Source organism: Pan troglodytes, chromosome 2 (assembly GCF_028858775.2).
Source record: "Pan troglodytes isolate AG18354 chromosome 2, NHGRI_mPanTro3-v2.0_pri, whole genome shotgun sequence".
Taxonomy (NCBI): Eukaryota; Metazoa; Chordata; class Mammalia; order Primates; family Hominidae; genus Pan; species Pan troglodytes.
Window position 1 is genome coordinate 52,495 of NC_086015.1, and position 72,089 is coordinate 124,583.

The 72,089-nt window shown below is 38.8% G+C and overlaps 1 protein-coding gene across 1 annotated transcript; it reads right to left on the minus strand.

Moving 5' to 3' along the window:
* Positions 1-10,823: 10,823 nt before the first annotated feature.
* Positions 10,824-44,927, minus strand: LOC134809653 (phosphoglucomutase-like protein 5). The gene is made up of 4 exons (XM_063807472.1): positions 44,908-44,927; positions 43,528-44,008; positions 22,594-22,756; positions 10,824-10,921 (listed from the first exon to the last, which is right to left on the minus strand). Exons 1-4 carry the CDS (start codon positions 44,925-44,927, stop codon positions 10,824-10,826), a joined length of 762 nt encoding a protein of 253 aa, XP_063663542.1.
* Between the last annotated feature and the right edge of the window lie 27,162 nt (positions 44,928-72,089).

A 72,089-nucleotide genomic window follows, 5' to 3' on the forward strand; every position in this document is an offset into this window, starting at 1 on the left:
ACCAGATCTCATAAGAACTCCCTCATTATCATGAAAACAGCAAGGGGGAATCCACCCCTATGATCCAATCACTTTCACCAGTCCTGCCCCGAACACTGGGGATTACAAATCAACAAGAGATTTAAGTGGGGGACATACAGTCAAACCATATCACCTACTTCTTTCAATTCATGTCCCATGTCTGGTTCCCATAGTTATTTGGATTTGCCATTCCTTGCACAGTTCAAATCAGAAAGCATGAAGGGCCTGAGATTTTACCCTACTTGGAAGCTAATGAGTAAATTTGCCACTATTTCATATATATACACTGATATAAGACACTAGATCCCTGATACAGAAAGACAGGAAAAAGCAACAGCCAGAGAAGTACCTTCCATTCCCACAGGGCAATATGAGGAGGCAGGGATGTTTACCTGCATGTGAGGCAGTCACACCATAGGAGAGAAATACAAAATGAGGAGACTCTAGCTGGAATAGGCTGCTGGCATGTCTGCCCAGTCTCCACTCCAGAGAAAGAGAGGTGGCAAGAAGAGCTTATTTTTACTCTGGAATGTAAGCAAATGTCTCAAGGTAAAGACCATTTAAATACGCCCTTTGCTCAAAGGCTGAACTGTGCCAAACAGAAGAAATCTGTGGAGAATTATCTCCAAACAGGGCACTTGGATGGTGCTACATGGTTGAAATATTTCATTTGTGGAAGCATTACGATCCCTTAATTCTTTTCTAATGTATCTGCACACTGGAATGGTTAAATCAACTCAGCTTCCCCTCCCCTTATAAAATGTCTCATTTCATACTCTTCTGAAGGAAGGAGTCTCATTTGTTAGAGTCTTGCAGATTCAACTACCCACCTGATGCTTGCCCACAAAGCCTTTTCCCATCAAGGCCTCTGCTGCGTTGAGGGCAGAGAGTAAATAATAATAATAATATTAAAAGAGAAATAAAAAAAGATTTAAGAAATTGGGCCATTCACAACCTCAGACATGATTTTTTACTTACAGAGAATTCTTCCTGCTAATCTTGTTGAGTGAAAGAGAATACACACATTGAGAGAGAGAGAGAGGTAGAGAGAGGGAGGATGTGGGGAGCTGATCATTACTTTGGAATCTAAACAAATGTCTTACACATATCATCACACACATCATCTCTAAGTACTCAAGTCATATGAGATTAATTTGCTTTTTGCGGTTTTTAAAGGATTCACAAACCACAAAGTTCATTTCAGTTCCATTTTCCTCTGTGTGTTTTTAGATGCGCAAAAAAAGGGCCCAAATTGGGGCACATTTGTGTTTTTGCATCTAATATATAACAATGCCTTCCTGAAACCTGTCTAAGTAAATTTTAAAAAGAATCAGTGTTGATCATCTTGAAATTAGTTTGCTACTTGAAACTCTGCACACTCACATGCTATTTTAAAATACCCTCTGAGAACCCATATACCCTGTAACCCACTTCGCATCTCATATATTATGTGAATGAGGACAAATTATTCTCAGTTTTTCCAAATCGTAAAAATTATATGGAACCTATTTTACTAAAGGTTACAATGAATGATTTAATTGAAAAAAGTCTGGTTGATATTTTAGAAAAAAGTGAAGAAGGTTCAGAGCTATTGATTAAAATTTTCATTAAATTGTGTTTTTATTATCTAAAAATGACATAATAAGGTATAAAATTTTAACAGAATACAATGCATTACTGTCCGATCAATAGGCTCACACATGCCAAAATTAAATTCTTATTTAGGAAGCATAGTTTTAAAATTCTTAAATGTCATTTTTTTCCCATCAGACTAATTTTATCTTCCATACCATTAAAGGTAATATTTAAGGAAAAGAGTTGAACTCTAATTTATTATTTTAATATACAAGTCTTTCTACAAAAAAATCATCACATGCCTTTCATTCTCTTTGTAAAAGGAGACATCAAATCCCAAATTTCCCCCATTTTTATGTTTCTATGTAGCAACTTAACACTGATGTAGACCTAAAGTAGAAATAAAAAAAGATAGATTTAAACTCTACTTAAACCTTAACTAACCCATATTTGTCTTTTGTTCTAGCTCAATGTCCCACATACCCACTCATTAGTTATTGTGAATTAGAAATTGTATCTGAAGTTCCAGGTTAGATGTTACTTTCTCAGAGAAGCCTTCCTTGACCACTCAAGCTAAGGCTATTTTCTTTTTATTTTTACAAACTTCTTATTGTTTATAATCACATAAGTATTTGTGCATTTAATGTTCGTCTTCTCTATGAGACTTTAAGGACAACCTCCAGGAGGGACACTGAAGGACACAAGCGCTGCAAACACAGCATCCAGCACAGTAACTAGCACATTATAAGCTCTTAATGTATTTTAAGAAAAAAAGAAACTTCCCCTTTCAACTAAAACTGTTGGTGTTACACTTGGTGCCATGCCATATCCCATCTGTTTTACATGACATACAATTATCAAAAAAAAAACATGTGCCAAAGATACTGATTACGCTAATATTTCACACTACTATCTAAACTGCTGACAAATCCTGCATCCTTTTACTTTGAAACCGTGTCTTTCTCTTCCTTACATGGCCTAGTTCCTGGATTCCAATTCGATTTCTACCTACATTTATATAGTTTTGCCATGACTGTCCTCCTTTTTCCATTCCCCAACTTATGCCTGCATTTCCAAGTCCTTTCCTTCAATCTTCGGTTATTTATCAAGCATCACTTTCTATCTGGAGTAATATCAATTTCATTTGTTAGATGAATTAAAAGAAATATATATACACACATACACACACGTATGTGTGTATGCATATATATGTGTATGTGCACAGAGACATATACACACGTATGTGTGTATATGTTTGAATTTATATTATATATCATATAAATATATTTAATATAAATATATAACATAATTTATATTATAAAATATATAACATATAATTTATATTATAAAATATATAATATAAATTAAAACATATACACATATATGATATACACGTATATCATATATGTTATACATTTGTATAATAGCTATTAGTTGTGGCCAGTCTTACAACATAGTTTTTAAAATCTATCATTTTAATACTAAATGGGTCCATAGAGAACATTTAGAATCTAAAATTCTTAGTTTAGATCTGAATAAATGAGACCCACAAAATTTAAATAACTCATCCATAGGCCCATAGAAAGACCATTGGTTAAATGATGTCCAAACAGTCAAAGAGTCTAATTCTTGACTGGTTTAAAAAGTCCAAACGCTTCAAATTTTTACTTTCACTTTCTCTTTTACAAGGCTTCTTGCTTTTTTTACTGATCACATAGTCACTAATAGGTGTCAAATGACAGAGGAAGCTATACAAATAATACAAAACCAATTTAAACAGTTATTTATATTTAAACAACTATTAATTCTTACTATAAAATTGTAACATCTGCCAAGTGGTTAGCACTATACTAATAATATAACATTTTCTACATGTGTCACATTTTATTTTTTTTTCATGGCACCTTAATATTCATTATGTAACTGACTTTGGACCCTTACAAGAGGAACAAGTTCTGTAATAATAAATGTTTTTCCAAAATAAACACTTTTTTCAATTTAGATTTTAAAATCTCATTTTAGTGAAAATAATACCTGCTTTTGAAACTGTTAGATTAAATTTAATTTGGCCTAAAGCTTCCTCCATAGTTATTACATAGTACTTTGAATCCCTACATAGCAAACAGCAACCTTAGTATGTAAACAACCAGCAATCTAAGCGTATACTCTTGTAACCGAGTGTCTGCCAATCACAGCAGCCAAAGTTCAGCACAAATGATTAAACCATGTTCATATAAAGCAAAGGCCTTAGCACACCATGCTCAAATAAGGCAAATGCTGAGCTCTAACCAATCAAGCTGTTTCTGTATGTCACTTACTTTTTCTGTCTACAAATACTGCCTGCCCATGTTACTGGGTGGAGCTCTCTGAACTTCTCCTGGTTCTGAGTGCTGCCTAATTCATGAATCTTTCCTTGCTCAATTAAATTATGTTAAATTTAACGTGGGTAAAGTTTTTATTTTAACAAAATTAATGCTGTTAATAACATTTTCTTCTTTAAAAGTTATAGTATTTCATTTGAAATGTAACTTTTAAGTTTTTATTGTCAAGTTCCTGTCCACTTTGTAATTGCTCTTCAAATCTGACTTCCTTGAAAATAAAAATATAATGTTAATGTTATCTTTTTTATTATTTACATGTGGAAATGCTTTGGTGTCACTTAAGCCTCTGATTCCCAAAATGGTATTTGAGGGTATGTTGAACATTAACTGTGACATGATGTGCACATTATAATGTAGTTTGGGGGTGGGGGAATCTAGTTCATCAAAATCTATAATTTAACATAAATTTCTCTTTACAATAAGGCTAATATATATAAAACAGACCTTACAAGACCAAAGAATCATAAGAACACAGGAATAGTCATAAGTGTTGCAAACTCTTTAACATAGAAACTAAACATCACTCCTTAACTGCTTGAAAAAAATAGATAATTTTAATTCTAGAAATCTAGAGTAAAATCTCTTTGGTGGTTTATACCTTCGGAAGCCCTTGCAACCCAAGTTATCCTTGAATATTTAACAGCTATTTCATTACTTATGTGATTTCTTAATGTGATGAATGTTAAGAGAATATTTTTAATGGAGTAATTTAATTTTTGAACATGTTGAGGGTCATTAATTTCTTAAGGCTTTTTGTTTTTGTATTTCTTTTTCAGTTTGTGAAGATGTGGCAGTAGTACAACCAACAAGCCCTTTGGCTTTTCTATTTAAAAAAATTCCATTTGCAAGAACTTTCTAGATCTTCAGTTCATGAGATTCTAGGCACTATGTAGACTAGCTGTGCAAATCAACTATTTTTGATTATATATTTGGTCAAAGTTTTGCTAAACATCTTTCATCATAATTTCACTAAACCAGGTGGCAGCCTTTCTCATTATACACATTTGTATAATGGGATTTTTGATGGCAGTAAGTCACACAACTAAAGAAAAAAGAAACACACTGTTGTATAGAGCCACATATTCATATTAAGCTCAGTGATAGAGAGCATCCCTTTATATCAAACTGATGAAATTGTCCATTAATGCTTTTCCCAAACTGATCAAGCATCATATTTTTGTACATATAGAAATAAAAATTAAGTATTCAATTCTGACAAATTAGTATACTACTTTCCCTGAAAACTGGGAATTACTTATCAAAACCATTCTCATTGCATTATCTGGCAGCTCAGCAGGATGGTCTTTTATCTCAGTTATGCCTGGGGTAAATATTCAAGCAATCACCTCAGCTTCATCTGTCACAAGATGAGCCTGAGTTCTATTTTTTGTTCTTGTACTCTGATGTCCAGCCACTGCCCCAGGCTCCTATTTAAGAGGATGAGTTTGTCTCAAGCAGTGCCTCAAATCAGAAATCCCTTTAAAGCATTAGGTCAGAAATTCCAGATCAAATTACATCCAGGCTTTTTCCCCTTCATGCCCAGGCATCTTACAGCAGAAGAAAATAAGCACTAGTGCCTCATGCCAGCCTCTTATGGTGTCTCCCCCTCTGGGTATATTCAGCTTGTGTCTGGTCTTCAGTGACCTGGACAGTATCCCCATAAAGTAACCATAAAACAAAATGCCAGTTACTTAATACAAAATGAAAATATAACTCTACATGTGTCTGAATATTTATGCTAGCTGTTTATCAAAATATGATTATCAGGAAAGGAAATCTACTTGAACAAAATGAAGGATAGAAGTGTTTGCTAAGCAGATAAAGTAGAGGGAGAGAGGTCTGGAATATTCTATTGAGATAGTATCAGCAAACTAATATGGTCAGTTGTCTACCAACTAGAAAGGGATACTGTATTGACACCACAGAACTAAAAGCACAGATATAATCTTCACCATTAACAAAAGCTCTTATTAACTGTTTGACACATCATCATTTTTTATAATTCAGCTACCTTCCACTGACTGCATTTAAGTTAGCATCTTTGTAATGAAATTTAAAGAGAGAATATAGGGTCCTTGATGCTATTTAGGAGATAAGCTAGAATGAATTGTCACATTTACAACTCATCTCAAGAAATTTTTAAAATATATTGTGACATTCAATAGCATGGCACTTACTTTACACATCACTTAATCTAATGTTTCCCCAATTTGTCTTTCTTACCATCAGAATCACTAACAGCTTTTGCTAAAAATACAGATTCCTAGGATTCTCCTCTGGAGCTTTTGATATTGGTGTTTGTAGGGAATCTACATTTTTGTATAAGACTTTAGGTTTTTCTGATAATTAGGAAAATTTAAGAGCTACTAATCTAATCTAAGTTCTGTGTTAAAAAGGACAAGTGGATTCCCAGGGATATCAAGTCCTCTGCCTGATAACTGAGATGTATTATACTTTTTCACACACATGCAAATAAAAGTCCTAGGAATATAAATTACTTGACCTGATAACTGAGATAAGAATGAATTATCAATTCCTCTTAAATCAAATTTCTATTCAACCATGCAATGTGGGGAGAATACAATATGCATACATTTATTTATTTTATTGCTCAAAAGAAAATTTTTGCTATGTTTTCCCTAGTCTACTGAGGATTCAGTTTGTACCTTGTAGTCTCCTATAAAACCAGCTAAAGCCTACACAAAAAAATCATTTGTAATTTAGATGAGCTCTCTCTTTATTTCTACTTCCTAAGAATCTATTCTGCTTTCTCCAGTTCCTCACATTACCTAGATTATAGTTAAAAATAATGCTGCATCTCATTGTGAACTCTCAGTGTATAAGCTCATGTGGAATCTAGGACTTCTTCCATGACAACATTTCAACATTGAAACAAAATTAATTCTAGTGCAGTCTGAAAGCCACTCAATACACAATTTATTTGTACCTGCTTTTCATCCCTTGGATTCTAAGAGGTATGCTCCAGCAATGATGCAAGCTCACTGACAGAGTTCATGAGTTACTGTAATGTAATTTAACACCATCTAAGATACTATTGTGACTTCTCCTCTCTTGATGGTCTTAGATCACTGGCCACCTACGGGAGGTGCAGAGAAGCAACCACCTGACAAGGACATCCGTATTTGCTCTTAATTTATACCCAAGGCTGGGATGTTTCATATGATAAAAAGACCAAATACAGAATTAGTCTATATTTGGTCTGGCAATTGATCTCTGCAATAATCAAACCTCAAAGACAATCAAACCTGAAATCTAAGCTACATATTAAATAGCTTGGTTTTTAGGTTGCACATTGCACGTTGCTGTGTATGCTGGCTTCATAGAAAATGCAAGTAGCAATGGCCATTTTTTAATAGTCATTAGCCTTGAAGCTCTCCTAGTTTTGAATCACATAGAAATAGAAATCAAATCTCACTAGATTTTTTTTTTTTTGAAACAGGGTCTGGCTTCGTTGCCCAGGCTGAAGAGCAGGGCATGATCTTGGCTCACACCTCTGCCTCTCGGACTCAAGCCATCCTCCCACCTCAGCCTTGGAGTAGCTGGGACCACAGGCATGTGCCACCATATCCAGCTAATATTTTTATTTTTGTACAAATGGGGTTTGTCATCTTTCCCAGGCAGGCCTCAAACTCCAAGACTCAAGCAATCCACCTGCCTTGAATTCCCAAAGTACTGGGTTTACAGGTGACAGCCACTACACCCAGCAACTAAACTTCTAAAAATCAATTTTACATAAAACTATCTAAGCGTGCAAGGAAAGATAAGAAGCCTAAGGAACCAGTGAGTTGAAGAATAAATGGTTTAAATCATACATGTAAACAACATGATGTGATGTGGTAGGAATCCTCTAACATGCTTTAAAGCATGAGTAAAAGGTCTTTTCTTAGAAAACTGGATCTTAGTTTAGGATATCTTTAGATAAGAGTATGAAAAGTCATATCATATTGATAAGTAAAGTGCTTCCTTTGGCTAATTTTAAGGATAGGACATTTACTTTCATATAATTCATAGGAATCTTAGACTTAAAAATAAAATTTCCCTTCTCAAATCCTTACTTTCATACTTTTTTTGCATTTCTTTCACTTTTGTGTTAATGGCCTATGTCTCAACATATTCTATTAAGCCTTCTGGAAACACATACTTTGTTTCCAGCCTCTTCAGAGAACCATCACTCCACTTCCTAGGCTTCTGAAGAAGCAGACCCAAGCTTATGGTTATTACATATTTCTAAATCTAGGTGACCAAGAAAAATTGATACTTTTCCCATCATACCTTTAAGTTAATAATCAGGTGTATGCTGAGAGGTAAAGACCCAAGAGTGTTGGTTGTCTAATTGTGCAGCTGTATAAACAAATCTTAATTCTTGAAAATATTCAAAGGTTATTCTCACATTGATTGTTGGTAACTATGTGTAACAACATGAAAAGAAAAAAAATCAAAGAATTACCTCTGAGGATAATACACAATCTCTAAGGGTAAGAAGAGCAACAAAAATTCTGCTTCAATTACTACTGAAATAATATATTTATCCTGTAAAATCTATGGTGGCTGGTTGTAAAAATTAGGCATTAGCAAACTGATAAAGACTTTTTAATGAAAACATTATGAAACATAGTTTTTAAAAAGTTAAATACACCCACACCAGTTTTTCACATTCTTTGGGCTGCTTTAATGCTGCCATTAAATAATTTATTTAGTTGTGACATAGATCCTATGTTCCATGGAGTCTACCATTCATAAAGATGCAATGTAAGGTAACAAAAATATAAATTGTGTGTGTGGGGGGGAGAAGTCAAGAGTATTTTTATGTGACAGAAGTTAAGTTGTTATCAGTGTAAAATAGTCTGTTACAAATACAGGACTCTGTAGGTTAGTTTCACTAACCAGAAAGAAATAAATTACAGCAGATACACACACACACACACAAAAAGGGAAAAGAAACAAAGCTTAGCACCACAGAAAACCACCAAACTAGAGAGATAAAGAATAAGAAAGGAAGAAGTGAACAAGTAATCTAAAAAACAACTAATGAAATGGTAGAAGGAAGTCCTAATTTATCAATAATAAACTTGAATAGAAGTGGATTAAACTCTAATTAAAAGATATAAAGTGGATAAATGGATTCAGATAGCAAAACCCACCTATATGCTGCCTACATGATACTTACCTCACTATTAAAGACAAATAGACTGAAAGTGAAGAGATGGAAAAATATATTTTATGCAAACAAATGAAAAGCAAGCAGGAGTAGCCACAGTCATGTCATATTTTAAAAAGCTTTAAATAAAAAAACTATATAAAAAAGAATGTCACTGTATAATGAAATGATAAAAGGCCCAATTCAATAAGAGGACATAACATATATATTACTTAGGTGTAACTATATATGTACCCAACACCAGAACAACCAGATATATAAAGCAAATATTAGATTTAAAGGTAGAGATAGACTGCAATACAATATTAGTAGGAAATTTCAACACTCCACTTTAAAAATGGACAGATTATATGAAGAGAAAATCAACCAAAAAATGACAGACTCAAACTATACCATAGACCAAATGGACCTAGCAGGTAAAAAAGATCTCACCTGATATGGTTTGGCTGTATATCCCCACCCAAATCTCATCTTAATTATAGCTCCCATAATTCATACATGTTGTGGGAGGGAATCAGTAGGAGATAATTGAATCATGGGGGCGGTTTCCCCCATAGTGTTCTTGTGGTAGTGAATACGTCTAACACGATCTGATGGTTTTATAAGGGGGAACCCTTTCACTTGGTTCTCAATTCTATTTTGTTTGCTACCATGTAAGATGTGCCTTTCGCCTTCCATCATGATTGGGAGACCTCCCCAGCCACGTGGAACTATGAGTCCACTAAACCTCTTTTTCTCTGTAAATTACCCAGTCTCGGGTATGTCTTTATCAGCAGTATGAAAACAGACAAATACATCATCCAACAGCTGCAGAATACAAATTATTCTCAACTGTACACCAAACATTCTCTAGGACCAATCATACATTATGACACATAATAAGTCTTAACAAACTTAAGAAGACAGATATCATATGAAGTATCTTTTCTGATTACAGTGATATAAAGCCAGAAATCAACAACAGGAAAGCCCTTGGAAATTTTATAAAAACATGGAAATTAAATAGCATGCACCCAAGAAATCAATAGGTCTCATTAAGACATTAATAGGAAAATTTCAAAAGTCACTGAGACAAGTAAGAATGAAAATCCAACATACCCAAACCTATGGAACGTAGCAAAAGCAGTTCTAAGAGGGAAATTTATAGCAATAAAAGCCTACACCAAAAAAGAAGAAAGATTTTCAAATCACAAAGCAAAATTATACACTTCAAGTAACTAGAACATCAAAAACAAACTAAACCCAAAATTGGTAGAAGGAAGGAAATAATAAAGCTCACAGCAGATATAAATGAAACAGACACTAAAAAATATTTCAAAAGATAAATAAGACAAAGTGTAAAGGTAAAACTGACAAACCTTTAGCTAAACTAAGACAAAAAGAGAAAATTCAAATAAATAAAAGATGAAAAAGGAGACATTACAACTGATACACCACAGAAATATAAGGGATTGTAAGACATTACTCATAACTATATGCCAACAAATTTGATAATGTAGAATAAAATGAATAAATTTCTGCACACATACAACTACCAAGATTAAATTGTGAGGAAATATAACATCTGAACACATCAATAATGATATAAAACATCTTCCATCAAAACAACAACAACAACAACCAACACCCAGGACCTGATGTCTTCACTGCTGAATTCTACCAAACAGTTAAAGAATAACTACCAATTCTCCACAAACTTTTCCACAAAAGTAACGAGGAAGGAATACTTCCATACTCATCTTATGAGGCTCGCAATATCCTGATTCTAAAACCAGACAAAGACACGCACAAAATGAAAATAACAGGCCAATATTCCTGAAGAACATAGATACAAAAATTCTCAACAAGATACAAGTGAACTGACTTCGACAGCACACTAAAAAGAGTATTCACTATAATCAAGTGGGATTCATCCCAGGGATGAAAGGATGGCTTAACATGCACAAATCAGTAAATATGATACACCACCACAATAGAAAGAAAAACAAAAACCATGTGATCATTTCAACAGATGCAAAAAGAACACTTGACAAAAGTCAACATTCCTTTATGATAAAAACTGTCAAGAAAGTAGGTATAGGAGTGTACCTCAATGCAGTAAAGGCCATATGTGACAAACCCACAGCTAACATCTTATTTATGGTGAATAGTTAAATGCTTTTCCTCTATGATATGGAGGAAGACAAGGATGTCAACTTCTACCACTTCTATTTAGCATAGTACTGGAGGTCAGAGCCAGAGCAATTCGACAAAAGAAATAAATAAGAGGGATCCAAACTGGAAAGAAGGAAGTCAGATTGTTTCTGTTTGTAGAAAATGTGATCTCACATACATATGTATACATCTATATATATGATCATATAGATATATATGATCTCTCTCTCTTTAGGGTTCTTTCTATATATACTTATATAGAGTGAGAACCCTAAAGACTTGACCAAAAACTACTAGAAATAATAAATAAATTCAGTAAAGTTGTAGTATACAAAATCAACACAGAAAATTCAGTGGTGTTTCTATACACTAATAGTGAACTATCTGAAAAAGTCATCAAGAAAGGAATTCCATTTACAATAGCTACCAAGAAATCTGCAGATAAATGTAATCAAGGTCGTGAAAGATCTCTACAATGAAAACTATAACACAGTGATGGAAAAATTTATGATACACAAAAAATGGACATTATATACTCATGGAATGGAAGAACTGATACTATTGAAATGACCATACTAACAAAATGTCCTACAGATTCAATGCAATCCCTATCAAAATACCAATGAAATTCTTCAGAGAAATAGAAAAAAATACCCTAAAATTTGTATGAAACCAGAAAAGACCCCAAATAACCAAAGCAATCCTGTGCAAAAGTAACAAAGCTGGAGGCACCACACTACCTGACTTCAAAATATACTACAAAGCCATAGTAAGCAAAACAGCATGGCACTGCCATAAAGCAAACACATAGACCAATGGAAGAGAATATACAGCTCAGAAATAAATTCTCATACCTAAAGTCAACCGATTTTCAAAAAAGGAGTCAAGAGCACACACAGGGGTAAAGACAGTCTCTTCATTAAATGGTACTGAGAAGATCGGATATCTAATGTGGGATAATGAAATTAGACCCCTATGTTTTACCTTATACAAAAATCAACTCAAATGCGATTAAAGACCTAAAGGTAAGATTGAAAACTATGAAAAACTACTGGAAGATAACATGTGGGAAATTCTCTATAACTTTGGGTTGTACAAGGATTTTTTAAATGAGACGTCAAAAGCACAGGCAACAAAAGCAAAAATAGATAAATGGGGTTTCATCAAACTAAAATGCTTTTGCACAGCAAAGGAAACTTAACAGAGTGAAAAAACAACTTACAGAATGGGATACAATATTTGCAAACTATACATCTGCTAAGGAGTTAATGCCCAGATTATATAAGAAACTTAAACAACTCAACAGCAAAAACATAAATAACTTATTTAAAAATGGGCAAAACTGGGAGGCTGAGGCAGGTGGATTGCCTGAGGTCAGGAGTTTGAGACCAGCCTGACCAATATGGTGAAATCATTTCTCTACTAAAAATATAAAAATTTAGCCAAACATGATGGCATGTGCCTGTAACCCCAGCTACTCAGCAGGCTGAGGCAGGGGAATTGCTTGAACCAGGGAAATGGAGGTTGCCGTGAGCCCCGATTGCACCACTGCACTCCAGCTTGGGCAACAGAGCAAGACTCCTTCTCAAAAAAAAAAAAAAAGGACAAAATAAACTAAAAGACATGCCACAAGAGAAAATATAGAAATGGTCAAGACGAATATATAATAAAATCATGTTCAACATCACTAACCATCAGGGAAATGCAAATCAAAACCACAATGAGATACCAGTTCACCCATTAGAGTGGCTATTACCAAAAAGGTAAAAGATAACAAGAGTTGGCAAGGAAGTGGAGAAAAGGGAACACTTACACACTGTTGATGGGATTGTAAACTAGTACAACCATTAAGCAAAACTTTATAGAAGTTCGCTAAAAAATAAAAAAAAAAAAAACAAAAAAAAAAATCATTCGATCACATAACCCAGCAATCCCACTACTGGGTATATATCCATAGGAAATGAAATCATTGTGTTTGAAAAATATCTGCACTCTTATGTTTACTGTAGCACTATTTCTAATAATCAGATATGGAATCAACCTATGTGTCTAAAAACAGACAAGTGAATTATATATATATATAACATATATATATATATTATAGGATTAGGGTTAGGGTTAGGGTTAGGGTTAGTGGTGATGGGTGAGGAACAGAACATCATTTACATATATAAAGAACAGCATGCTGTTTTCTTCCTTGAAGAGGAGCTGACCCTCCTCCCTGCTTGGCCATCATGCTCAGCCATGGGCCTGAGCTTGGTTGATGGTAGGGAACAAAAAGAATATGGGCCATCTGATCACATGGCTCTGGTTTTGAGCCCCAGCTGTGCTACTTAGTAGCTGTGTGATCTTGGGAAGCCACTTCACTTCTCTGAGCTTCATTTTTCTCCCATGCAAGATGGAGATAACAATTCTCTTGTAACTCAACTCTATCTTTATCACTTAGTGAATCTTACCTAAATCCACATCTTCAATTTTTTTAATTTTTAATTAAGGTAAGATTTACATGCAGTAAAATGTATACGTTTTAGAGTGTAGTTCTGTGAGTTTTGACAAATGCATACAGTTGTGTAACCACATCACAATTGAGATACAGAGCAGCTCCATCACTCCCCAAAATTCACAACCCTCCCCACACCTCCTTGCAGTCAGCTACCCCCATCTCTGCCCCAGGCAACCTCAGATCTGATTTCATCACTAAGGATTAGTTTTGCCTAGAGTGTCGTATAAATTGCATCATACATATGTACTTTTTTACATCTGACTTCTTTCACTCATCATGTTGTTACATGGACCTGTAGTTTGTTTCTGTTGAAGAACAATATTCCATTGTATAGATGGACCACCATTTGTCATCTATTCACAATCCATGCACATTGGGTTGTTTCCGTTTGAGGGTTATAATGGCTACAGCCGCAATGAACATTATTTTGCAAATTTTTCAGTAGACAAACGATTTTATTTCTGTTGGGTAAATAGGAATGCAATGGCTGAGTTGTATCGTATGTATATATTGAAATTCTGTAGAAACTACCTGTTTTCCAAAGGAGTTGTACAATTTTCCATGTCCCCCATAATATATGAGGGTTTTGGTTGTTCTGCATCCTGGGAACATTTAGCATTGTCAGTCTTTTAAAATTTTAGTCATTCTAGTGTGAAATGGTATCTCATTGTGGTTTTAACTTGCATTTTTCTAATGGCTAATGATGTTGAGTACTTATGTGTTTATTGGTCATTTGGAAAATCTATTTTGTGAAGTGCCTGTTCAAGCCTTTTGTGTGTCTGCAATTTTTACTAGCGAGTTTATTTCTTCTTATTTAAACCTCACTCTGGGCTCCGGACAAATATATCAATGGAATTCTTCATACTGCTGCTTGTATGTTTCGAAAGGACCTCAGCTGAACATAAAGGTAAACTTACAATTTTCTCTCTCACTCTTCCCCCCTCCACTTTCAGACCTTGGCCTCCACCACTGACACATTCTCTCATCATCCACACAGTGGCACAGACCAGAAACCTAGGCAGCTTTCCTGATACCTCTTCTCATCTGTTTCCCTACTCCCACCCAATCCATCGTGTTTCCTCCTGCCTATTTCTTGAACCCAATCAATTCCCCCAAATTCCTCCATCTCCACCATTGCCTGAGCCACCATGGTCTCTCACTTGCATTACTGCAATAGCCTCCTTTCTGTCTTTCTTCTTTCTTTCTTATTTTTTTTTATTTTGGAAAGGAAGTCTCTGTCACCTAGGCTGGAGTGCAGTGGCGCAGTCTAGGCTCACTGCAACCTCAGCCTCCCAGGTTCAAGCAATTCTCCTGCCTCAGCCTCCCAAGCAGCTGGGATTATAGGTGCTCACCACCACAACCCACTAATTTTTGTATTTTTAGTAGAGACGGGGTTTCACCGTGTTGGCCAGGCTGATCTCGAACTCCTGGCCTCAAGTAATCTGCCCACCTCAGCCTCCCAAAGTGCTGGGATTACAGGTGCGAGCCACCACACCCAGCCAATAGCTTCCTTTCTAACAAGTCTTGTTCCCTTCAGGCTGTACTCCATGTACCAATCAGTGTCAGGCCTTTCGAAAACACAGATGTGATTGTAAGACTCTCTTATCCAAATCCTTAATGGCAGCCCATAACTCTTAACATAATTATTTGTTCCTTAATGTGATCTGTAAGATGAGCCATGCCCCAGCCAGACAGTTGTCTTCGAGCTGTGGTTCTAGGCTCCTTGTGTCTCAGGGCCTTTGCACAGACTGACCTGTGTTTGCAACACTCCTTCTCTCATCTTCACCTAACTCCTGCTCATTCTTCACATCGCAGTTCAAATTTCACTTCCTCCAAGAAGTCTGCCCTGTTCAGAGACAAGAATAGGAATGCTCTACACTTCTTTCATAGACTTATCTTATAATGATGTATTTCTGGGACTATTCAAAGTATGTTTCTCTCACTAGACTAATAAGCTCTGTGGGGAATGAATCTGTTTCGTTTGTGGTGCGTCCGGGTACCTAACACCAGGAGCAGCTACGTAACATGAGGCCCAGGGCAAAATGAAAATGCAGTGCTTCTGTTCAAAGAGCAGGAAAAAGTGTCATTGAAGGTGCTCAAACATACAGTGTTTTCCTTTCTTCTGTGTTCTCTCTCACTTGACTTGTCATGGTATTTTTATTTGCTATTTAATGTCATGCTAAGTTAAAAAACAAATTTAAGGCTGGGTGCAATGGCTCACGCATGTAGTCCCAGCACTTTGAGAGGCTGAGGTGGGTGGATCATGAGGTCAGGAGTTCGAGACAAGCCTGGACAACATAGTGAAACCCCATCTCTACTAAAAATACAAAAAATTAGCTGGGCATGGTGGCGGATGCCTGTAATCCCAGCTACTCGGGAGACTGAGGCAGGAGAATGGCTTGAATGTGGGAGGCAGAGGTTGCAGTCAGACAAGATTATGCCATTGCACTCCAGCCTGGGTGACAGAGCGAGACTCCATCTAAAAAAAATAAGATAAAATAAAATAAAAAATAAATTTAAATTATCGTGACTTTTTAACATTTGTTTTTATATTGTAGGATGCAAGGTATAAATGAAAATATTAGCATTGACTTCATATGTAGAATCAACACAATTACACAGTTCACATTCCATAGCTCATCCATGTGTATGTATTTCATTCTTGCTAAAACAGTAGATACGCTGCACAAAACTAGCTCAGCTCTTTCTATCTCACTTCCTGACACCCATACACTCCAGCAACACTCTCTACCTTGGGATCATGGACACTAAGGAAGGACTGAAAGGACAGGAGCTATAGGCTGCTCTCTCTTCCCCTTTCCTTGTTCCATACAAGTACTAACGAGGCCAGGCCCTGCTTAGCTTCTGAGACGAGATTGGGCACCCTCAGGGCACTGTGGCCATAGTGTCCTGCCATTTCCTTTCATGTCATCTCAACACGGGGGTCGGTTAGCACAGGGAAGTAACTCCAATAAGAGGATACAACAGAGCTCCTCAGTCATTTGTGTCTCTACAAATGTCATTGCCTTCTTTCTGTGTACAAGCACATTCTGGTTTCAGTGGAAAGTGAGGCCTCTCCAGTTGGTTAGTGCCCCGCTCACTCAGTCACTGACTAACAACCCTGCCTCTACTCACAGCATGCTGAGTTTCCTGCACATCCCACAGCATGGCTCCCCAGGGGCATGGAGAAGATTATGTGAATGGGGCGGCAGGGAACGGCGGCCACACACATCACATGTGGCTCCTCTGCTCCTGTGCATGCCCCCTTGTCCTACAGGACTTCGCTGACAAAACAGAAGTGTAAAGATATCGTTATTAATGTGACAGCAGAGTGTTAAACCGAATGCGGGGCACTTTCAAGTGCAGGACACTATGCAACTGACTTCGCAGGACTCAGAAAGTGGCCCTGCCTAGCACATGGCCACATAGCAGATGCTAATCAATGTGTTAAGTAAAGGAATGAAGGGTTGTCACCTGATAGAAGATAAACAGTTCTTCTGGTTTTGATACAAACTAAAGGCCTCTCTCCTCCATCACCTTGGAGATCCCACATAAATATCAGAGGGGCACCACTGCCTGTGATTGCCTATCTTTCTGGAGAGGAGAGAGACAGTTGCTCTAATATGTCAGAGCAAGAGTGAGAGGGAGGGTATGAGGGGAAGCTGACAAGGCTTATCTGTGAATTAATCACCGCACTTTGCATGTACTGCAGGTCACACCTTGTATCCTATGCTCTTAAGACATGGTCCAAGTGTGAACTAAGCTCATAGCTCACTGCCTTCATCCACCTCCATCGCCGCTCCAGAAGAGAGTTCGAGTTGCTACTTCATTAGCAGAAGGCCTCTGGACCCATCCTGGAGGGGTCCGGGAGCAGAGAGAGCAGCTCAGTCAAGGTCAGAGCCACAGGTTGCTGGACCTTCTCAAATTCCTCATGTACTGCCTTGATTTTCATCACATGCAGAAAGATCTCTGAGAATCACAAAGCCCAAGAGCCAGGAGACCTGGGTTCAAAATCTGGCTTTGTGTGAGCCTGGGCAAGTGATATCTTCTCTCTGGGCCTCATTATCTGCTCCATTAAATAAGAAAAGGAACTAGTTAAGTGGCCTAAAAGCAATGTTTCCCAGGAGCTCTGATGTCTCAGGAATTGCACTGGTCGGGACAGGGGAGATTCTCCCCAGCTTCAGTCAGCAGTAATAATAATAACAGGAGGCTGGGTGCAGTGGCTCACGCCTGTAATCTCAGCACTTTGGGAAGCCAAGGGGGTTGGATCACAAGGTCAGGAGATCGAGACAATCCTGGCCAACATGGTGAAACCCTCTCTCTACTAAAAATACAAAAAGTAGCTGGGCATGGTGGTGTGTGACTGTAGTCCCAGCTACTTGGGAGGCTGAGGCAGGAGAATCACCTGAACCTGGGAGGTGGAGGTTGCATGAGCCAAGATCGCACCACTGCACTCCAGCCTGGCAACAGAGTGAGGCTCCGTCTCAAATAATAATAATAATAGGAAACATTTACAGAGTACCCACTGCCCCAGGTGCCATCATAAATGCTTCACATACATTCACTCATGCAGTACTCACAATATTCCTATGACATGGGTTTCAACTTCTATGCCCATCATCAGATGAGAAACTGAAGTGCTGAATGTCTAAGTGACTACTCAAGGTCACACAGCTAGTAAATGACAAGGCAAGGATTCGAGCCTTTATAGTCTGGCTCTAGGGTGTGTCTGCTTAACTACACTGTTCCCATTGTTTTGCCTCCCTCCCTCCCACCAACCCATCCATTCACCCACCCATTCATCCAAACATCCACCCATACATCCATCCATCTGCCCACCCACCTATGCATCCATCTCGAGTTTCATGTAAGAGTTTATTTAATAAAGGAATTCTGAAGAATTATAAAAAATAAAAACTTGAAAACTACTCAAGATTGCTATTTAAACTGCAAAAGTCCTCAGGGGTGGGGTTCTATGACTCACATTGCACTTAGAATAAAGAGAAATTCTTTTTATACAATATAAGTTCCTGCAGAATGCAGACACTTTCTACTTCTCCAGCCTCTTTTCAACTCCTCTCCTACTAGCTTCTGTATTTAAGCCACATTAGACCTTTCTTCAGTTTTTTATATAGACTTTGTTGCATCACACCTCAGAGATTCTGCGCATGTTCTTCCTCCTGCCTAGAAAGGATCGTCCCTCCACTTTCGCCAACTAATCCCTGTTCAACTTTTCATCTTAGCAGGAGGCCCATTCTCTTTGGCAATCCTCTGGCCTCCAGCCCATTTATTATATACTCACATGTCAACATGTACTTTGTACAGCATGTAACACAATTGCACTTTTATATTTTAACAAATTATATTTCCCATATTGAACTGTAAGTCTCCTGAAAGGAGGAATTTTGTTCTTGCTCATCATCAACTTTTTCAACATCCAGTGCACCATTTAGAACTTAGATGTAGTCAATACAGGTTTGTGGAATGAAAGAGGAAAAGAAAGAATTAATATTCCTTTAAATTAGGATGGCAAAGATCGTATATAGAAAATTGGCTAAGTTGTGGTCCATTCATATTTGCTCCCAATTAAGGAGCACAGCTATGAAAAGGAAGGCTTCAAATTAATAACCAATAGATTTTTTAAAAAAGAAAACTGGCCAGGTACTGTGGCTTATGTCTGTAATATCAGCATGTTGGGAGGCCAAGGCAGGATTACTTGAGCCCAGAAATTCCAGACCAGCCTGAGAATTTGGCAAAACTCTGTCTCTACAAAAAATACAAAAATTAGCCAAGTTTGGTGGCATGTGCCTGTAGTACCAGCTCCTTGGGAGGCTGAGGTGGAAGAATAGCTTGAGTCTGGGAGGTCAAGGCTGCAATGAGCTGTGATCGCACCACTGCACTCAAGCCTGGGTGGTACAGTAAGACCCTGTCTCAAAAAAAAAAAAAAGAAAAATCACTAAGCAAAATAAGACATGTGAAGGATCATGTCAAAGGTAAGAAAAATTAGGGAAACATTAAAAGCTTTCTTCCCAAGCCACTAAATCAACTTGACTAACAAAATTACCACTTGATTTAGCATTAGAAAATTACATTACATATCAAACATAAACCCATTAATCAAATACTAAAGAAATTTCTGAGTTAAATGGTATAATGTTAGCTTATGCCAGAGCTGACCTTGAAAGATTGTTCAAATATGGCTCAGTGTGATTGAAAGTTCTGTGTGAATACGTTTTTGGAAAGATCCAACAGCAACACCTTAGTGTATGTTTTTGAAATAAAATGTATCTGAGTAGCAGCAAAGTTATCCATTTCTTCTAGGTCCTCCAATTTGTTGGCATAAAATTGTTCATAATAATCCCTTATGACCATTTTTATTTCTGAGGTATCTATTGCAATGTCTCCACTTTCATTTCTGATTTTATTTATTTGAGTCTGCTTTTTTTAGTGAATCTAGCTAGGAGTTTGTAGATTTTATTTTTTCAAAGAACCAACTTTTGATTTTATTTATATTTTCTATAGTTTTACTATACTACATTTTATTTGCTTCTGTTCTGATCTTCATTATTTCCTTCCTTTTGCTCACTTTGGGTTTAGTTTGTTCTTTCTTTAGCTCCTTGGGGCATAGTGTTAGTCTACTTATTTAGATCTTTTTCCTTTCTTAATCTAGGCATTTATTGCTATAAACTTCTCTCTTAGAACTGACTTTGCTGCATACTGTAGGTTTTGATACATTGTGTTTCCATTGTCATTAATCTCAAAATATTTTTTAATTTCCCTCTTGATTTCTTCTTTGACCCATTAGTTCATCATAAGCATGTTGTTTAATTTCCACATATTTGTAAATATGTTATTGATTTTTAGCTTCACACCATTGTAGTTGGAAACAATACTAGACATGATTTCAATCTTTTTGAATTTGTTAAGGTTTATTTTGTGGCCTAATATATGGTCTATCCTGGAGAATGTTCTATGTATGCTAGAGAAGAATGTATATTCTGCTGTTGTTGGATGTATGTAGGTCTGGTAGGCCCATTTGGTCTAAAGTATAGTTCAAATTTATTGTTGTCTTGTTAATTTTTTGTCTGGTTGATCTCTCCATTGTTGCAAGTGGAGTACTGAAGTCCCCTATTAGTGTTATATTGCTGTATATTTCCTCCTTCATGTCCACTAATATTTGCTTTACATATTTAAGTGCTTCAATTTTGGATGCATATATGTTTACAATTGTTATGTCCTCTTGATAAGATGACCTCTTTATCATTAAATCATGACCTTCTTTGTCTCTTGGAACAGCTTTTTACTGGAAGTCTGTTTTATCTGATATAAGTATAGGCATCCCTGCTCTCTTTTGGTAACTGTCTGTTTTCATGGAATATCTCCTTCTATCCCTTTACTTTCAATATATGCCTATTCTTAAAGTTTAAAAATGGGTCTCTTGTAGGCAGCATCTAGTTGGATCTTGCTGTTGATCCACTCAGCCATTCTATATCTTTTGATTGGACAGTTTAACCCATGTACCAGCAAGGTTATTATTGATAGTAAAAGACTTACTCCTGCCATTTTGCTAATTGTTTTCTGGTTACTTTGTAGATAATTTGTTCTCTTCTTCCTCTATTGTTGTCTACCTTTGTGGTTTGGTGGTTTAGTTTTCTGCTTTGTGGTTACAATATTGTTTTTTAAATATTCAACATGAATACACTTTCTTGTTTGGATAACGTGTAAAACGTCTACAAGGAGGGATAGATAATAAGTTTTCCCTTCAGAATGCACTGCTTTGCCTGGGATGAGGAATAATTTATAATGGTAACTGTTGCTGGTTAAAATTTGGCTCCTACCCACATTCATGCAAACTCAGCGTTCTAGATTAAAAGAGATTTAAGAGACTTGCCAAGCAAATGCATGGCATCCTTAGATGTATCCTGATTTGAATAAAACAGCTATAAATAATAATATTTTGGGGATTATTGAAAAATTTGACTATAGATTAGTTTTCAGGTGATATTGGAGAATTAATGTTATTATTGTTAGGTATGTTAGCACGGTCATGCAGCAATGTGTCTTTCTTTTTAAGAGATGCATACAAAAATATTTGGGTGTGAAATGTTCTTGTGCTATAATTTGCTTTAAAATTCTTCAGAAAAAAAAGATAAGCAAAATAGAAAAACAAGATAATGGGTACATGTTATCTATTTCTTATTCTCCCTATTTTTTTGTGTGTTCAATTTTTAAAAGAAATTTACTCCATACATATATCCCACCCCCTCCACTAAGGACCCCCAAACTATAAATTGCTGTGAATATAAGAAAAAGTGAAACAATTCTATGATTTTGAGAGAAAGTCAACACTGTAGGAAAAAGACAGCCCAGGATTTGGGCTAAAAATCATTAATCTGACCCTGATCAACCCTGTGGCCTTCAGCAGTAACTCAGCCTCTCAGGCCTTTGATTTGTTCATGTGTAAAATGAGGGTCATTGTCATTTAGACAAAGACCTTCAGGGTATGTTTTAATGTTAAAATTCAGAGTCCTTCCATATCAGATAAGCATCAACTATTCAATAGTTTATGCTGAAGAGTACAGGGGACCAAGAGACCACCCAAATGGGTTCATGAGCCCTTCATGCCACTTCTTTGTTGGGTCACTTTGGGCACCTCACTAAATTTTTCTGAGCTAGGTCCTCTGCACCTTGCTTGTCTATCATCAAAGGGTCACTGTGAGACTATAATAATATAAGACGAAAGAAATCGTGATTATTAAGGCATATGCTGAACCACATACTTCCATTGGCAACATTAAACTTCACTCCAAACTCTCCCCCTGGTCCTCCAGGGCAGTGGCTGGCTGTTAGAATGATTCCACCAGCTGCCTTGATCTTCCTGATAATGCAGGAGACCGCAGGTGTAGACAAGATGCCATTCTGTCCAATAATCAGTCGTCCAATCTAAACCATCCAAAAAAAAAATCAATCCAGTTGCTTGGGATTAAAGGCATTTCAACAGGAAAGTGCCCCAGGCTCTGTTAACATACAGCCAATCACTTGATAAAAGAAACAGAGTAGGCTTTAGATTAGGGGAGGCAGGGTAGGGGGAGCACTGACATTGTCTCTCCTATCTAATGTCTCTAAGACCATTTGGTGCACCTGCATCTAGTAGTCAATTATTAACCTGTAAATAGGATATGCCTCACTGATCTTCAGTCGTTTGAAACATCTGCTTCTGATAATCGAGGGGTTAGCTTGAATCACACAAGAAGTTCTTAGTTTGCTACTGACTCAGAAACTATGCATATGAACATGCTAGAGATTACAAGAAAAAAGAAATGGAGTGCTTCTCTGCTTCTTCTGCTTCCTGTAACTTAGAACAAGCTCAGAGAGCAAGGGGACTGATTTACTACAACCTCATCATCTGTAGGCATATTTTAACTGTAATCTTCAGGAATGACTTTTCTCCTGAAAGTAGGAATTCTCTTTCTGCTGTTAAGTGACAGCATGTGCTGGAGACATTGGAGAAATTACCCAGTCATGCTAAGCAGAGATCTGGAGGTCATCCATGGATGCAGCCAGATTCTTTCTAGAGCTACAAAACTGACTTTCTAAAAAGTCAGCAACACAGCGCTGAAGAACATTTATTGCCACACCTTGTTTTAAAATTGGATTCAATATCATCCAATCTAGTAGTTCTCAATATTTCTACAAAATAGAATCACTTATGAAGCTTTTTAAAATCCTAGTACTCAAACTGCATTCTAGACTGATGATATTGCAATCTCTGGGGTTGAGAGCCCAGCATTAGTAGTTTTAAAGCTCCACAGATGATCCCAATGTTCAGCCAAGCTCGGTAATAAAGCCCCCTTGTTACTCAAAGGGCTGGCAGCATGGGCATCACCTGCAAGCTTGATAGAAATGCAGAACCTCAGCTGGGCATGGTGGCTCCACCTAAAATCCCAGCACTTTGGGAGGCTGAGGTGGGCAGATCACTTGAGCTCCAGAGTTCGAGACCAGCCTGGCCAATGTGGTGAAACCCTATTTCTACTAAAAATACAAAAATTAGCTGAGCATGGTGGTGCACGCCTGTAGTCCCAGCTACTCCGGAGGCTGAGGTGGGAGAATTGCTTGAACCTGGGAGGCAGAGGGTGCAGTGAGCTAAGATGGCAACACGGCACTCCAGCCTTGGCTACAGAGTGAGACTCTGAAGGAAGGAAGGAAGGAAGGAAGGAAAGGAAGGAAGGAAGGAAAGAAAGAAAGGAAGGAAGGAAAGAAAGAAAGGGAAAGAAAGAAAGAGAAAGAAAAAGAAAGAGAAAGAAAGGAAGAGAAAGAAAAAAGAGAGAAAGAAAGAAATAGAAAGAAAAAGAAAGAAAGAGAAAGAAAGAAATGCAGAACCTCAAGGCCCACCCAAGGCCTACCGAATAAGAACCTGTATTTTAATAAGATCCTCTCCTCTCTTCCCAGATAATTCATTTGATAAGTACTGATATAACCAACAAGCCAAAACAAACCTTAACATACAGTTCAACAACAAAGTTGCCCTGGCACCATCATTGCTAGAGGTCAGTCACTGACCAAATATAACAATCAGCGAGATCAGGGGAAAAAAAATTACAGAAGAGATCAAAACACACACACACACACACACACACACACACACGCACACACAGAGAGAAAGAGAGAGAGAGCTCAAAAGCAGAGTGGCCTTGGGATGATTTAGTATGGAAATCCACAAGATCCCCAGGCTACATATTTTCAAGTAGAGGAGACAGATTATAAACAAATAAACAATAATAATAATAGTTACTAGTGAGGTACATATTAGGAAGGAATTAGACTGCTGTTATAAAGGACGTCAATTTTAATAATAATATAATAATAATAGCTAAGGGAGCTTAGATTTTATTCTAAGTACAACCAGAATCCATTGAAAGGTTTTAAACAGTGGAAGTGACCTGATTGCATTTTTAAACATCATGGGCTGAGCAGCCCAAATGGTCCTATTAAAAAGTAAGTCACATCAAGTCACTAAAACATTCCAATAGCTTTCCTTGTCCCCCACCAACTCAAAACAAAGCCAAAGTCTTCATTGTAGTCTACAAGGCCCTACATAATCTGACCTCCATCATGTACCATTCTCCATCGCCCTCCCGCCCTCCTTCTTCTGTTCCAGCCACAACGGAACAGAACAGCTATTCCTCAAACATACCAAACATGATCCTGCCTCAGGGCCCTTGCATTTTCTTTTTCCTCTGCTTACAATAGTTGCCCAGATATTAACATACCTGCCTTCTACTGTCTTCTGGGTTTCTGTTTCAGTGTAAGCTAATCAGAGATAGCATCCTTGACAGCCCTATATAATACTATAGCCAGAAGTCCCTAACTTTTCTATTGTTTCCTATTTCCTTCACCCTGCTATAATTTTCTGGATCACATATGTTGCCTTTAACATTTTCCATATTATTTATTTTCCCACTGTATGTAAAGCCCAAGGACCTTTCACTGCTATATCCCAAGAACCTAAAATAAATCTGGCATGTGGTAAGCGTACAATAAATATTTGTTGAATTAATGAATGGAGAATAATGAATGCATGATGAATGGCTTCTCTGGGAGAAATACCTTGAATGGGGGCAAGAGCAGAGAGAGGAATATCAGATGGGAGACTCTTCAAGTCGAGTGTTGATAGAGTCTTGGACTAGGCTAGAGCCAACAGAAATGAAAATTAGTCATTTGGTTTGAGATACATTTTTGGAAGGAGGATGAACAGAATATGCAGGTGGACTGGAATATGGAATAGAGGGGATGTGGTAAATAGCCTCCAAAATGGCCCCAATGGTCCTTGCCTTTTGGCATTTTTGCCTTTTTGTGGTCCCCTCCAACACTGAACGATGCAGATCTGGGTAATCAGTATATATTGCAGAAGTGATTGTGTGTGACTTCCATGGTGAGGCCGTAAATGGCATGGACACTTCTGCCCTGCTCTCTTGGACAGCTTATTTTGGGAGAGGCCAGCCGCCATGTCATGAAGACACTCAAGAAGCCCTGTGAAGAGGAAGCAAGGCCTGCCAACAACAGCCAGCACCAGCTTTCCAGCCAAGGGATTGAGCCATCTCACAGTGGATCCTCCAGCCCCCACCAAGCCTTCATATGACCAAACCAATACCAACATGTAACTGTGACCTCATGTGAGTCCCCAAGCCAGAATATCCATCTCCTGTCTCAGAAATGATGAGAAATAATAAATATATGTGCTCACACATATTACCATCTAATTTTCTACATTATATGTTTATTTCCCCACTGTATATAAGATTCAAGGACTGTTTTTTTTTCACTGCTATATTCCAAGAACCTAGAACAAATCTGGCATATGGTAAGTATACAATAAATATCTGTTGAATTAATTAATGGGAAAAAATAAATGAATGATGAATGGCTGCTCTGGAAAAAAATACCTTGAAGAGTGGCAGGAGTGGAAAGAGGAGGATCAGATGGGAGGCTAACAGCCAGCACCACCTTGCCAGCCAAGTGACTGAGCCATCTTGCAGTGGATCCTCCAACCCCCATCAAGCCCCAACTAAGCCACTAAGTTTCATGGTAATTTCTTACACTGCAATAAATAACTAATACTGGACCAGTGAGAAAAGGAGTCAAGAATAATCTCAGCTTTCTACCTTTAATAACTTAATGGATAGTGGTGCTATTAATCAAGTCAGGAAAGAGAAAGGACAATAATTACACCTATAGTATTACCCAAAGTCATGATAAATTATTTTCCATATGCTCTTGCTAAAATTTATGTAGTCATTCAACTCATTTTATTGAGTATCTACCATGAAACCGGCAATATGGAAGAACCTTCTGATATAGAACTGAATATAATTTAGTCACTGCCCTCAAGTAATAAGTCTGGAGAATCAAGAATCTGAAAAATGTTTGTAGCTTTTGTTCAAAATTTTCTCTCAGCCATTTAAAGGGAAAATTATGAAGATTGTATAGTGGTGAGAGACTGGGATAGCAGTCCACAAAAACTTAGGAAGCCCTTCCATAGCACAGAGTCAATGCTGAGGAACAGCTGCCCAGCCAGGGGCTACATTTTCCAACCCACCCTTGCATCTAGGTGTGGCCACATGGTGCATTTGGACAATGGGTGATAAACTAGTATGAGAATAAGAACAGAAGTAATGTGTGTTTCTTCTAGGCTGAGGATATCAGAAAACAGACATATCATCTCTACACTGCTTATTTCTGTTTCTACAGATTCAGTACAGGTAATCATGTGGCTCTAGGCAATGCCAGAGTCACAAGAGGGAAGGAAACTGAGTCCCCATCCCATTTGGTAGACAAGAGTCTTTGCTCACCAGGGACATCCTCATTGGACTATTGTGTGAGTGAGAAATAACATTCTATTGTTTTAAGGCAATAAAAATTGCCTACATTTCAGGTTTATTTATTACAACCACCCACATTTTCTTAAGCAGTAGCGAAAGAAACATAAACAATAGTTTAATGCCAAATCAAAAATGTCAAATGCAAAATTATTTTATGCTATTACAGTATAAAATTATGTCCACTTTGGGGCAAGGACTTAGAAAAATGCAGAAATAAACATGTAAAGTTATTAAGTAGGAATGATTATAGATACATTTTTATCTTATTACATTTCAGTTATTTTTGAAAAGGTAATATACATTCTGTTTAAGAAGGTTAAAGTGAGTAATTACACTTGAATAAAGTTTCAACCTGAAATACTTTAGTTATAATTGGAGAATTAACAGAAGATTAAATTCTAGATATCTGGAAATTTTACCTATGTGAGATCTGCTCATTAACCCATCAATACCAGAGAGAAGAGATATTGCTGGACATGGTCCTATCAGCTGGGGGATAAGTACTGGAGGAGATGTGAAAGAGAGGGTGATGGGGCTTCTGAGGTAAGACATGGAAAATCGTGAAGATATTTGTGTCCCTTATGGACACTCACCAAATGGTGACCTAGGCAGAGGAGGATTTTAACAACAGGATGACCAGTTCTGTGGATGTCAATGAGTGGCTTTCCCCCAGCCATTCCTGTCATTGTCCAATGGGCTCATGAGCAAGTGGCTGTTATGGTTTAGATGTTTGTCTCCTCCAAATCTCATATTGAAATGTAATCCTCAGTGTTAGCGGTGGGGCCCAGTGAGAGATGTTTGGATCATGGGGATGAGTCCCTCATGAATGGTTTAGCACCATGCCCTTGATGATAAATGTGTTCTCGCTCTGCGTTTACATGACATCTGCTTGTTTAAAAGTATGTGGCACCTTCTCTTTTGTTCTCTTGCTCCCACACTTGCTGTGTGATATGCCTGCTCCCACTTTGTCATCCGCCATGTGTAAAAGCTCCTGAGGCCTCACCAGAAGCCAAGGAGATGCGGGCACCAGGCTTGTACAGCCTTCAGAACCATGAGCTAAGGAAACTTCTTTTCTTTGTAAATTACCCAGCCTCAGGTATTTCTTTATAGCAATGCAAGAATGCTGTAATACCATGGCCGTGATGGCAGGGATGAAGGCTATGCATGGGCTCAACAACATGGACATTCACTCACCAAGGCTGACCTGGCTATGGCCACTGCAGAGTGCCTACTCTACCAGCAGCAGGGACCAACACTGAGTCTCCTTATGGTACCATTCCCCAAATGATCAGCCAGCTACCTGGTGGTAGATTGGTTAATTTGGGCCACTTCCATCACGGAAGATGCAGCACTTTGTACTTACTAGAATAGACACAAAGAAGAGGAGATATGAAGACAGATGCAAAGATTGGAGTGATGCAGCCACACCCAGGAAGCCAAGGAATGTATTCTGCTGCCAGAAGCTGGAAGAGGCAGGGAGCAGATTCTCCCTAGAACATCTACAGAGTGTGGCCATGCTGATACCTTGATTTTGACTTCTGGCCTCCAGAACTGTGAGAGAATAAATTTCTGTGATTTTAAACCACCAAATATGTGGTAATTTGTTATGGGAGTCCTAGGAAATGAATACAAAGTTTCTAATCTAATACGAAGTTTGTATTAGCTTCACAAGGCTGCTATAACAAATTGCCATAAACTTGGTGGCTAAAAGCAATTAAAATTTATTCCCTAACAGTTCTGGAGGCCAGAAGTTCAAAATCAAGGTGTCACTGGGGGTCTGCCTCATCGAAAGGCTCTAGGGGAGGATCCTCCCTTGCTTCTTCCAGTTTCTGTTGCCTCCACATATTTCCGAGCTTGTGTTCACATCACTCCAATCTCTGCCTCTGTTTTCACGTCACTTTCTTCTCTGCGTGTCTATGTCTTCTCTTCTGTTCACCCTCTCTCTACCAATTAGCCCAGGATAAATGCCATCGGAAAAGGTATGGCTTTCAAGATCTAGTCATTGATAAAAAAAATATAAATTTTGGAAGCCCTTTTGTATAAAGAAAAAGCACTCAACTTCAAGTTAAAAGGCATAGGTATGAGTCTTGACTCTACCCCCTGACATAGGATCAATCATTTAACTTCTCTGAGGCTCTGCGTCTTTATTTGAAAAGCCAAGGAAGAAGAGTGTTGTTAAAATCCACCGAAGATCAGATTCTATAAACAAAAACCCTTTGTTAAATTAACCATGACACAAATTATTCTATTGTCTTCCCCGAATCCCACAACCCCCTCCAACATTTAAAATTCATCTTTAGATAGCAGATTATCCCTTAAAGTACCATTTTACTCTCTGAAAAAGTCCTAGAAATACTACCCTCTGTCAATGCAGCAGACCGCTACCTTGCAAGGAAAAGATGGTCTACTTACATAATTATCCTTAGTTATGTTTACAGCATTGAAGCAGGCAATATCTGACTTTCATTCCTGAGTGAAATCCAGACCACAGCCCAGGGAGGGCCAAGCCATGGCATTCTGTTGCTCCCCGCTGAACGTCCCACACCATAGGGTCTGGCTTTGGCTGGAAGAAGGGCAACCTCACCCAGTCCTCCAGAAGGTGCACACACCCAAGCGGATGCTACTGCCATTAAGGGGCATTTCCTTCAACTCCCACGTGGAAAAGGGGGCAAAGTGGACCCTAGTCCACTGTCACTCACACACACGTAGAGATCCCAGGGTCCACACAGATACAGATCCCAGGATCCACATCTATCACATATATGAACATTATCACACAGACCCCTGCAGACACATCTGTGAGGCATATGCATTCCCAAACACACAGACAGACTCATGATAAATTTGTTCCTACCCAGCTGTGACTTCTAAATGCTTGGGGAAACCAAGACATAGTAGAAAGGGGTGTGCAATTATCATTTCCCATGATGCCGTTACTTAAGAACTCTTTGTGTCCGTCCTTCTAATGGCACCAATGCCTCCCATCAAGCCTTAAACCTCACCTAAATTATGTCATTGGGCTTTTTCATCCATAAATGAGCATACCAGGTGCCAAGGGAATCAATATGCCCTTTCACATGCCTTAGACCAGTGTCCAAAGAAAGATAAAATGTTATTCTATAAAAGCTTTCTCCCAGCATTTCTATTCCTTTACATTTTGTGCCATATACAACTATGGTTTTTTAATGATCTTATTTCTGACAGCTGTTTTTCTTCAGAACATCAACAGCTTCTTTCCTAAATTAGTTTTAGTATGAGTTCCATTTCTAATTAGCTCAAATTAAAGTCCTAGAGAGCAGCGAGGTAATATTTAAACCCTCAGGCTAAAATTTCGGAGTAGGTGCAGAATATTGACTCTAAATGAGTTTTTCCTGTGACATAACACGCATGAAAGCAGGATTTCTTTCATGTGTGAAATGTCTTAAATCAGACTTACCCTTTGTGATTCTCTTTTAGCTTTAAATGTCATTTAAGAAAAAAAAAAGAAAAGAAAATTAAGCATGACATTCCCCAATATCCTCTGCTCACTGTGTTATAATCCCTATCACTCCCCAAGTGAATTGGAGAGAGTGAAGACACAATGAACAGAAACTTCCCTGATGCTTCACAGAGGAAGTATTCTCCAGGACCACACAGCCTCCACCATGTCCATCTACGAAGGGCTGTGGCAAGCTATATACACAAAGATGCCTGTTTCCTGTCTTCTCGGTTAAAAACAAAAACAAAACACTGGAAGGAACCCCAAAGCCAAGCTGCCATGGGTTGCAGAGTGCCAGCCGTGAAGTAGTGTTGTCCATGGGTAAACAGGAGATGGATAAGGGCAATTCCAAGAAATAACAAACTCGAGGCATGAATGTGGTTATCCAAACATCAAGGGACTCCTTCATTTGCATTTGGATAATTGTGCAGTTATATGATTTGTTACATGGAGACCAGATGGAAGTAAGAGAGCTCATCCTCAACTTCCTGTACCTCTGGAAGTCTTTACACACATGCTGGAGAGATAGATGAGAGTTCATTAGCATCAAACCACCATGGATTTCATAATCAATTCCTAATATCTGAATAAGTGCAGAAAAGTCACAGGCATCTAGAAGTGTGGCCCAAGTCCTGTTCTTCAATTGGCCCACCCATTTCTCAAGATTTCATTGAGAAGATCAAGAAATCTAATCTTCCTTGGATGCAAAATGGAGGTGGTGAAAATTGGAAGTACGTCCTTCCTGGTAATGAGGCAATTTCAGTACATAGGAAGTGCTCTGAAATCTTTGAGGTATACAGTCTGACTCACTAGAACAAGAAAGGGCCCCACTTGTTGCCATTTTATGAGGTGACCACCCCAGCTGGATAAGAACTACAAGTGTCCATTGGGTCTACCTGGGTGTGGGTCAAGAAAGCAGAGTTGAGTGCCCTGAGGTAAGCTGAGATTTTGGTTTTCAATGGGAAAGAATGTAAGAATTGACTTTGCCACCTACTGCCTGGGTGACTTTGCACAAGATCCCAAATCCCTATGTATCTCGATTTTGTTATCTAAAAGATCACATGATGGAGGATGTAAGCAAGTAACACAGCCAAGACCCAGTTTACAGTGTCTAGTACCTAACAGACCCTTGACACGTTTCACTTGCCCTTGAGTCAATCTTTCCATGTCACTGAATATTCTTCCACAACACGATTTTAATGGATATAGTCGTCCATTGTTTAAATGTACCATTATTGACCAATGTAAAAATGTTCTTTTACCTCAAATTTTTATATGTAAAACAAAAACATGTTTGAGGACTAAACCCACACTGTAGTATAAATTAAACTGGATGTAGGCCAGGCATGGTGAGTCACACCTATAGTCCCAGCACTTTGGGAAACCAAGACAGGAGGATGGCTTGAAGCCAGGAGCTCAAGAGCAGCCTGGGCAATACAGCAAGACCTCATCTCTACAAAAAAAATAAGAAAAATTAGCTGGCCATGGTGGCGTGCACCTGTAGTCCCAGCTTCTTGGGAGGCTGAGGTGGGAGGATCCACGGAGCCCAGGAGTTTAAGGCTGCAGTGAGCTTGGATAACGACTGCACTCCAGCCTGGATGACAGAACAAGAACCTGTTTCAAAAAAGAAAAAAGAAAAAAACCCTAAAAACTAAAAACTGGATGTAGTTTGCTAATAACTAAACAGCAAATTAATTGTAACATGCTTACATATCAACGATGTCTTTCTTCTTTGATCATAAACCTGCTCACTAAGAAGCTGCTGAAGTCCATGGTAGTGACAGGTACATGTCTGCATCCTTGACCTGACCTGCATCTTCTTTGATTGTCCCCATCTGTGTCTCCGACTGGCACTGCCGAACCGGCTTGCTACCTGATCAATGTTGTACTGAACCGGACTGCTAACTGATCAATGTTGTTGAGCTCACTGCACAAAGCTGTTTACAAGGTAGATTTCTGCCTGGAATAGTCATACTTACACTGTTTATATTCCTTACTCCTGACCCATCCAACGCAGCACAAGTTCTATTTATTGCCATAGAAACATAGGTCATTTGGAAACACCTCCTTCATTTCTATGGAATGTTCAAACATTTCTGACATTTTGGACTCTGTTCTAGCCTCTTGTTAAATATATCCAGAAAAGAGACAAAGCTTTATGGGGGGGGCTATATGCACACATATGCTATAGAATAAGCTATCTAAATGCTTAGAAATACTTTCCATCTGGCACCGCACCTTAATAGGTAGACAGAAATTAAGTATGTGTATATCTATCTGTATAGATACGTATAAATATATATCCCCAAAACAAAAACTCATTCTCTTACTTATACATAGGTAGAATATAGGTGAATATACATATACATTTATAGGTAGAACAAAAAAACCCCTCAGCCTCTTTAGGGCCATGTGTTTTCTCTGAGTAATTGTCACAATTAATTAAAATACATGTGTATGCCTTTTTAGATAAATTCCATCAGACCAGTTTCTGTCTGGTTGGAAAATAATAACTGCCTATTTGCTAAGTGCCCCTGCCCCCATACTATGTTCCAGTGAACTAAAGACCTCTGGCAATCATAGATTTACAACTCAGCAAGATTAAACAATTTATTGTTATTTATGACATCCAAGCTGGATCTTCTGTATTATATTCCACATTAGCATCTATCACTTTACATTTGGGAGATCCTGTCCAAAAAATGATTATGCCTCCTAACCAAACATTCAGCAGGGCTGCAGGAACAGGCCCCCTGAACAAACATCCTGCCAAAGTACTTTAAAGCACCGTGAGCTCCCACAGCTGTGCATTTTCAGACGACTCAGCAGATTAGCGTGGAGTCTCTTAGCCTCTGCTTGGTCTGTTCCTTTCAGTGATCTCTCACATGGCCCAGTCCATTCGGTTTGAAAATCCTCATGAAATGAGCAGATTATGATCTGGCTTCAGTAGAGGGCCATGGGGTGGGCATGGAGGGGAGAGGGTTTGCTCTTAACACAGCCTGAGCCTCAGAAAGGTTTCAGATGGAAAAGCATGGCACTGACTCAGCTCATGCTTAACAGGAAATAATGCACAGACCACACCAAAAAAGCCCTTTATGTTGTGTGAAAGTCTATGCCGGAGCAGCTGCTGCCACCTCATGTACTGTGATAGAGTGTGCATGTGTGTGTTTGTGTGTGCATGAGTGTGAGTATGCACACAAATGTGTGCTGGGAGGGGGAGGAGATCACACCTTCCACAGTCGCCACCTCAGCCTTAGCTAGCAGCGTGGAGAATTGCCAAAAGTCAACAGGAAGCTGCACCAAAGCAACTGTGATCACCACATCAGCAGGCGCTTTCTGGTTAGTAAAGCTACTGGGACTGAAAAACACACACGATCTCGTCCTTCTTTTATTTTAATCAGAGCAAAATATTTTATAATAATTGTGTTATATGAATAAATAATTCATAATGCTGTAACCCATTATCACATTCAATCCTCCCAACAACCCTAGAAGATATGTAGACAAGTATTATTACTTTCCCTATTTTTATAAATGAGGAAATAAACCCCAGGAGGCTAGGCGACTTCCCCACGGTCATAGAAGTTGCAAACAGTAGTATCATGATTCAAATCCAAAGCTTCTCCTTTTGTCTTTATCATTTTAATTTTGAAGGTAATGCATATGCATGTATGATCTTTTAAATCCAGAGATGTATATGGAATAGATAGGAAAAGGGACTCTCCTTCCCCATTATACACCCCCTCCACCCAAGCTATATACACTGTTGACTAGAGTATGTCCTTTCAATCCTATTTTCTATGCCTACATTATATACAGAAAAGCAGGATTACGTTACACACAATATTCCAGTCATTGCTGTTTTTCACCAACAAGCTATCATTCACATCTTTTTCATACTACATATAAATTTATATCCTTTATTTTAGTGGTGTATATTGTGCAGTTGTGTCATAAATTATGTACCCGTTCTCTGTTGAACATATAGATTTTTTCTGAGTTTTTCCTTAGCAAAATGCTGCAGTGAGTACCCTTGTACACAGATGTTTGTACATTTGTTCTAGAAAAATCTACAGTAAAGATTCTTAGATTAAGAGATTCCCAGGTTATTAGAAAACTACTCTATTAATTTAGATATATACTTCCAAATTGCCTGACCAAAAAGTTATGTCAATTTAACTTCTATGAACAGTATACAAACATGACAATTTTACATCACCTACACCAACTCTGGGTAATTTCATCTTTTTTACAAGTTGATGGGTTGTTTTAATTTATATTTCTCTGGTTATTAATAAGGTTGGCCACCTGTTCATGTGTTATTATTGATGATATTTGTATTGAATTGTTTGAATTTTCTTGATTTCAAATAACTTTTTACATGTCATAGATATTAAATATTTGTTGTAAAACTCTCCTTCCAGTATTTTGTATGTGTTTGGTCAAGTAGAATAAACTCTCGTCCTCTGATTTCAGATTCCTTTCTCTTTCCATTAGAAATCCCTAAATGTAAAACTACATATTGATAGCTAAAAACCAGGATGTTTACTAGAGAAAAAGAATACAAAGGCAATAATTAAATATTATATTTATACAAAATACCTACTAGTACAAACTTAAAGAGAGAAAGTAAAAGTCAAATGTTTCTACGACTTCAGACTAAGAAAAAGAACTTTTGAGGTTGAATGTTCGTGAAATTTTTCTTTTCATACAACTACGGACATGACTTCAAAAGTTGATGTGACTAAAAATGTAAGATATGAAAGATATTTGAAGACTCAGAGAAGGTGGATTTTCATTTTAACAAGTCACATATATATTCTAGATATCCTCTTATTCGTAACTAAGAGAGTCAAATCAGATGAAAGAATCTAAAAATTTCCCTTTGACTGTGTTAAGTAGAAGTAGTAGAGGCATATTGGCCAAATCCTGAGTGTTTGCAAATTGACTCTTAAGGCTATAGGCTGGCACAGGTCATTGAAGCCCTAGCTTTTGATCTTTAATTTTAAAATCCCCAAACAATTTATACTAATTTTTCTTGTCCATTATTTCCAAATAATCTTGTTGAAAGGTTATTACAGTGCTTGCTCATGTTACTGTTGTCTAACAGAAGGGTATCCGGGGCCTTAAAACTGAGAGGGTTAGGATTAATGATTCCAATACCTATGCTTGGACATCTCCAAAAGTGGGTTCCAACTTCTTGTCCTCAAGTCTGTATAGAAACTAGCAAACTTCCAGAGTTCACAAAAGGCTCAAAGAGAACAGATGTTTTATAGAAAATTCTTAGAGCAAGTTTCACGCATAATGTTGCTGATGTGTGTCTGCCTTTTCAATAAACATCACTATGCTTTATCACAAGATTTAATAAAGCAGCTTAGTTAAAAATGCCATCTGGGTCTCTGGACACATTAAACAAAGCTTAAAATAACCACCCCAGCAACTGGGAGGACCCAGCTGTTCTCATAATCTGTCCCACTCCTTTTACTTCCCCATAAAAAGAGTGAATGAAGACCACAGACTAAAAGCATCCAGAAGGAACTGACACAAACAGGGAGATAGATGGAGCCAAGGGCTCCTGTAAGTTTGCTATTGCTCACATAATAGATTTGCTAATTCCACAACCTGTGGATGGTAATTAAGAACGGGAAGCAGAAAGAGGGAAGAGAGAATCATAGAAGGGCTCATTCAAGTTTTCTAATGTATCACAAACCTGTCCTCCCTAATGTCTGGATATAGCAGCCCATTCCATTCACCTATTCTGTAGTGAACTCCAATAGAAAATACAAAGCCATCACCACCCAGTTCTTTCTCCCTTCTAGAGATGAGCTATTAGCCACCCAATCCCAGATTCTCAGATCCATTCCAGGAAAGAAGCCCTAGGTATTGAAGCACAGCTTTCCCTCCCTCCCTTCTTTCTTCCACCCCAAGATTTGTTCCCCAGATAGTTCTAGTAAATGCAAAACCAAGTATATTCTCATTCTTTAGAGCAACCAGCTTTTCATGGCCAACTGGAATCAAATACAACCTGCACAAACATCTATCTGGAGGACACTCCCAAGGCTCCTACTGAGCCAGCCTTCTGCATACCACTGCATTTCAGCTTCCTAGTTCACAAGACACTGAGACATTCTTGAATTCTGCAAGGTGCACTGTGTGTTAATATCTTGGCTGCTCATCATGTGGCCAATAAAGGGCATGACTAGTCAACAAATAAATTTTCTCTTGGCTAAAACTTGCAACAAAACTGTAAGCTGTTTACCAAGGGGCCCACTACAGGTTATATTCAATATATACAGTCAAATCATAACTATCTGAGATATATTCCGTTGACCATACACCTTTATATTTCAGTAAAAGGTCTTTACATTTCCCAGTGCTATCGATGTTACAAAGTGCTTTCATATGCAGTGCTTCATCTGATTTCCAGGATAATTAAATGATCCTGTCATACCTGATTTTTAGATGAGGAAACAAGTGGTTTCTGGGTATTTCAAGAGGCTAACGCATCTGCCCTCCAACTTGTATGTGAAAACCAAAAACAAAATTCCAAGGCCCCTCAACCATCTGAATGGACTTTGACTCTTTTGGTCAATATATGGCAGAGCTAGGAAAAGAAGGTGAGTCTTCCAGCTGCTGATACAGGGTTTTTTCTGCCATACTCCATTACCTCCAAGGCTAAAGTCAAAAGAGGGTGTGGTTATCACATGAAAAAATCTGGTTTGGATTTCCCAAATGTGTATGTAGTATTTGGTGATTTACCTTAATTTAACCTACAGTTCTTTTGGGTTGTAACAGTCTGACTCCATTTTTGAAAACAAAACAAAATCGATTTTAAATGCTGAATTATAGATCTTTGCTGTCCAGTATGGTAGCTACTAACCACTTACGGTTATTTGCATTTCTATTTTAAATAATTAAAATTAAGTAAAATGCAAAATTCAGTTCTTCAGTTGCTCTAGCCACATTTCAAGTGTTACAGTAGTCACATATGGCTAGTGGCTGGGACAATGCAGATTATAGAACAGTTCCATCATCAAAGAAACTTCTATTGAACAGTGCTATTATATAATGTCATCTCCAGAGAAAGAAGACTTTAGAAAAAGTCAGAAACGGCCGGGTGCAGTGGCTCACACGTGTAATCCCAGCACTTTGGGAGGCCAAGGCAGGCAGATCCCTTGAGGTCAGGAGTTCAAGACCAGCCTGGCCGACATGGTGAAACCCCATCTCTAGTAAAACTACAAAAAATTAGCTAGGCATGGTGGTGCATGCCTGTAACCCCAGCTACTCAGGAGGCTGAGTTGGGAGAATCACTGGAACCCAGGAGGCAGAAGTTGTAGTGAGCCAAGATTGTGCCACTGCACTCTAGCCTGGGTGACAGAGCAAGACTCCATCTCAAAAAAAAAAAAAAGAAAAAGAAAAAGTCAGAAACATCTTGAGGCAGGCATAGTGCTGTCATCTGTCCAATATTGAAGATGATTTAAGAATAAGAAAGAAGAAGAGAACAAAGAAGAGAAAAAGAAGTTGCCTTAGGTGTACCTACCCAGAAAAGGACAAAGGCATTCTTGTAGTCATTGTGTTGTATTTTAGCTCTTAAACTTTTTAAGAGATTAGAATAATTTGACACATAGAAGATCTAAACCACTGAAGAGGCTCTGAAGCAGATAAAAGTAGAAAGAAAATAAAAAACTAATTAGTTACAAACTAAGCTTAACCACAATTCGTTTAAACGATACTATTTACTCTTCACATGATTGGTTTTTCTTTTGCTTTATAGTATGACATAGTTTATATCTTTAAAGGGGAATTAAAATATTTCTGGGAATTTTTAAAAGTAAGTTCACACAGCCACATAAAAACTACAGAAACAGATAAAACCTATCTTCTCATTTATTCCCTAATCCATTCAAATTAAATATAAAAATCCAAGCAGCCACAGTGATATTCAAAAAAGCAAAAGTGAGACAAAACAAAATTCATTTGTCACCTGTGGAGGTAGTTAACTCACCTAATCTTCACTCCAAACACCAGCAATTTTTAAAAGACAGAAATAAACATGTTCTGCCTTTCCGGAAGGAACTATGTTTCAGGATAGCCAAATAACCCAGTTGTGAAGAAAATGGTCTGCTTATAGAAAAATGCCATCTAAAACATGTAGATAGAATTAGAGAATTAGAAATTCACCATTTTGAAACCCCTAATGAAATAATCAACTCAAGCAAGGATCATTAATAAATGCTAAAACAATCAAGTAACTATTGATACAGAATATAACTGAATATACACATGGTACAAAGTTCACGTCACAGACTACTGGCTTGACCCAAGGGGGAATATAGCAGAGGAGATAGGCAGTGATCACCCTAACCTTGCGATCATCTCACCATCACTAATGATGGGATGTGAATACACATTATTGCCTATGAAATAGTCTTTAAAAAAAGAAGTTGAACCTGAATCTAACTAAACCTTGCAATGGGCTGAACGTGTATGTCTTCTCAAAATTAATATGTTGACATCCTAACCCCAAAGGTGCTGGTATTAAAAGGTGGGGCCTTTAGGGGGTCATTAGATCATAAGGACAGAGGCTTCATGATTGGAATTAGTGCCCTTATAAAAGAGGCCCCAGAGAGCTAGCTAGTCTCTCCCACTATGTGAGGGCCCAGCAGGAAGGCCAATCTATGAACCAGAAAGTTGGTCCTAACCAGATATCAAAACCACATGCTCCTTGATCTTAAACTTGCTAGCCTCTAGAACTGTGAGAAATAAATTTCTGTTCTTTATAAGTCATCCAGTTTTTGGTATTTTGTTATAGCAGGCCTAAAAGCCTTTAGAACTAACTTCCAGTTAACCAGGAAAAAACAGAGTGAAAAGTTAAATGACACCATAAAAAGCAACCAGAAAATTCCAGAAGGGGAAATATTCTACAGGACAACTGACTAGTTTTTCAACAAGTCAATTTCACTAAATAAATACATAAACAAAGAGTATGGGTATTTTCCAGGTTAAAAAAGTCTTGAGCTAAATAATCAAATGCAATGTGTGTCCCTTGATTAGAAGAAACTAATTTGAACAAACCAGCCACAAAAGATATTTCAGGGAGACCAAGCTGGAAGGATCACTTGAGGCCAGGAGTTTGAGACCAGCCTGGGCAATGTAGTAAGACCTCCATCTCTACAAAAACAATAAATTAGCTGGGCATGGTGGTGTGCACCTCTAGTCCTAGCTACTCAGGAAGCTGAGGCAGGAAGATCACTTGAGCCCAGGAGTTTGAGGCTGCAATGAGCTATGATTGTTTCACTGCACTTCAGGCTGTGTGAAAGAGCAAGACTTTGTCTCAAAAAATAAAAGGACATTTCATAATAATTGAGGAAATCTGAATGTGGACTGGGTAATAAATGATATAAAAAAGCCATTTTTTATTTTGTTTGAAAAGATGATTTTGTAACTATACAGGAAAATGTTCTTATTTTTTTAGAAATCTGTACTAAAGAATTTAGGGGTAAAATATCATTTTCTTTAATATACTTTCAAACACAAGCAAAAAATAGTCATGACACAAATATAGCAAAATGTTTACAATCTATGTTCTATGCTTGCCTGTGAGTGCCATTAATCTCATCTCTCTGCTTTTCTGAATGTTTGAAAACTTCAAAGTTTTATAATAAATTTTTTTACATCCCATAATTTTATAATAATTTTTTTAAAGTTTGAAGCAAATCAACAACTATAGCTTCAAAAATATCCTGACCCACAATAAACATTGAACAGGGTATATTTCTCCCATTTCCTAAAAAAGTTGGCCCAGGAAGGAGTATGAGAGCTGCCATAGCTCTCCCAAGGCTCATTATTCTCCATCACTCCATGGGAAATCCCAAAATAAATTTTTTAAAAAGTTGTTTAAATTTATAATGTTTTTGATTCTATAATAATTTTATAATAAAATAATTGTAAAATGTTTTTGATTTTATATTTTTAATTTATAAAAATTTTATACATGTTTATGTTTGAAATGTCTATTTCAAATTTTATGAGATATTAAAATATAAGTAATATAGTTCATCATTTTAGAAATGCCATGGTTTTCTTCTCCAGCAATTACATAATCAAAGAGTAACTGTAGTTTTTCCTAGAACATTGCTTTGTAGGCGGGGCATGGTGGTTCATGACACTTTAGGAGGCCAAGGCAGGCAGATCTCTTGAGATCAGGAGTTTGAGACTAGACTGGGCAACACAGAGAAACCCTATGAGTAGTAAAAACACAAAAATCAGCTGTGTGTAGTGGCGTGCACCTATAGCCCCAGCTACTCAGGAGGCTGAGGTGGGAAGATCACCTGAATCTGGGGAGGTCAAGGCCACAGTGAGCCAAGACTGTACCATTGCACTCCAGCCTGGGCAACAAAGTGAGACCCTGTCTCAAAAAAAAATGAAATTTAATTGAAAAAAAGAAAATTGCTTTGTAAAATTAACTTTTTCAATCGAAACCAAGATTTTTCAGATATAGAGAATGCAGCCCACTGGTCAGATTTGTCAGTTCAAAGAGAATAAATTCTAGTTTCCTATTTTTCTAGCCTGCTTATGATTATCCAATAGAATATCAAAAAAGACCAAAGCCTTTGGGATCCATGTTCAGTATTCCTGAGTCTAACTCAGGATGCCAAATCAGGAGACAAGCACATTCTCATCAATTTTCAATCATTCGAGACCAATTTTGCTTATAATTATCCAGTTCTTTTAGACCACCTTTCTCCTGAAGCCAGCCTTATGTCTATTCACTTCACTTTAGCATAAGCCCCCAAGAAGGTGAACAAAATGAGGAAACGATTGGTTAAAGTTGGCGTTTGAAATTCTGAAACATGTCCACCATTCCCTTCACCCATGCCCGCCCCTCTTAGAAGTAGTACTTTCAGATTATTTAAGAGTCGATGCTTCTATGTGGATTTTGTCATCTGTCCTTTATAACAGCTAGTAGGTTTAATTTGACTCTATTTTAAGCATATATTGACCTATGCTAATTATCTGTTAAAATAAATTCCACTCTTAGAGTTAATAAAGTGTGTTTGTCATGGAAGACCCATTGAAGTAAGAAGCTGAGGAGCCCTTATGGTAAAGTGGGACAAGAAATAATAAGACATAATAATTTTCCCATGCAAATCAACAACCGTAGCTTCAAAAATATCTTGACCCACAACAAGTATTGGACAGGCCACGTTTCTCTCACTCCCTAAAAAATTGGCTCGGGAAGGAGTATGAGAGCTCCCATAGCTCTCCCAAGGCTCATTATTCTCCATCACTCCACAGGAACAGCCTGTCAGAGAAGAGTGAAAGACCATTTGTCAACCTCTCTTCAACTCCCTGATTCTAGCCAAACTTCATCAATCTCAAGTGAGGAGCCAGAGAGAAATCAAACCCCATATATCCAGCATCATTGTCTACTGGAGTCAAAAATCACAATTCCACTACCCACCCCAACACCACTGGCCCTGTTTCTCCCAATTGCTTTTTATTGTGTTTTTTAAAAAATCCTCTTTCCCCATCCCTGCAACACCGAGAAGGAGGAATTATAGTAGATAAATATGAAGCATGGAGATCCTTTAAAAATGTTTTTAATAATAAATGAGAAAATGAAAAGGAGAGGGTTGGGAAGGAAGGAGGGAATTCAAATGCCAGGGAATTGTTCAGTTTCGCTTTTAAAGATGTTAACACTCATTTATACATCTGCAAGACACTCCCCTTAAAGAAAAGTTCTATGAGTGTGGGTCTGGTTGCATGAATAAGGATAAAATTACTTTTTTAGACGATGTTTCCCACATATCATTCAGAGACCCCTGAAGTTAGGTATCCCTCTTGTAGATGTCCTCGAGATGATGCTGGACCTGGGAAAGAGGAAACTGGGATACGGGTCTATGCCAAAAGGTGCTTCTAGTTATAGGACAGAGAGGAAAGGGGCAGAGGGAGAAAAACCCGAAGTCTGAGAATCTGGATTGCAGAAGACTACCGAGGTCGTGGGAGAAGGGAGAGAAAACAAGGATGAAAAGCGAAAGGGGAAGAGGCATGAAATGTTGTCAAATGTCAAAAGGCATTTGGAGAGAAGTTGGGAATTGCATTAAGAAAACCACTGCAAATCTCATTTCAGACCATTTAGAGATATGCCCCCTGGGAACTGCGAGCTCAGGCTGTTTAGCATCAAACAAATGGATCCACTCCATCCCTACTCTAATTAAATAAATCATTCAATAATTCCACTGGGTTAAAGAACCAAAATATTAAAAACCTTCAGGGCCTACTCTTGCCAAATATGTCAGGGATCGTGTGTGTGTGTGTGTATGCGTGTGTTCTGAGACACCACTACTGTTAAATAGGCAGAGCTAAGACTTAGGGGACTGGCAGATTATTGCAAAAAGGGCACGGGGCAGAGGGACTCTGTTGTGAGCCTGGGAAAGAAGTTTGTGTGGGGACTGTGGGCAGTGAACGCGTTGGGAACAATGTGGAAAACTGGGAGCTGCCTTGGAATCTACAGGGCCAGGTAAGAGAATGTCCGAAAGAAAAATGAGCAGGTGCAGGATGTGCGCAGAGTCGGAGAAGAGTCCAGGGCGCCCGGAGTGGCTCCAGGAACGACGGACACCCCTCAAGGCTTTTGGGGGCGGTGGGTACTAATAGAACCCAGTGTCCGGGGTGCGCCGGGGAGGCTGCGAGCGCGGCGGGAGTGGGGCGCTGGAGGGTGAGGACGCAGGAGTGAGGAAGCAAAGCCGGGGCCGGGCAGGGGCCTCCCAGCTGGGCCCGGAGGCAGCAGGGGGACAAGGGCTAGGAGAGGGCATGGCGGCGGCGCGGCGGGAAGCGAGGGGCATCCGGACACTCACCCCGTTGGCCGCAGCCATCTGCACCACGATCTCGATGGCCGTCCTGCTAAAGTACCTGCCGTCGCTGCCCACCACCGTGGTGCAGCCCCGACGGTCGCGCAGGTCGATGGACGACAACACGCTCTGGATGAAGTTGGGCAGGTAGTTGCGCTGGCCCTCGAAGAGGCCGGTAGGTCGCCGCAGACCCCCGCCGCCGGCCGGCCGCCGGTCCTTGTAGGGCGCGGTGGGCACTGTCAGCACCGGGATGGGGCTCCCCTCCGTGGCGCCTCCTGGCCGGTCCTGCTGCGGCTCCCGGGGCCTGAGGGAATCTGCAGCCTGCCGGGGGCCTCCGCCAGCCTGGCCGCGCGCCGGGACTCCGCCTCGGGCCCGGGCCCCCTCTCCCGCAGGTCGGCGCCCTGCGCCCACCCGCCTGGGAACCGCCCGCCCCTCATATCCGCGCGGCCGCTCGCTGACTCCCTCGGCGGAGATTGCTTCTGCCTTCCTGTAAAGTTTTCTCCCGCCCACCTTCTCCGCTGCCAGACCGCCGGAGGTGCCCTCAGTTTCTCCCCAATTTGGACTCACTTTCGGGGTGTCCCAAAAGCCTGATTCCAGGGCCTGCTAGCCCGACCCCGGTGACGCCTGCACCCGCGCCTGGCCCCAGCCTTCACGCGCCCTCCGGGGCACACCCTCCGCCAGAAAACAGCCGGCGGGCGGCGAGACTTTGGGCAGAGTCCGGGTTCCTCTCTGGAGCCAGGCCCGTCTCCCTGTCTCCCTGGGAGTGCGCAGCCTACACGCACCAGTTTCTCTTTAGAACAAGCATGGGGAGGGATTTGGGAGGGGGCTGAAACCTTTTGCCATCAGCGAACAGCCTCAGCCAAAAATAACCCTGGAAAGGCGAGCTAAGAATGGTTATCTCCTTCCAGCGCTGAAATCGGAGGCTGGGCGCTGCGTGTGGGGTGTGTGTGTGTGTGTGTGTGTGTGTGTGTGTGTGTGTGTTTACCCTCCCACCCCGACCATTTGTTGAAGGGAATCACCACTGTCAGACTTCAATCCAACAGGACCCACTTGAGCCATCCACACTTTCCCCAGCCTCCTCCAAAACAGCACACTTTCCAGTATGGACAATTCTTTTTTTTTTTTTTTTCACTTGTTTGTTTGTTGTGGTGGTTGCAACAGCAGCAACACAGACGACACATATTTCCCTATTCTTCTCGCCCTTCTCACCCTCCCTACCCAGCTCCTGTCTTAGAAACAGGCTTGGCCTACACTGCATCTGTCCACACTGCCTGAACTCTTCCCTGAATTAATCGTTTTCAATAGGAGGGGGCTAAATCCCTTATTAATGCCCTACCAGGAGTGAATGAATAAAGCCAAGTTAAAGGGGAACTGGGTACCACATACTGTGCTAGGTTCCTTTGCATGTATCCTTTCATTCTGCTGGAGCTAAAGATGTTCTGCCTCCTCTCCAAAAAACGCACGCACACTCCAAAACCAGGAAATTCTCCATAGAAAATAGGAGTGAAGAGAGAAAAGACTAACAGGATAAACCCCAAAGCAGGAAGAAAGTTTTGTCTCCCATTTCGCTCAAGGAATTTTTGGACCCACCAAGGCTACTGTCCTGAAAGACCCTGCTGCTTCTCCTTCCCCAAATATTGTCCACTTCCTGAGAGTAAGGCTGACTTGCCGCAGGCTTATAAAGTGTTTGGTCACAGTAAGACAACTGTGAGTAATAACACACATTGTATACTGTTTTGCAATTGATAAAAGGCTTTGCATCTGTTTTTTCTTTGGAGGCTGAAGAAAAGAAGAATGGTATTCACGCAGTTCCCATTTTACAGATGAAAACAAGAGGACTTTTTCTGTGAAGTCAGGAAAGTGGTTACAATGGTACTTTCCGCCTGTCCGAATTATGTATTGCCCCTCCCCTTTCTATTAATAACATTGAAGTGTGATGGGACAACCACTGAAGCCGTCAGTTGAAACCTGCTGGGACTTTTTAGCCATTCTCTTCAACATAAAGAATGGGTGTTTTTGGAGGGGGTGAGAGGAATGGGGAAATGTTGTCAAAGAGTACAATGTTTTAGTTGAGACAGGAAGAATACATTTTGTTGAGATCTACAGCACAGCATGGTGACTGTAGTTAACAATGAAGTATTGTGTATTTCAAAATTGCTAAGACAATAAATTTCAAATGTTCTCACCACAAAAAAGATAGGTTTTGAGGTGATGAATCTATTAATTCTCTGGATTTAATTATTCCACATTGTATACATATATCATAACATCACATTATACCTCCGTAAATACATACAATTTTAATTTGTCAATTAACATTTTTTTAAAAGAATAGTGTGGCCAGTTGGGGAGGTAGTTTTTTTTTTTTTTTTTTTTCCTCTAGTCTCTACTCAGTCTCCAAGATCCCATTCCCCATAAAGTTCCTGTCACCCAGGTGGAGTGCAGTGGCACAATCATGGCTCACTGCACCCTCTCCCTCTTGGGCTCAAGCGATCCTCCCGCCTACAGGTACATGCCACCACGCCCAGCTAATTTTTGTAGTTTTTGTAGACATGGGGTTTCACCATGTTGCGTAGGCTGGTCTCGAACTCCTCAGCTCAATCAATCTGCCCACTTTAGCCTCCCACAGTGCTGGGATTCCAGGTGGGAGCCACCAAGCCCAACCCATAAAGTTCCTAACTTTTTATCTCCCTGGGAGTGCACAGCCTACACACACCAGTTTCTCTTTAGAACATACTTAAGAGTCTTGGCTTAGCATCCAACAGACAGAACTTTAACACTTCTACGGATCTGTGCACCTGTCTATGGTGTGGGGTTTTTAAGATCTCTTTCTAATGACACTTTATTTTGCAAAGCAGGACAGTTTCATTCCCAGAAGAGCTGGTATGGTAAATCCTTTGTTCCAGTAACGAAGACAATGATCCAAACCCTAAGCCTCAGAGAAGCCCAGAAACCCTCCAGGCCTCCATCTCTCTGCTCCTAGCACCTGCCTCTCTCTTGACATCAACATCATTCTCCCCTCTCACAGCCCAGCCCCTTCCACAGACCCAGGGATTAGGCACCAGCACCTCAGACTAGATTTTAGAGAATTACCATTCAAGAGGCAATCCTCTTCCCTTGGTTCCAATTTCAAGGTTCTCAAAGACTGGAACAGGGCTAGTTTGAGGCAATGTGCCCCATCGCATAGCCAGAAAGAACCTTACAGTGAAAAGGAGAACAATTCTTCCAAAGTAAGGGGGTGCTGATCCCCAGAGGGAGGACAGATGGGCAAACAAACAGTAACCGGGCCACCACATGCTTCACACTCACTGATCAAGGATTTCTAAAACCACTTTTCTTTTCTCTGAATTTATATAGGACTTTGTATCACTCATAAAGGAATGTCTTATAGGCTGATAACACCTTTCTATTCATGCTTATACTTAACATTTAGGCTAGGATAATTTCCTAACCTCAGTGTCCTCACTATAAGATGGGAATTATTATAATCCCTACCTCATAAATTGTTGGGAGGATTAAAATACTTAGTAAAGTGCCTGACTAATAGAAAGGCATTCAATAAATGTTAGCTATTCATGGTGTCATCATCATTATATTGACCATTATTACTAATCTCCTGTATTGCAAGAATTACAGTTTATATTTTTGTAGACCATCACTGTAGCTAAAGGGTCTTTGGGCCATAGGTGATATTCCATAAAGGTTGGTTAAATTGATCTGTGGTTTTTGACTATGGAAACTCAGAACTCCCTCAAAATGTACAAAACAGATTTACCTGCTAAATAAATCTCTTCAAAGCTGACCCCAGGTTTAATTGAATTAATTCCAATGAATTTGTCACAATGATGGAGAAAGGAAACTTAGAGGGCCCCACAGTGGTTTGCTGGTAAAATGAGAAGTTTGGATTAGATCAATGTTTCCCAAAATATTTTCCTCAGAATGTTAGTGCCCCTCGAATCCTGCACAAAGCAACAGTTTCATGACCAAGTAGCTTTTAAAACTCCTGTACACTCTACTCCCATTCTTCACAATGCACACTTTCATATTAAAAGTTCTGAGAGGTCCTCAACAGAAGACATCACTTAACTTTTTTTTTTTTTTTTTTTTTTTTAAGACAGATTCTCACTCTGTCACCCAGGCTGGAGTACAGTGGCCACCACTCCTGGCCTAAAAATTTTTTAACCTGGTGCTTCCCAATCTAAACTCACAGGGACCAGTTTTCTTAATGAAAGAGAATCAGACTAGCTTGTAACCATAGCTGGTGACACTCCCCTGCCCCATTCCTTGTATGTCCTCAGTGGACTAGGTCAGGAATAAATAAATTTTCCTGATTCTCAAGGGCTGGTCACTCCTTTGCACTGAGCTCAAAGCTTCTCTGTAGCATGGGTCACAATGAATGGTAGCCCTGATAGCCTAGAGTAGCCTTTCAGCCTTCTCTGAGCCTCTAAAGACTGAGGATCCTTGGCATGAAATGGAGCAACTGATATACCCTTGCTTCCCCTGGGGACTCTCTTGCTCTGAAAAAGGCATCAGCCATCATCTCCATCTAGAGAATATACTATCTGACTCAGCTTGACCAGCCTGTCCCAAAATGAGAATCTGGGTAAAATAAGCATTGAAACACTTCATTCCTTGTAGATTCACAAAACATATTAGCATATTAAAGACTATGAAGTTCTGCAGGAAAAAAAAACCTATTTAACTTTAATCCAACATTGCCAAGTTTTATTTGACCATGGAAGATTTTCCCAAAACACTTACAAACAGATCAAGGACATTAATCTTTCATGAAACACTAGATCCCCAGGGTCCTCTCCAGCTACATCATTCTGTGATTTTCTTTTTTATTTATGATGCATTAAAAGATTAATCTCTATCAGACTTCCATTTAGAAATTCACCAGAATGTGCAAAGGCAGCAGGTAAAATTGCTGAAGGGTATTATAAAAATACCCTCCAGTGACTTTTGAAACTTAAACTGAAATATTTATATAACTATATATTTCAGTTTGTATATTATATATATATGTATATACACACATACATATGTGTGTATATATATTGGTGTATGTATATCTATATCTATGTATATATGGCATTATATCCATTTTACAGATGCAGAAACTGAGCTTTAGAGGGGGTGAGCAATTGGTCCAAAGCCACACAGCACACAGGTAGTCATTTATAAAGGTAAAAACAAGAGTTGAAGCCTGAGGTGTAAGGACACAGAGACAAGTACACAAATGTTTACAAGTTACACATATGACACGTGCCTTTATCATGAATTTCTTGAACATTCATTTAGAGGCCTTACAATGAAGACATCAGAGTGGCAGCAAGTTCTGTTGGAATCAGGGGAGCGTGTTCTTCTATAATCCCCTGGCTAACAGGAAAGCACACAGATTTGGCCCATGGTAGTTATACACTCCCATTGAGTCAGGGGCCACTTCTATGCACACAGGAGGTGCTAAAAATATGCTGTTGACTCATTGCCTCTAAGAGCAGAAGAAATGCCAAAAGTATAGGACAAGAGGCAGAAAAGCACACGGAAAAATGTCGTAGGGCAGTCCTCTGAGGAAGTGTTAGATCCCTTTGAAATCTGTCCAAACACTTTCTTGTGCTGGGGAAAGTCAATTACATATTTCAAGCAACCCCACATGTCATACGAGTATCTTGTACGTGTTTGTGTACTCGTGTCTGTGAACTTACATCTCAGACTTCAACTTCTCGCTCCCCACCCTTATCAATGACTGCCTGCATGGCCTTGGGCAAGTTGCTTTCCCTCTTCAAAGCTCAGTTTCTGCATCTATAAAATGGACATAATGCTACCTACCTCATGGGGTTAGTGATCACATTTAAGGAGCTAATATGTGGAAATTGCTTACACAGTACCTATCACATAATAAGGGTTTAACAAGTGTTTGATGTAATTGTTTTGATTATTACTACTATTACTAAAATAATAATTACTACAATGATTCTTATTCTCTATATTAGTATTATCTTTGAAAATGGGCATGGATTATGTCTATGTAACACTTTTGGCACAATATCTAGCATTATATCACACACAAATTAGAGAATTCATGTTATTAAGGATGAAAAAATATTTTTACTGACCCTTAAATTCTTCGTAAGTAACTGCAAAAGAAGCCATTATCCCAACACATGAAATAAAAAAAAAATTCAGTTCCTCTGGAGTTTGTTTTTGGAGGTAGCCACAGGACACCTAAATTTTTTTTCTTTTCAGATAGACAGAGGGGCTCACTAGGTTGACCAGGCTGGTCTTGAACTCCTGGTCTCAAGCCATCCTCCCACCTCAGCCTCCCAAAGTGCTGGGATTACATGCATGAGCCACCACATCCAGCCTACCTAAAATATTGAATGCTGTTAATAAATCTCCTGAGGCCAGCATAAGAAGGTGATGGGCAAAACTAATGCAGGTATGTTTTTCTGGCTTTTTCATGTATTGGGCCAAACTTTGAAAAGCACTTACTATTAATGGCTAACTTGCAAAATTTGTGATTTATTAAAAGCAGATTTTAATTGTTTTACCTAAAAATAATAGGCCTCTGATCTGCCAAAGATGAAGATTTAATTTCTAGGTGTTCCCCACAACACCCAGAAACATCAGTGTAATCGATTATTAAACACTTTAGAACTATTCTCATCAAAGTTCTTTAATATATAATACAGCAAAAGAAAAGTTTCTTTTCTAAAGGCTTCTCTATACTTTTTTTAATAGTTGAATTTCATTTCTGAAGGCTCCTAAAAAGAATAGAATTTAGATCTTTATTAAAGAGGAAATATATTTTCCATGTTTAATTTAAATTACATTCCATCAGTCATTTGCAATCTTAGCCTACACGGAATTTTTTTTTTTTTTGGTAGTTTTTATGTTTGGGCTTTAGGAGGGGATTCCCAATAATCTCTATATAAATATTTCTAATCTCTATATAAATATTTTAACATTTCAATGTAAATTAGTTTTTTAAAGCTATTTTATCCATAAAAATAATGAATTTGCATGGCTGAGGGTGAAATAATGTGTTACCAGGACCCCTCAGTTTTGGGGGTTGTGAGTAGATCCCATCTTCATGTTCCTCCAGCCCAGCCCAAGCCTGGCTCAGGTCCTCCTCCCCCATTTGTCAGGAACCACCATCCCCAGGGATTCTATGTGCCCTGCCTGACCAGCGTTCTCCATCAGAGTTTACCAATCTTTTGTTCATTCCCTCAGAGCACAGCTAAGCAAGAGTACACTAATTTGAAAATTAACTCAAACAAATAGAGGAACAATATCACCAACACATTGCATTTTAACATAGGGTTTCCTGGACACACTGTTTCAACCCAAGAGTTGGGCTAATAGTAGGAGTTCCATCTGCTAAAATACAGCTGTCAGCTTCAGTGGGAAATTCATGAACGTCTTCGTAGTTTGTTTTTACGTTTCACTTGGCACTGTTTCTAAAATTTCCTCTGAAGCCAAAAAATAAGTTATTTCCCAGCACACTGGTCACTTTTCATTTATCATTGGATTGATTTTTGTAACTTGCAGTAGGAGCTGAAATCGACCAGGGGGTTCTTATCCAACAGACAGCAGCAAAACTCTTTGTGTATCTGCGTTCCTTTCAACAAGCGTGACTTCCTCAATGGCATCATTCGTGAGCGTAACACAGAGCTCAGCAATAACGTTTCTTCACTAACCCTACCAGGTATCCAACATAGGATGTTACTTCCTTTCACTGTTTTCCGACTCCTGGCAGATATTAATCATTGGGATTTGGGAACAAGGAAATAGAATTTCTGAGAATGCTTGGGAATTCCCAAATTCATATGATTTTCATAACACTCCACTTACAAGTTTTTGAAAAATAATAAATGACTATAATAACAAGCAAATAGTCGTTTTTTTCTGTAACAGGATTATATGAAAAGTTTTAGTAGTCTTCTGTTTTAAAGAGATATGATAACAAATGATGATTTCTTATTATTAGGAGCCAACATATTGTAACAAGATTATAAAATCCAATAGCATTAATAGAGAAAACATTAAAAAGAAATGAATATTATCACAAAATAAATGCTAAAGAAAAGTCCTTTAAAGATTGAAAGGTAACACCACAAATACTTAATGCTTTAGTCATTGTTTACATGACATTGTTAAACAAGGCATCAATCATCCCCTCCAATACCATTTAAATAACATAACATTCTGATCTCCTGGCAAGATGAATAGCACTAGAAAGAAGCAACTGTCAAAATTGCCAATTTAAGGGCATATTGTGTTTCTAAAACTTGGCATTTCTTAGAAAACCTCTCATAGGATTTGTAAAACATATACTATGCCTATGAACACATTAATATTTATTTGCAGAAATGGTTCACTGTTAGCAGCGGACAAGGCCATGAACACACACTTGTAACACAGCAGCAGATACAAGAAAGTCTGACTGAGGCTCCTTTACTGCTCCTGTCCTGTTCACCTTAACTTTCATCTCCACATGTCAGTGCTTCCTCATCTTGCTTGACTTGAAGTCAGTGCATTTCTTCAAGCCAGTAAGTTCTCTATACTGACTATTAAGCTGTAATTTTCACAGGAAAATTAGAACGTTCCTTCCCATTTTCCTAATTTCTCAACTGATTTTTCTCAGAATTCAGAATCCATAAATATTGAAATGCCAGGAGAGAATTTCCAAATGGAAATGCTGTTCCCTTCGTCCATTTTCAGAAGAAACCGTAGGATAGTGTTATCCTTCTCTTCTCCAATTTTTTTTTTTTCCTGCAAACTTATGGTTATCACCTCTTTAAGTGAGTAGCTCACAATTTTGCCTCCCCTGCAAATGGTCCCAAAACAGTGAAGTGGGTCCTCTTTAGCTGTGTCTTTAGTACATAATCCTGCATTTCTGACCATATGCAGGGAGTGTGACCCAGGGAAGGATCCCTGACTCAATGGGATTTCTCTTGCTGTCTCTAGAATTTGAACACCGGAACCCAGACGTACAGAGGCTGGGAGCCATCGTGATGTGCTATATTGATGACGGCAGCACTGGGTGGTTGGGGGCAGTTAATTGACAGCTACCTGTTGCTGACATCCCAGGAACTGCCTGAACCTCCTCTTTCCCAGTCATAAGATATCTAAGATTCTGCAGTATTCTTCATTAAATCCTAGCATGGTTTAAGCTAGCCAGAATTAGGTTCTGTTGCTTTCAATCAACAGAACCTTAGCTAATACATTGTTATTTCCTGGTCTTTGTTCCTTTAATTTTCCAGGAAAAGAAGGGAAAATGGCTTACTGGTTTTAAAAAGAGACAAGGGACAACATACCATTTATGCAAAATTTAGAAGCACTCAAAGGAAACTCTGGAAAGTTCCTGAGACATACATAGGTAGGATCAGCATAAAACTTGAACAGTGTATCTAGATCATGGTTGCCATGGTTGCCTTGACACAATGAACATCTGTATCAAGATCATATTTTCTTGGTGGGACAGAGAGAAGCACAAGGCGGGACTCACATTTACAGTAATCCTTGTTTTCCAGGGACCATACAACCCAGTTTGTCCAGAGCTGTTCATCTTTAGTTTGTTATCCCACCATAATTATAAATAGAACCTCCTTTTTCTCTCAAGAATATCCCACTTTGGATGATAATTTCTGTGACTACCCATTAAGAATATTTAATAACTATAGAAAACTGCTTCTCTATATTTTTTGTATGTTTGAAACATTTTATAACAGAAATATCTTTAAAGTTATCACCTACACAGAATATAGCTGCCAAATGCTCCTACTCTGCTATTCTAACCATGAATCCCTCTGGGGCCCCTTCCTCCTACGGCGCTTGTGAGGATGAAATGAAATAAGCTCTATGAAGTGCCCAACAGTGACCAACACTGAATAAAATACAGCCACCATAGGTGGCCTTCCCTTATGTTCACCAAACTCCCGATAAGTTATTCGGTGATGTTTTAATCTTAATATTTTATGTAGATTATACGTTCATCTGATTCAAAATGCAAAAGGTACAAAAGCGTATACAGTTAAAAGTTTCCCAACCCACTACCATTTATCTCCCTGGAGGCAACTGTTTCCAGATTTTTGAATATCCTTAAAGAATATCATATGTATGGAAAAGAAAGGTTATATATTTATATGCATCTGTGTATGCATTTTCCTATGAGAGGCTCACAAAGTCTCCTTGAAGAGATATCATTATTACAAATACCCCTCAATTTACAATGGGGTTATATTCCAATAAACTTATGAAAATATTGTAAGCTGAAAATGCATTTAATACACTTAACCTACTAAACATCATAGCTTAGCTCGGCCTACCTTAAACACTCACATTAACCTACAGTTAGGCAAAATCATCTAACAGAAAGCCCATTTTATAATAAAGTGGGCTTTGAATATCTCATGTAATATAATGAATACTGTACTGAAAGTGGAAAACAGAATGGTTGTATGAGTACTCAAAGTACAGCTTCTGCTGAATGTGTATTGCTTTCAAACTATCTTAAAGTTGAAAAATCATAAGTCAAAATATTCTAAGTCAGGGATTGTTTGTACTTCTACTTTACATGATGAAATTGAGCCTTGAAAAGATTAAGTGACTCGCCCAAGGTCACACTGGCAGTTAAATAGTGAAACTTGGATCCAAATTGTTCAGTCACTACATGTATTGTCTTGAAATTTGAAAAAGAGGAAGAGGAATTAAACTACTAAATTGAAGGACTATTTTAGGCATAGAAGAAGCAGATGCCTTCATGTCCAAGTGATTGTGAAAAGCCCACTTGCCCCAAAATATGTCTCCTGGTCATATGAAATTCCACCATTTCAGATTTTTACCTGGGGATTTAGAGTAATCTGCTGTTTTCCTAGAGCTCCCCTAAAATAGAAATAGAAAATTTCGGAAGGCTAAATATATGCTAACATTGGAAAACTCATTTTCTCCCCTTCATAAGGCAAGGTACTGAAGGAGGGGGCCCTACGGGCTGTGCAGGGACATCCTGGAGGCATGGGGAGAAGAAACTGAAAGGCAAGTTTGTATGGAACAAAGAATACCGATCTCAGGATTCTCCCTTGAACCTGCCCTAACTTCGTTCAAATAGACTTAGCCACTGACCTGCTGTCAAAAGACCACAGCCAATCTGACTTGTTTTCAATATAATGATGAATATTGATTTGGTCCCTTCATCCAACATTCTCAGCTGGATCTTTTTTGACCAAGGATATACATTACTAGGTGAGTACAGGCAGTTAATTCTTCCACACGGGACTTCGGAGTTTCTGAGTTAACCAGAATCACCCACCTTAACATCTGCCAGTTTATACCCCAAGTCCTGACCAGTGCCCCATACCTGCTATGCCTCATGTTTTCAATAGAGCATAAAATCAGAAATGAAAGATGAAACATCATAGCCAATATCACAGAAATACAAAGGATCCTAAGAAACTGCTAGGTATAATTACACACTAACTAATTGGATCATCTAGAAGAAATGGATAAATTCCCAGACACATAAAACCTACCAAGATTGACTCATGAAGAAATTTAAAAATCTGAACAGACTAATAGCAAGCAAGGAGGTTGAATCAGTAAGAAAATGTCTCCTATCAATGAAAAACCCAAAACCAGATGGCTTCCCAGATTAATTCTACCAAATATTTTAAGAAGAACTAATACCAGTCCTTCTCAAACTCTTCCAAAAAGCTGAAGTGGAGGGAATACTTCCAAACTCATCTTACAGGGCCAGCATTACCCTGATTCCAAAGCCAGACAAGAACACTACAAGAAAGGAAAATGACAGGCCAATATCCTTGATCTACATAGATGCAAAAATCCTCAACAAAATCCTAGCAAACCAAATTCAATAGCACATTGAAAGAATCATTCACCATGATCATGTCATGGTTCAACATAAGCAAATCAATACATATAATATACCATATTAGAAAAATAAAGGATAGAAACTATATGGCCATCACAATAGATATAGAAAAAGTTTTTGACAAAATTCAAAACCCTTTCATGGTGAAAAAAAAAAACACCCAACAGATCACGTATTCAGGGACTGTATCCCAACAAAATAAAGGCCATATATGACAAACCCATAGCTAACACCATGATTAATGGTGAAAAGTTGAAACTTTTCCTCTACCATCAGGAACAAGACAAGGATGCCCACAGACACCACTTCTCAGGGTAATTAGGCAAAAGAAAGAAATAAAAGGCATCCTAATAGGAAAGGAAGAAGTGAAACTGTCTCTACTGACGGCATGATCTTGTTATGTATAGAAAACCCTACAAACTTCACTAAAAAAAGGTTAGAACTCAACACAAAGAAGGGAACAATAGACACTGGGGGACTCCAAAGGTGGGAGGGAAGGATGGTGGGAGCAAGGGTTGAAAAACTACCTATCGATTACTATGCTCACTGCTTGGGTGGTGGGATCATTAGAAGCCCAAACCTCAGCACCATGCAATATACCTGTTTAAGAAACCTGTACATCTACCCTCCTGACTCTAAAGTGAAACATACAATATTTAAAAAACAAAAACAAATAAATAAAATTTGAAAACTGTTAGAACTGAACTGATAGGTGAAATCAGTAAAGTTGTAGGATACTAAATCAACATATAGAGCCTTGAACACAGCAACATCCAGCTGTCTGACACGAAAGTCTCAGGGGCAAGAAAACCTCTATATGAACTCAGAAACAATGAGCTAAGTTGTGTTTATGTCTGAAAGGATGTTAAGAACTTCATTCATGTTACATCAGAGCCAACAGAAAGAACCAACAGGAAACCTGTACCCAACAAACAGAAATGACAAGATGAAGGGAAAGCAGAGGTAAGGGCTTACCTTAGAAAGGGCAAGTGATTAGCTCAATATGCAATACAATGTTTGCTCCTGAGCCAAAAATTTGTACAATAATTTGGATATTACTTGCACAACCAGAAAAATCAGCCACTCATTAGGAAAATGTGTTTCTGTATAAGTCTTAGGACTCAGCTATCTATAATAACATGAAAAGACAATATTTTCATCCAAAATGAGTATTTTTGTTTGTCTTGGCTTGTTATTCTAATGTCAACAGCCTCTAAATAAACTGTTGAAGTACATGATATAACCACCTCTTTCTCCATCTTTCCCATTGCTCCCATAGGGTTTGGGTTGTGCAATTTCACCATTAGCAAAGCTTTTTGCTGAAATCTGGCTTTTCAAAGGGAGAGTATCCAGAAACAGAAGATGCTGATCTGGGAGGCTCTTCCTAATAGAACTGCTGCTTCAGTTTAACTTGAAAAAGCCCACACCCAGTTCCTAATGACAAACATCTGAACACCGGGTCTTCCCATGAGCAAGACCATGCTATGCCTCCTGCTCGCTCTGTTCCATAAGCAACCCACAGATTGCTCCCTGTGAAGAGGAGCCTGCCAGGGGAGCAGCATTCCACCAGACCCTGATTTAGCAAGATATTTCCGTATCATTCCCCCAACCAGCTGGAAGTCCTCCACTGCTCTTGTGTAAAAATCTAACTCATCTCGCTGAATTTCCTGATTTAAAAGTCTAATTCATTTCACCAAAAGTGTGACAGAAGGAAACCAAGTACACCATCTCTCTCTTACCAAACCGAAGCTATTGCATGTGCATTCTGGGGGAAAAACATGGTCCAAATATGTTATGGAGGGGGTGCCAGCCCAGTGTCATCCTCTTACTATTGCCATAGGATCTTGGCTGATGGCATCAGAGGAAAAACAAGTTTATCGATTACTTTCAACCATTAAGCTCACTCCTCCATGAAAAATAAGTCACAAGTCCAATGTCTCTTATTAAAAGAAGCACTGCAAAATATAAAGGAGTCACAGTTTTAAAATGGGACACACGTTCTCTAAGCGGTGAACCACGTTAGAGGTGCACTGTTTACATTGTATAAAGTCCCCTGGAGCCAGGGTTAGGAAGCGCATCTGTTCTTTGGTGTTCTGGGATGAAGGAGAAAGGAAAATGTGCTGCCAGAAGTGAGTGGGAAGGAGCCCATGAGATAAAGGAAGTAAATCCATTTGCTGATTGCAATAATAATGGTAATACACGAAGCTATACATACATACATACATACATACATACATACATGCAAACTTTCACATTTTTTAAAAAAAAGAACTTAAGGCTTCCACTCATGTAATCAGCCCTTATGAACTCTCCTGATTAGCTGCAAGGAAAATCTTCCTTTCTCCTTTTTCCTGCACCATCCTGGGCTCCCTTTTGACTTTTTTTTTTTTTTTTAAACTTATAAACGATCAGCTCATATTCTGAAGTTTGTAGTCCCCTCCCGCCCCCTCTCTCTCTATACGGCTCATTTACATTGGCAGCTGTCGTGCTGCTGGGCATCCTCAAACCCACAAGTTTCCCTTTAATGTTTGAGCAGACAAACATGATCATGCACTAGGCATCACTGTGCCACTCAAAATGCTTTTTTGTTTTTTTTATTGCATCTGAGAGAAATCTCAAGGTTGCAAACCTGGAGTCAGAATTGTCTCCATGTGTCTCAGTGGGAAGAGTATCGTGTGAAGAAACAAGTTGATTCTACTAATCAAAAGGAATTTTTTTTGATATCAGGTCATCCTCCGAATGAATTTATATTACCGAGTGGAGGGTCACATGAAGAAAATGGTCAAACAGCACCACCTACAGCAAGAGCTGAGAAGTGCAGCGGAGCTGGGCTGAGTCAGGAAAGAAAAGCAAGCTGGTGCCTGGCTCAGCGCTCTCCCCTCTGCTCCTGTCTGCACGGAAAGATTAGGATGACAGTGGCAGGAAGCCTGTGCACCTAGTATGCATCACTTGAAGGGAACACACAGATTCCAGTAAACAGTTGGAAGGAAATGTTAATACCAGGCTCTGCTAAACAATATGAAATGACTCCTAGATGAGACAAGCGACTTTCATCAAAGTTTCCTGATACCTGAAAAGACAGCCCAGGGGATCCTGCACTACATGTGGTGTATGTAAATTAAGCGGGTTTTTTTCCCCTTTGTAATCAAGGCTCATACACAAACAAAATCACACTTTAGAAACGGCCTATTTCAACTTGTAACTAGCTTGCTTTCAGGGGCTCCAGGTCAAAAAGAAATAGAGCACAAAGACGCTTTCTCCTTAGGGATCATACACAAATTCACTCTGTCCCTTTCTTTCCCACATGGAGCAACAAAGCCATCAGACCTCTCCATCCACCCATCGGGTCCTTCCTGATTAAAGTGAGATAAATCACAGCCCTCTCTCTCCAGATGGCAGGCGACCAGAGGGGAATGCTTGCCTCAAGAAGTCCTCCCCATCCCTCTGCATTCATGCAAGCCCGAGCGGAGAGATGCAAGTAATTACGGATGCATTTTAATTCCCCAGACCCTGCAATTAAAAATGGAAATTTTTTGGCCACGCGTATTGGCTCACGCCTGTAATCCCAGCACTTTCAGAGGCCGAGGTCGGCGGATCACCTGGGGTCAGGAGTTCGAGACCAGCCTGGCCAACATGGTGAAACCCTGTCTCTACTAAAAATACAAAAATTAGCTAGGAATGGTGGTGGGCGCCTGTAGTCCCAGCTACTCGGGAGGATGAGGCAGGAGAATCACTTGAACCCGGGAGGCAAAGTTTGCAGTGAGCCAAGATCGCACCACTGCACTCCACTCTGGGTGACAAAGGAAGACTTCATCTCAAAAAATGTTTTTAAAAAATGGAAGTGTTGTTCTTTCATTTGTAAATGTGTTTTGGTAAAAGAGGGGCAGTTTAAGCAACCCTTTCTATTGTCTACATTGTTAAAATTCATCCGACATGGACTCTTGACTCCGTTTTGCCTGGGCAGACCAAATTCAAGCATTTACAACAGCTATAACCTCCTCAAATCAAAAAGAGGAATCAGCATTATTGCTAAGTTCAAATAAGGTCTTGTTTTATTTCATTTTTATTTTTGAATGCAGCCATTCCTCCAGGTGCGGTCATCAGGTAAGATTGTCAGTCCTGATTAGGTAAAGGTATTATTACAAAATGCAATTCTTAAAAATTCAGTGTCTAACTACACTTTTAATAAGCCTTTCCCCCTCCCCTATGTATTCTCCCTTAGACACCCCTTCTCAAATTTAAAATCACAGAAACTAAAATATTATGCCTAAAGAGAGCCTAGCGACTGCCCAGTCCTCTAATTTGATGAGTGGGAGTACTGAAGCCCAGAGGAGGTCAAGTAATTTGTTCCCAATGTCTTAGATAAGAAGAAAATGACCAGCTGGGAAATCCCACTCATGTCAAGGCAGAGGCACAGGGCCACAGACTGTGGTTGAATTGTGCCACACTCCTACATCCTTCTTTAGGAATCACAGAACATTCCTGTGTTGAGTCGGAGTCACTGACTTCCTTTTCAGGCTGATTGAGTTCTGTCCTTATGGGCTGTGACAAGAAGTTTTGGTATTATGCTACACCAAGACCATTTATCTAGTTCAAGAAATGAGCACAGTCCTTAGAGCCCAGCAACTTTCCCCATGTCCAGTAAATGTAGCTTCTCCATTAGAAGCTGTCAGAATGGAGCCTTCTGGCTCATCTTGATTTTGATTTGTGCAAGAATGAATGATTGTGCTAAGACAGCTTTCCTAGCTGATAGAGAGTGAAACTTTTTTCTCATAATCTATAAAAAAATTAAATTAGAACTTTTTTCTCATAATCTGTGAAAAAATATTAAATTAAATCTGGCTCGTCTTGATTTTGATTTGTGCAAGAATGAATGATTGTGCTAAGACAGCTTTCCTAGCTGATAGTGAGCAAAACTTTTTTCTCATAATCTATAAAAAAATATTAAATTAGAAGCATAGAGTTTATTTCATGACTTTTATCTTCCTGCAATTTTCTTGTGGGCATAAATGATTTGTTTTTATCCTGCCTGCCCCCCAATCCCTTTTCCAAGAGACTAAAAGAGTATCTAGTGCAAAGTAGAGACTCAAATATTTTTTAATAAACAGTGATCCCAGCCACCCAGTGCATGTTGCCAAATGCCAACCCCATAAATGATCAAACACATCATCTCATTCAGCCAATCAAAATCAAGTGCTACCTATTTTTTTAAGTTTTCATAGCCCTTGGGCATCTGCTTTCTCAGCATTTCCCAAACTTGAGTCATTCTTATCCTGCCTTCCTAATTTTGCTCTGTCAATTACCTCTACTATTATTTATTTCATATATTTTTAAATAGCCCCACTTTTGAAACTTAAATACATGCCTTTTAAAAGGAAGCCTTCTTACTACTATACATCAAAAGCCATTATTACTTGTTCTAAGTACTCATAACAACATGTTCACAACTATTAAAATTTAGTCATGTGCATCCACATACTCTCTAAATTCATGGAGCATCTGCACACACTTTAAGAAACAATTCTGCATTATTCACTCAATTTTCTTGACATCCTTCTGAGGCAGGACAAACCTTGGGCCCAAAGAATTGAGGTAGGAGTCCAAGCAAGTTGCCAGCCACATAAAGGCAAACCTTGGCTTGGAAGTCAGGACTACCAGCCCCTAGGTTATGGTTCATGCTCTTTCCTCTGCTCTCCAGAACCTCCTATCTCCAAGTGTAGTTAGCAGCCCAGATGCAGCAGCATCCTCTAGAGACTTGTTAAAAATGCAGAAGCTCAGGCTCCACCCCAAGCCTATGCAGACTGAATCTGCATTTTAACAAGGTCCAGGTAATTCACATGCACATTAAGTTTGAAAAGGCCTGGTCTAGATCAGCGGTTCTCTAACTTAGCAGCACATTAGAACCATCTGTAGAGACTTTAAAAATACCAGTGCCTGGGCTTCAACTCCCAGAGAATCTGACTTAAGTGTCTGGGGTTTGCCCTGAGTCTAGGTATTTTTAAAAACTCCTCAGCTTATACAAAGCTGGCAGGGCCGGGCACAGTGGCTCATGCCTATAATCCCAGCACTTCGTGAGGCCAAAGTGGGAAGATTGCTTGAGTCCAGGAGTTTGAGACTAGCCTGGGCTAAAACCCCATCCCTACAAAAAAAAAAAAAAAAAAAAAAAAACACACAAAAAGTAGTTGGGCATGGTGGTGGCACATACCTGTAGTCCCGGCTACTCAGGAGGCTGAGTCCTCGCTTGAACCCAGGAGGTCACTGTCTGGTCAACAGAGCAAGACCCTGTATCAAAACAAACAAAAAATGCTAGCAGCTTACCAGCTAGGGAGGCCTGTAGAGCCAAGTTTTCCAAATGGGGCTACATTAGTTGTTCCAGAACTTTAGCTGCATCAAAACCACCTGGATGGCTTGTTCAGCTACAGAGGGTCTGGCCATGCCCCTAGAGTTTCCAGCTGAGGGTCTGGAATGAGGCCCGATGATTTGCATTTCTAACAATCTCCAGGTGATGCTGATGCTGTGGGTCCAGGGACCACATTTTGAGAATCTATGCTAAATGAATCGGAGAAGACCAAAGCTCAAACTTATTCCAAGAACTTTTCAAGGCCCACCTGCAAGTTGTAGTGGAAGTAAGCATCTAAGGGTGCAAAAAAGTTTCACTGTAGACTAAGGCCTTTTACCTGAGCTCTCAAATGTTCACATTTCTCTTATCAACCTAAATAACAAACAGAGAGAGGCTCTCCACAAGAAAAAGATATTCGTTTGGAAACAGAGCCTTGCAATAGAAATAGGCAAGCCAGAGTAAACTATATGCATATTCACGGAGGTAAAGGAAGACAAAAGAAAAAATGAGGAAGATTATATGATCATTTGGAAATGATTATCCTTGGCTACAAAGATCAATAACAAAGGTGATGCCAGGCCCAGGTTGGACAGGCAGTTGTTGGGCAAATATCCTTCAGAAGCATTGTTGTGTGCAAAGTTGCAATGGGCTTTGTGCAAGATTGTGATTTTTGCAGTCTTCTGTGATAAGTTTTTGTTATCAGGCATACGAGCCCAAGAATCCTTTTTTGCATGGCCTTCCCTGGCTCTATTTGTCAGGGTTTTGGTTAGGGGAGGGGTATTTTTAACACTCTCAATGTAAAAAATGCCATAAGGTAGGTACCCCAATTGCTTGTTTCGTCTTCATAAAATAACTTTTCCACTCGAACAAAGTCTACACATAAATTGTAAAAATACCCTGGCATGCAGTCCCTGGAAAAGTCTGGAGTCATTCTCGGGGTTCCCACCCAGGTGGGCAAGCGTAGCCACCACAGATAAACACAAAGTAGGGGTGCCCGCTGGGGTTCGGCGGCAGGCAGTGGCCCTGGCTCTGATATTTGGCTGAAAACACAGCTCCTCTTTGTCACCCTCAGGACATTTCAGCTATTTCCTAGATAATAATCTCACTTCACCCTGCACAAAACAGGCACATGATCATGTCACTCTGACCTGGTTTGAGTCCAAGGAGACTTTTGTTTTTAAAATAATTTAGGTTAGTAGTTAAAATATGAACTTTGGGCCAGGAGTGGTGGCTCATGCCTATAATCCCAGCACTTCGGGAGGCTGAGGCGGGCGGATGACTTGAAGTCAGGAGTTGGAGACTGGCCTGGCCAACATGCTGAAACCCCATCTCTACTAAAAAAAAAAAAAAATAATACAAAAATTAGCTGGGTGTGGTGGCGGGCACCTATAATCCCAGCTACTTGGGAGACTGAGGCAGGAGAATTGCTTGAGCCTGGGAAGTGGAGGTTGCAGTGAGCAGAGATCTTACCACTACACTCCAAAACAAACAACAAACAAAAAAATTCTAGAGTCACACTGAAAATCTTAACAACCTGCTTCTACTACTCATTTTTTAAATTTTTATTTTGACCTGATTTTAGACTGATAGTAAAATGCACAAATTACACAAAGTGCCCCCTATGTCCCTCACCCTACTTCCCCTAATACTAACATTTTCAGAGCCATCCTTATTTTCTCTATAAAAGAGCAGAATTCTCCTTTTAGAGATTTGGAAAGATTATTAAAAGATAAGTTACAAAATACGGTACCTGACACGTATAAAATATTAAATAAATATTAGCCATGCTTAATTATTTTGTTTTAAGTCTATATGAGTCAAGTTTTAGTAGAAATATGGGCTAGAAAAAAAAAACAGAAAGCGGGACTCTGTGATCCGACTTGGGCTTATAGAACAGACTGTACTAGTTTGTTCTCATGCTGTTAATAAAGTCATACCCAAGACCGGGTAATTTATAAAGGAAAGAGGTTTAATGAACTCACAATTCCACATGGCTGGGGAGGCCTCACAGTCACGGCAGAAGGCAAAAAAGAAGCAAAGGCACATCTTAAATGGTAGCAGAGAAGAAAGCTTGTGTAGGGAAACTCCCATTTTAAAACCATCAGATCTCGTGAGACTTATTCGCTACCACGAGAACTGTAGGGGGAAACCGCCCCTATGATTCAATTATCTCCACCTGACTCCATCCTTGACATGTGGGGATAATTACAATCAAGGTGAGATTCGGGCGGAGACACAGCCGAATCATATCAATGACTAATGAGAGTTATGTCCAGAACCTAATGAAAACCTGACTGAGGCCACATTCCCTGTAAAGCAGATTTGAGATAGAGATTTGTGTAGAGAACATTTAACTGGGTAAAATCCTAGGAACTAACAACTGTGGCGAAAAAGCTGAATTGGATAAAGGGAGTTGAGATGTGAGGCAGTCACAACAAATACCTCAGCTAATCTCAAGGGGGAGCTGAGAAGCTGGGGTGACCCTTCAGAGTTGCCCTAAATTGAGGCAGGCGTATGGAGTTTTAATACCTTTCACTGGCCATTCTTCAGATACGAGTTGTCCCCAAGGATGGACATCAGCTTGACAAGTTATTAATTAGATCTCCTGAGAATAAATTCTAGAGAGAATCAGCTGAGAGGCATGATTTGCCAACACTCCCAATAGCTGGGCAAACTTCAATTTTGAGGGAGGATTTCGGTCACACACAAAAGTCTCCACAACCAATTATTCATGGGAAATTCTATGTAGGCAGAGCTATTTCATGGCCAGTTAATCAAAACTACATAATCTATTTGGTTAAGCAAAATAAATTAAAAAGATAAAATAAAATCTATATATTAACACTCAAAAGTTTTTAATGCATTTGCCTTGCATTTCGTATGTTTTGCCTTGCATTTCATATGTTTTGCCTTGCATTTGTTTATTTGCTTTTAAGAACCTTTAGAGAACAATAATTACTAATATAATATGGAGTAGCACAGCACCCACAATTGCGTTTGAAATGTGAAATTGTATTAGTCAGCTCATGTTAATAACAGTACCCACTACTATGCTTTCATTTATGAGGAGATTGTTAGTGCTATGGTGATATGAGGTGGGTTGTTGTTAGACAAGTAGTATAATTTTTTTTAGATAATCACATTAACAGTATACTATAGTAATATAGATGAACAAAATGTATGATTCGTAAAAGACCCTACTATTTTTTCTCTGGGGGTAGGCAGAAATCAGTGATGTATTTTTAAAATAACGTGATTTTTTTCTGTCATGTTAAATGTTTATTTATATTGTCTTTGCATTATATATATGTGTGTGTATATATATATATTTTTTTCCCCAGACTAGGCTAATGATCTCAAATGTTTCATACTTCTTGACAAAAGCTCAGTTACCTAAAGAGCCAAAATATGAATATTTTAAGCTAAAACTCAAGTTGCTTGCTTAAAATTCACAGGTATCTCTTATTACCCAAGATAACCTGCTCTCCAGGATATAAGGAATTATTTATATTAACGCTACCCATTTTTACAACCCAAATCAAGTGCAATTGCATTAATATTCCCATGTCTTGTAGCACAATTTAATAATTCCATTTTTCTTTTCTTTGTTTTTTTGAGATGGGGTCTCGCTGTGTTGCCCAGGCTGGATGCAGTGGCATGATCACGGCTCACTGCAGCCTCAACCTCCCGGGCTCAAGAGATCCTTTCATCTCAGCCTCTGAGTAGCTGGGACTACAGGCATGTGCCACCATGCCCAGCTAATTTTTGTATTTTTTGTAGAGATGAGGTTTTGCCATGTTGCCCAGACTGGTCTGGAACTCCTGGGCTTAAGCGATCCTCCTGCCTCAGCCTCTCAAAGTGCTGAGATTACAGGTGTGAGCCACTGAGCCTGGCTTGATAGTTCCATCTTATTTCATGGCTATGTATGCCTGATGTTGTAAGTTATTTTATCACTACTTCCCATTCCCTCTTAACAATTATATTGTTGATCGTTTGTTGAAATAATGTTGGCCTCCTTTCAGAACTCATTGTGGGGCATACAGTATTTCCAGGAACTGAAGAAATATTTGAAAAATCTGTCTAATAAATTTCAAAACTGAAAAGAATATAAAGCCATATTTCAAGGATCCCTGTGAGCACAAAAGAACAAATACAAAGAAAACCCACATAGGCACACCCTAGCCAAACTGCCAAAAATCTGTGCCAGAGAGAAAAATGTTAAAAGCAGCTGGAAAAAAAGCATAAATCACCTTCAAAGAATAATTATTAGACCTCTTTAATAGATGCAATGGAAACCAGAAGGAAAAGGAATGTTATCTTTAGAGTGTTGAAAGAAAGTAACTGCCAGTGCATTTGTTTTCTATTGATACCCAGGGCATTTGTTTTATTTTAGTTTCTATTAGTTTTCTATTGCTATGTAACAAACAACCACAAACCTAGAGACTTGCAACACTCATTTATTATCTCTTAGTTTCTGTAGGTCGGAGGTCTAGGATGGCATGGCATGGCTGTCTGCTTAGGGTCTCAAAAGGTAGTAATAAAAGTACAAGGTACGATGGCTCTATCTGGAGGCTGGGGGGTGGAAATCTACTTCCTGGCTTATTCTCATTTAGATGGTTGGCAGAATTCAGTTTCTTGTGGCTACAAGACTGAGATCCTTGTTTTATTGCTGCCTGTCTGCTGAGGATTTCTTTCATCTCCTTAAGCCCACCTGTCATATCTTTTCATGTGGCTCCTTACATCTTTAAACCAGCAGTGGTATATCAAGCCCTCTTCTTATTTGCTTTTTCCCCTACTTTTTCTTTATTGTGATAAAATACACATAACATAAAATGTATTATTATCGAAACCATTTTAAGTGCACAACTTAGGAGTATTAAGTGCTTTCATATTGTTGCACAACCATCACCAACATCCATGTCCAAAACTCTTTTCATCTCACAAAACTGACATCTGTACCTATTACACAAGAATTATCCACTCCTTTCTTCCCTCAGGCCCAGGAATCTCCCATTCTACTTTCTGTCTCTAAGATTTAGGCTATTCACTATACCTCAGATAAGTCTAATCATATCATTACTTCTTTTTGTGACTGGCTTATTTCACTGAGCAGTATGTCCTCAAGTTTTTTTATTTTATTTTATTTATTTTCATTTATTTACTTATCTCTTTGGACAGAGTTTTGCTCTATTGCCCAGGCTGGAGTGCAGCGGCACGAGCGATTTCAGGTCACTACAATCTCCTCTTCCCAGGTTCAAGCAATTCTCCTGCCTCAGCCTCCTGAGTAGCTGGGATTACAGATGCACACCACCACTCCCAGCTAATTTTTGTATTTTTAGTAGAGATGGGATTTCACCATGTTGGCCATGTTGGTCTCAAACTCCTGACCTCAGGTGATCCACCTACCTCAGCCTCCCAAAGTGCTAGGATTACAGGTGTGAGTAACTGTACCTGGCCATGTCCTCAAGTTTTATTCACTTTGTAGTGCATGTCAGAATTTCTTTCCTTGTTATGACTAAATAACATTCCATTGTATGCATTCACCACATTTTTCTGATCCACTCATCAGTCAATGAATAATTGGGTTACTTTCAGGTTTTAGCTATTGTGAATAATGTTTCTATGAACACGAGTGTGCAAATATCTCTTTGAGATCTTGCTTTTAATTATTTTGAGTATATACCCAAAACTGGAATTGCCGAATCATATGGTAATTATATTTTTAATTTTTTTGAAGAATTGCTTTCCTCTTCCACAGTAGCTATGCCATTTTACATTCCTTAACAGTGCACAAGAGTTCTGATTTCCACATCCTCACCAACACTTGTTCACTTCTGGATTGGTTTTTTGTTTGGTTTTGTTTTGGGTTTTTATTATTTTTGGGTAGTAATCTAATGGATGCAAGGTGGTATCTCATTGTTTTGATTTGCATTTCCCTAATGTTGGTGATGTTGGACATCTTTTCACATGCTTATTGGAGAAATGTCCATTAAAATATTTTGTCTTCTTTGGAGAAATGTCCATTAAAATATTTTGTCTATTTTTGAATTGAGCTGTTGGTCTATTATTGAGTTTTAGAAGTTCTCTCCTATATTGTGGATATCAATCCCTTATCAGATATATAGTTTGCAAGAAGTTTCTCCCCTTCTTGGGGTTGCCTTTTTACTCTGTTGATAGTGTTTTAGGATGCAAAAAATTTTAAAGCTCTCATAAAGTCCGATTTGTCTATTTTTTATTTTGTTGCCTGTGTCTTTGGTGTCATCCATTAAATCATTGACAGACACAGCATCATAAGGTTTCTGTCCTATATTTTCTTCTGAGAGTTTTATAGTTTTAGGTCTTATATTTAGTTTATGGATTGATTTTGAGTTAGTTTTTGAATATGAAGTTAGGTAAGGGTCCAACTTCATACTTTTGCAAGTTGATATCTAGTTTTCCCAGCAGCATGTATTGAAAATACTGGATTTTACCAATTGAATGGTGTTGGTAACTTTCCCAAAAAAAAAATCACTTTTTCATATATGTGAGGATTTATTTCTGGACTCTGTAATCTATTACACTGATCTATACATTGGTCTTTTTGGCAGTACCATACTGTTTTGTTTACTGTAGTTTTGTAATAAGTTTTGAAATCAGGGTGTGTGTGTCCTCCAACTTTGTTCCTCTTTTTCAGAATTATTTTGTCTATTTGGGGTTCTTTGAGATTCAATATGAACTTACTTTGTATTTCAGCTAAAAAATGTGACTGGTATTTTAACAGGGATTATATTGAATCTGTAGATCACTTTGAGTGATACTGACATCTTAAGAATATTACGTCTTCTGATCTATGAACATGGAATATCTTTTCATTACCTATATTTTTAAAAATTTATTTCAGAAATGTTTTTTATTTTTTATTGTACAAGTCTTTCACCATCTTAATTCCTAAAGACTTTTATTCTTTTTTATGTTATTGCAAGAGAATTGGTTTTTTAATTTCCTTTTTGGATGGTTCATAGCTAATGTAAAGAAATGCAACCAATTTTTGTATTTTAACTTTACATTTTGTTGAATTCATTTTTTAGTTCTAACAGGGTTTTTTGTAGAACTTACAGGGATATTTACATATAAAAATTCTTTGTTTCCAATTTGTATGACTTTTATTGCATTTTCTTTATTCCTATTATTTTCTTTTTTGTTATGTTTTAAACTAATTGCTTTTGCTAGTACTACGAACAGAAGTGGCAAACATGGATATGGATGGACATCCTTTCCTTATTCCTGATCTTAGAAGAAAAGCTTTTAGTCTTTCACCAATGAGTATAATGTAGCTGTGAGTTTTTCATACATGGCTTTTATTATGTTGAGGTGGTTTCCTTTTATTCCTGGTTTGTTGAGTATTTTTATCCTGAATTAAATATTGAATTGTATCAAATGTTTTTTTCTGCATCAATTGAGGTGACCACGTGTTTTTTTCTTTCCTTTGTTCTGTTAATGTGGTGCATTACATAGACAGATATTCCTAGGTTGAACCATTCCTGCATTCCAGGAAAAAAATCCCACTTGGTCATGTTGTATAATCTTTTTAATATGCTTCTGAAATAAGTTTGCTAATATTTTGTTGAGAATTTTGCATAAATGATCATAAAGGATATAGGTTCATAGTTTTTTTTGCAGTGTCTTTGTCTGGCTTGAGTCTCAGGGTAATGCTGGCCTCATTGAATAAGTTAGAAAATATTCCTTGTCTTCAATTTTTTGGAAAAATTTGAGAGGATTGTTGTTATTTCTTTTTTACATACTTGGCAAACTTCACCACTGACACTAATGGGACAGTTCCAGGGCTTTACTTTGTTGGCAGATCTTTTATTACTCATCAAATCTCTTTGCTAGTTGTAGGTCCATTCAGATTTTCTATTTCTTTGTGCTTTAATCTTGGTAGGTTTTACATTTCTAGGAATCTGTTTATTATACTTAAGTTATCCAATTTTGTGGCATGTACTTGTATATGGTACTCTAATCTTATCATCTTTTTTATTTATGTAGAATTGAAAGTAATGTCCCCACTTTTATTTCTGTTTATAGTAATTTGAATCTTCTCTCTCTCTCTTTGTCTATCCCTCTCTCTGTCTCTCTCCCTTTGTCTCTCTCCCTAGGTCCGTTTCGTTAAAGGTTTGTCAATTTCACCAATCTTTTTGAAGAATCAATGTTTGATTTCTTTGATTTGCTTTATTATCTTTATATTATTTATTCATTTCTATCAAAGCTTTTCACTTCTACCTGCCTTCAGAATAGATCCAGAATCTTCCCACTTCTGACCATCTCTACTGCTCTCTCCCTACCTAGCTCAAGTCACCATCATTTCCTTATTCAGTCCTTGGAATACTCCCCAACTGCTCTTTCTGCTTCCATTTCTGACACTGGCCAACAGTTGGCAGTTTGCTGGTGATGTCGTCTAGACTTTGGTGTTGCTAGTACCTGAACTTACAATAACAGCTGAGCTGTAGTGATCTTCCGTTGAACAGAAAGATTTGCACATATCAACAACATTAAACAAGGTCACTCCGTAGACTGAGAAATAAAACCACACAAAAAGAAGGCCACTCTATTCATTTCTGAACACAGACAAAAAAAGATCACAGTGTAAACTCGAAACTCCTCAAATATTCATTCCCCTTTCCTGACTGACATGAGTATTGTATTTTAACCAATTATAACTTTAGTTCAATTTCTCTCACCTCCTAAATAAAATTTGTTCAGATATACAATTACAGAATTATCCTATTTCTTGAAAACATCCAATCAAAAGAAAATTCTTGCTTCCTTGAGCCCTTCTGTAAATGACCCAACACAAGTCCAAATCCTAGAACAAGTTCCTCTTGTTAAGCCACGTCCCAGTTTCTCCTAGTAGGCTATTTTCCTTGCTTAGCAACTATCAATAGACCCAATCTTGTTACAGGTGGTCATTGATGATGGGCATCAATAACCCCCTTCTATCTCTTCTCAATGTAGCAAACACAGTGATTGTGGCAAGTCAGATCTTGCAAGTCTTCTGTTCAAAATGCTTCCAGTCTCATTTAAAAGCTAGTGTCCTTACAATCACCCATAAGGCCTCGGCTGAAATGGTCCTCAACCTTGGCTGCACATAATTTAAAAACTGTGAATGCCAGGATTCTACCCTAGAGATTGTGATTTAATTAGCCCTGCCTCAAGACTTTTTATTTCGACTTTTATTTTAGATATAGTGAATACATGTGCAAATTTGTTACATGGCAATGTTGCACGATGCTGAGGTTTGGAGTACAGATCCCATAACCCAGGTAGTGAGCACAGTACCCAATAGGTAGTTTTGAAATCCACCCACCTCTCCACCCTCCAGTAGTCCATTGTCTATTGTGTCCATATTTATGTCCATGTGAACTCAATGTTTTAGTTCCCACTTACGAGTGAGAACATGTGGTATTTGGTTTCTGTTTCTGTTAATTTGCTTAGGATTCCGGCCTCCAACTCAATCCATGTTGCTGCAAAGAACTCTGAGTGTCTCTCACACACAGCCAATGTTGGGAACCATTGCTCTAGGTGGGCTGCTCTTCCTCAGCCTTATTATCCTATAATTGTTCTCTATAATCAACCTCGTCCAGCCACATTGGTCCCCTTGCTATTGTTCAAATTCACCAGATGTATTCCTGTCCCAATCCCTTAGTTCCTTCTTGCTGCTTAGAACACTCTTTCTTTTCTTTTGAGATATCTCAAAGCTTGTTTCCTCTCCTTCTCAAGTCTTTGTTACAATGCCACCTTGTAACTGAGATGTACTATGACCACTCTCTTGGAAATTGCAAAGTTCCCTTGCCTTCCCCCATTGCCCTTTCCTTGCCTCATTTTTTTTTCTACAGCATACATCCCTTCTAAAAATAGTACATAATTTATTCACTCATTATAAGGGTCAGTCTCTCCCAAGCTAGGAAGCAGGGCCCTAATATTAATCCTCTTTATGCCTTATTTTACAGAGCTATAAATTAGTTTGTGCATGCAAATTTACTTCAAACACTGTCAGCTATAAAGTAAGTGCTTAAAAGTAAGCATGTGAGTATTTATACTACATAAATTAACTAAATTATTATGTGGTCTTTTAGGTGTCTTTCAACGTATAACCCAAAGAGATAATTATATCACATCAGAAGCAGTGTACATTTCACTCCCTACAGTGGTGTGTTTCTGCAAGGCAGGGAGACGTCGATTGCTTGGATGCTTGGAACACTTAGTGTTAGGTGGGGAAGGCTCTTTCCACCCCCTTTTTACCTATCACACACATTGCTAACCTGAAAATGGAAACAAAACGAACAAGAGTAGTGGCAT

Excerpts from the sequence above, each read along its gene's own strand:
- LOC134809653 (XM_063807472.1), bottom strand. The coding sequence starts at position 44,927 with ATGCAAAGGAACCTAGCACA. Across the intron at positions 44,009-44,907 it reads ATGCAAAGGAACCTAGCACA|GAAGGCAGAAGCAATCTCCG; the intron begins GTATGTGGTACC and ends AAAACTTTACAG. Across the intron at positions 10,922-22,593 it reads GTTTAATGTTGCCAATGGAA|AATCAGGATATTGCGAGCCT; the intron begins GTATGTGGTTCA and ends GTCTGGTTTTAG.